Source organism: Buteo buteo, chromosome 19 (genome assembly GCF_964188355.1).
Source record: "Buteo buteo chromosome 19, bButBut1.hap1.1, whole genome shotgun sequence".
NCBI lineage: Eukaryota > Metazoa > Chordata > Aves > Accipitriformes > Accipitridae > Buteo > Buteo buteo.
Genome location: NC_134189.1, coordinates 12,172,336 through 12,224,582, shown reverse-complemented (window position 1 = coordinate 12,224,582; position 52,247 = coordinate 12,172,336). Strand labels below are relative to the sequence as shown.

Sequence of the window (52,247 nt, the reverse complement as noted above, 5' to 3'; positions counted from 1 at the left end):
ATTGGTATGGGAGGGCAGCCAGAGGAGAGGAACCTTGGTTAGGGTAGGAAGGAAAACAGGGACCACTGGTTTGGAGGCCCCCATAAGTGGTAGGCCTGGGGTACCTAGGTGAAGCAGAGACCACAATGCCACCTTCCGCTGGAGCCATCGCCAGATCGCAGCCAAAAGAGTCATCTGGCTGATGAGTCACTGGGCTATTCCCAGGGTCTGAGAGAAGCGCGTGGGTTTGCATTTTCTTCATGCAAGTGAAGAATCATGGGAAACTTTCCCTCGTCTCTGCAGGTCTGTGTCTTTTTTGTGCTGACTGCCTTCCAGGTGCTCTAGAGCCCGTCATTTTGGTTTTCCCGCATATGGAAGAAGGGCTGCGTGGCTGAAGCGGGATCTGCATGTTATGTCAACAAACAGGGCCCCTCGTTTCCAGGCTGTTTGGGTAAAAAAAAAAAAAAAAAAATCAAAGAGCTTGTGTTTTAAGTGCTGTAGCCCCAGCATCCGAGGAGGGCAGCCAGAGGACACGTAACCCCGGGAAGCTGGATGGCTCCCAGGAAACCCCGAGGAAGCTGGAGCCCGGGCAGAGCCGAGCGAGCGGCCGGAGGCTCTCGGCTTCCCGAAACGCCCACGGACACGGGTGGGCACGGCGCTCCGGCCAAGCCCTGCCGGTGCCGCGGGAAGACGCGACTGAAAGCAATCCGCGCCGTTAGCCACAAGGTGGCCCCAGGAGCTCACCCACCGCCGCGGCGCCGGTCGGGGTCCCCGCGGGGGGCAGCGGGCACCCCCGCAGCCGGGCCGGCACCCCCCGCTTCGGAAGATCCTCTGAGCTGGGGGGCTGTTCGCTCTGAGGGTCGGTGGCAGCCTGGTCACCGGCTGTAGGGCTGGGGAGGGATTTTTCTCCTGGGTCACGGTGACCCGGGTGGGCGTTTTTGCCCCTCGTCGCCTGTTGAGGTTTTTTCTGCAGAGGGCTGCGTCCCACGGGGAACGGTGACCTCGGCTGTGGCAAACACTGGTTTAGGTTCCCGAGGATCTACAGGCAATGGCAAGTTATTTGGCTTGGTTTTCTTGGGCTTGGTCTTCCCCAGTTTAGTGTTGTTGGAGCCTGGTGACCTGAGATGGGAGACAGGTCGATGATGGAAAGGGACCATGAGCTTTCGCTCACGGAGGCTGTGAAACTGGTGAGCACCAAGCACTGGGGGGATTGTTGCTGGGAGGGTTTCTGAAAGTGCAGATTGAAACTCCAGGAGGGAGAGCCCACTGGTCTGTGGTCCTCTGGGGCTTCATTGGCTCTGTTCCAGCGTGCCTGTGCAAACCTCATCTCATTTCCAGCCCATTTTCCAGGAGAACATGAGGGCGGCTGGGTTCCTTTGCTAGGCTGCATGTGCAACCATGGGTGAAGCCCCCGTGGTCAGCCCTGCGCCTTCCCTTGTCAAAAGCTGAGCTGCTGGGTTTCTGCACGCCTCCCTCCCTGCCTCTGGAGGATGCTGGGGAGCGGGAGCTCAGGGCTGAACTGGCTGTCATAGTTTTCCCGGGCAGCCTCAAAGCTCCAGATTGCCCAGATGCCACAGTGATTTATGGTGCTCATGTGTGAGCTGAAGGTAGGAAAGAGCATAGAAATCTAGGCCCTTTTGGAAAAGACCCACAATGCGATGGAGGATGGAGCCACCCAGCTGCCATTCCACTTGAATATGGTACTGGCTGGTAGTAATTACTCATAGAAATGAGTGAATGGAATTTTAATACAGAAGTGGTTTTTTTTCTGTTGGCTTTTTGAGTCAATCATACTAGAAGCTCCAGCAACAGATATTTTTATTCATGTTGTTCTAATCTTAAACAAACCTATGCTTTCATTTTCCAGTAATGTCTATAAGAGGTTTGGCCCACTGGGAAAGTATTTTAAACCAAATAGAAAATAGTAATTGTCCACAGCTATCTCCAAAATATGGCTGATGTAGAAAGCCTGCTCAGCTGCATGTAGGCAAAATGGGAGTCTGCTGAAAGGCTTGTGACTTGCTTTGTTTCAAAACAGTCTGGTGTCCAGTGAATTGGGCATGTGGTTTATTGATCTGGTTATATATGAGCCAGGAAACCTCCCAAGCCTGTGTTCCTACATGACCCAATTGCTGTAAAGCTTTGGATGAGCTAGGCAGGTCAGATAAACAAGAAAACAAAAGGTTTTGCTAGACATTCTAAAGTAAATGTCTTATTTTGGTAGGACTTCAGGACAAAGTATTGGAACCTATGATGCCTGGCTTGAAATATGAATTGAGTATATTCTGTATTGCTCATTGAGAAGGTTGTTGGACTAAATCTGAAATTAATATATTTTAAACTTCCAGACGTGACGTTTTTCACAGTACTTTTTAAGGCCCCACAGTTAGAGGGAATTTTGGTGAAATTCAGAATGTGGAGATTTTGGAATATGGTGACTGTTCATGGTTTAGAATATGGTGAAAGGGATTTTCATTACATTCAAGATCAGTGCAATGCTGCTCTTCTTGCAGTCTGTGGAATTTACTCCTACTCATACCTTCTCCACCTGGGGAGATGCTGACGTCCCTTGAGAGAGGAAATGTGTGGTTGTTGGAAATTTTCCACCTTCAGAATCCAAAATCTGCAACTTAGCCTCAGAATTCAACCCATTAGTTTCAGAAAAATGGGAATGAGATTAAAGACCCATTTTTTTTTATGTTTTTTTTTTTTTGTTTGGTTCTTTTTTTTTTCCTGCCCACCCCCCCCCCCCCCCGAGTTTCAAATGAGAAGTTCACATAAAAATAAAGAAGTCCCTGAGATCCTGTCCTGGGTTGTTAGTGCTTGAAGAGGATGACTGACCTTTCTGTTCACCTGTCCATGAAAACCAGGCTCTGCTTTTCCCATACTGCGGTGCTTGCATCAGTGGTGCCTGGGGAAGAGTCTCAGCCCCCTAATTGGGCAACGAGATACTGTTGATGCTGCTGTCCCCCTCCGTGGATGGAGATGACCACATAGGGCAGGGGAGTGACTTCAGATCTTGGGGACGGACCTGTGGACTAGGATGCATCTGTTCCCGTGGGGAGCAGCCCAAACCCTGGGGCTCCCAGCGTGTTTGAACAGATGCCCTGAGGGGTCCTTATCCATTTGCCACTAGTGATATATAAGACAGTTTTCTGTGGCTATTGAAGAATCATGCAGTTTAAGTTGTGCTGCGTGTTTAGGTGACAATGAAGGTGGATGTGTGGGGAGAAGACAGGCCATGGTACATAAATGGAGAGAACAGAGTAAGATTGACATCTTAACGTGTGGGATATGTAATCCTGTGAAGCAGAGATCCCCAAATAATCTGTTCAGTGTGTCCTGCAGGCCATTGCAAATGAGCATATCCCTTAGAGCAGGGTATTTGGCTGAGTCCTTGTCTGCTAATGTGGTTAGCAGCCTGCAGGATGGGGATCTGCACAGCGCAGATAAGGGAAGCGTGCATGGGGGAGCACAAAGACGGATTCGGGAAGTCGTTGCTTTTGAAGTTACCAGTGACTCGGTTACCTCTTTCTCCATCTGACCTGTCCAGAGTCACATTGCTTTGGGCAGGGACATGCGCTTTGCTGTCCCCGCAGACTGACCTTGTCCTTTGTGCCCTTGTGTATCGGAGGTGTTTGCTGTCACAACACGTCCCACAGCAACAGGCTCAGCTGCCCTGAGGAAGCAGGGAGGGCGAGCAGGAGCAAGCAGGCACGTACCCACCTGTCCTCTGCCTGCCTTTTTCCTGTGATTCTCCTTGGTCTCTGATCAACAGCGAGCATTGCTGTTAGACATCTCCCCAGCATCGCTAATCCTCCCTCCTGACCACTTTTATTGCTGACACTGGGCTCCAAAGCCATTTGCCCTTGCCTCATCTTCTCCCACACTGGGGATGCTGTAAAACAGGGAATGTCTCACCCTGCTCATACTTCCAAAGGTGGAGGCTCCTGACAGCCTCCTCTTCTCCAGGAGCCTGGCACGGGAGCGGTGCTGCGGCGGCTGGAGCCCATCACGGTTCTGTGGGGCCTCGTTAGCAGTTGTTACTTTGGTTATGTTCACTTGTGATTAGTTATGGTGAAACTGTTGCAGGAAGTCACAGGCTTACTTAAGCAGAAATTAGCCATAAACATAAAAAATAAATTATACAAATGCCTAGCGGAAACTCCTCTGCAAACACAGAATTCAGTCAGCTAGGCAAGTTCCCGACTAAAGAAGCAGCTGCGCTGTGCCCATGGGGGAACCAGTGTTTTTCCCATGTCGTTAGCAAAGGTGTCAAGAGGTGGGATTAGTGTGGACGAGCAAGGACAGTGGTGGCTTCTCCCACAGACTGCCCAGTGAGGGGGGCAGCCAGGGCTGCAGGCTCCTCTGTCTCCCACAAAACCCAATGCCTGGTTCCCGCAGCCCCTAATGTTTGGAAAGCAGGAGCACGTTTCGGATGTACCCATAGGGTGTCACACCGACAGACTTCTCCCAGCAGCTGGGCTGTGGTGAGAAGGGGTTAATTTTGGCTCAAAGCTCTGTCTTGCTGGCTCGAGGAGGAGGGAAGCATCGTGGGGCTTGGGGCTGGCTGCTGCCAGGGAGCGTGGCCCCGGTGTGGGCTGATGTTGGCAGCCTGCTGCTCTGGGCTGGCTCTTTGGCAGGCATGTCAGAGCCAGCCAAAAGGGAGGGGAGACCCAAATAATGGGAAAAGTCAACACGTGCTCTGAGAAAAGAAAAGGGAAGGTAAAAAGGGAGGCAAGGGTGCAGTGCCAGCTGGCAGGCAGTGAGCTGGGTGGGGAGGAGGAGACCTTTGCGGAGGTGCAGGACATCTCTGAGGTTGGGGTTAGCTGTCCATTAGGGCAAAGGCTGGTGCAGCAGGCTAAGTCCTGGTCTCCAGCTGCCCTGGGCCTGGCAGGTTGAGGGAATCGGGTCATTTTGAGGAGAGTTTTCCCCTTCTGCTGACAGGAGGGGATGGAAACCCGTGCGGCAGGCTCTGGGCTGGCAGGTGCAGAGGGAGCAGGTGTGGTGGGACAGCAGTGCTTCCCCATTCCTCCCATGCGCCCTCGGGCACAGCAACGGGGCTTCCTCTTGTCTTGGAGTTCCTGCCTGCAAAACTGGATACTGCCATCCCTTCCTTCGCAAAACGCCTTGGGATGCACGGTGGGGAGGGCTATGGAGAGCTGGGTGCTGCCGGTGTCAGAGCCGCACACAGCGGGGGTCCCAGCGCTGAGAGGGGTTCATGCTGCCCAGGGAGGGGCTGGGAAGGGGGGTGCTTTGAATGTTTCCAGGATTTATCGCAAACAGCGCTTCCCTTTGGGGATGGAGAGTTTAAGAGCAGCCTCACCCATACACTCCCTATCCCTGCTGCCAGCAGGGCTGCTCCTTCCCCTCCCTCTGTATCCCCATGCCAAGACACCTTCCCTGGGGCTGGCATTTATTCCCCCCAGAAGCTCCCAGGGCTCATCCCTGCTGGTGTCTGTCCCCTGTGCTGGCTGAGCCTTGGCTATGGCTCCTCTCCTTGGGCCTTGCTCGCAGATTTGCATCCTGCCACATAATCCCTCTAGTAGACCCTGTGGGAAGCTGCCTCTGCCTGTGGAAACGGCGGAGGAGGAACCCCTGCGGTGGGGAGACCTGCAGACAGATTGCCGTGTCCTTTAGCGGCCCTGTCCTACCCACACAGCTGGGCAGCCCAGGGTGCCTGCTCAGGGGCTGTCTCTGCCAGCAAAGGTGGCAATTAGTGATCGGGGAGTGCGTCACCCCTTCACTTGCCCTCTCCTGGGATGGGGCTGACCACAGTCCATAGCCCCACAGCTGAGAAGGCCAGAAGGTGATTTCTGGTTTTCAGTCTGGGCTGTCACACTAGCGCAATCCCTCACGTGGAGGCTGCTGCGGTGGGATAAAGGTGCCCCATGCCCATAGCAGGTTTTAAAAACACAGTAAATTATTGCCTGGTCGGAAACTCTGAAGCCTGAGTGTAACTTCTGGGCTGGAAAGCAGAAATAGCAGCCTTTTTTCCTTCTGGAGAATGATTTTAACACATTGCTAGATAAAGTTCTCATTTAGGTTGACTTTCTTCTTGTTTTACCTTAATGTCACAGGTCATTTGCCATCTACAGTTTTGCAAAAAGCTGTGATGTTCCTGTGAAACACTTCAGTGTGGATAAATCAAGTTTTTAGGTCAGCTCTGCTTACCTAGGCTTATCTCAATCCCCTTTTCATATCTGGATAACCTCTACTGCACCTTTCCTCCAGCTGTGCTGGGTCACACCAGTCCTCTGTGGCAGGATGGGCAGCGGCACTGTCCTTCATTAAGAGGGATGCAGAGGCAGTGCAGTGCCTGTGTTGTGTAGCGAGCACATGATGTTCACCTTGCAGTCTTTCAGGACTTCAGAGACAGCCCCCAAAAGGCAGAAGATGGATCCTGGCCCCTCTGACACTGATCCCACCCCATGCAAGGGAAGAATCAGCTTGTATTTCTTTGGGTGTGGGACCAATCCACTCAACCAGCCCAAATGGTAGGTGAAAGCCAGGGATTTGAAAAGTGGCACGCTTGGAAAGTTTAATCCTGGAAACAGGGTACTGCACATGGTCTTTGGCTGCCTGTGAAGAGGTATTGCCTGCTCCAGCTGCCACCCCAGCTCTCTGCCTTCATGGCCCAGTTGCCCGACTGGGGCCTCTGGGACAGGGCTGGGTTGGCTCAGAGCGTCCCAGCCCCAGGACGTCCCCCAGTGCTCACCATGAGCTGCTCTGCCCCCTCTTTGCACTCCCCAGCAGTGTAGGCTCAGACTGGCTGCCCCCAGTGTCAGCTGAGGTAGTAAATAAACACCCCCAAAACAGAAGGAGACATATTCCCCTACTGCCTCCTGTATTAGCCTCAGTGGTTTATCCTGAGGATCCCACCAGGCACAAGGGTGACTCCCTTCATGCACGTCTCCAGCATCCCTTGTCCCCAGGGCAATCCAGCATGCTCTAATGTGATCTGATTCACTGGCTTCTGGCACCCGTGGAGGATTTTTTTGAGAAAACATTACAAATGACCTCTATAGAGTGCGCAGGCATGTAAACCTACCGCTTCCCCACTCTGCAGTGGTGAGGGCTTTTGTCAGTTCCCAAGTTTCCCACTGAGGGGGCTGGAGGATGCTCTGACACAGGCAAGCAGATCGGAGCATGTGCTGGATGTGTCCTAGCTTCCATCCTGCATGCTGCTGTGGTTTGACTACATGAGTACATGAAAAGGTCAATAGGAATTTGGCAGGCACATTAACAGACAAAGCAAAAGACAAAACAGTAATAGCATTAAACGTAACGTTAAAAAAAATACCTGAGCTGAACTATCTTGAGAAAAATGGCATAACTGGGATGCCTGCTGCTGGTGTTTGTCACAAGAAGCCCTGGAAAAGTGCATTGGGGCTGAGGTGGATAGAAAGCAAGCTGGCAGGGGAAAGGCACAGAGGGATTGCTCACTTCTAGCGAGCACACAGACACTGTAAAAATAAAGACTCCAGCAGCATCTCTCCCTGCTGACAGAGCTCTCTCCTGTGAGCTGTGTTTGCATTCGCAGCGTATGGCACAGGCACAGAGGGGTCTGCGAGAGCCTGGGACAAATGTCCCCCCTCCACCTGCTTTCTGCCTTTTGCTCCATCGACCTGATGGTGTTGGTGAACCTTGAGCTTGGCCACTGTAAGAGGTTCAGCATAGTGGTCCCTGGAGATGGAGACGATTCATTCTGCACATTTGCAGAATGATTTTAAGAGATGCCACTATCCCACTAAGCTGCTGAAGCCCCAGAGCAGTGGGGACATGTGGCAGCCAGCCTGGGCCGTGCAGTGGGGTCTGCAAGCGGAGACCTCCCTCCTGCTGAGGCCGAGAGGACCTGGAGTCACTCCACTGACTGCTGTCGTCGATATTTGCAAACTTTGGGCCTTCACCCTGCCTGACACTGGTTGCTTTCTTTTCTTGCTTTCCTGTTAGGGCCACAGTTCAAGGTCTGGAGAGGTGTATGTTGTAAGGGAGCTGGGGAAAAAGTACTCCCGCCCCATACACCTCCCTTTCTGCTATCCCACCACCCACACGTGAGCTGGGTGATAACCTGGTGGGGGGAGCTGGTGAGGGGGAGGGACGGGAGGAGGAGAGAGGGGACTCTTTGCCTTAATTCTTCCTGTATCTCTTTGTCACTCAGTGGATTCCCTGCCTGGACTCCAGTCGGATAGGACAGGACAGGACGGGCTTGCCTGGGGGAGACCTGCACTGGGTTCAGGTGAGTTCGGTGTTTGCTCGTTGAGCAAATGTGGCTGGATGTGCGTGTCACACTGGGAGTGCCCGTGTCGCCGGTCCTCCCGCAGCCAGCTGCTACGTGCCAGCTGCCTGCCGTGCTCTGGTGAGTGGGCCAGCAAAACCGTAAAGGGGAAAAGCTTCCCAGCATTAAGGAAAGGAAGAGAGAGCTGCAGGATAGGGAGCAAATAATCAGTTTGGATCAACCCAGGAAAGAGGTTTTTCTTTCAGTGGTTCTTATAGGAGAGGACAGGCAGCGATGCTGCTGGGGGGCTGCCAGGAAGCTGCAGAGCAAAGGGATGCCTGAAGGATGGGTAATTGGTACTGAAGGTTGCGGCAGCAGAGAGAGAGAAAGAAAAGGACTCAAACAGCAGAAAGATTGAGAAGAGAGATGAGAGCGGGCCAGGCAGGGATGGGGAAGAAGGGTAGCGATGGCTAGGTGATAAGAGGTACAGGAGGAAAGGTGCTAGGGGTGAGGTAGGCTGTAGGCATTTCAGCTCCTGCAAACACGAGGCAGTGACTCTCTCTCCTCGTGTGCTGCCCTGCAGAGGTGCCAGCCCTGGCACATTGACTTGGGGGCTGCAGCTCTAAAAGGTGTGCCTGGAAGTGTGCTCCTTTTCCTTTTTGCCTCAGAGGCTTCATTAAATTTGTTACTGTGTAGGGGTGAGGCAGGGAGACAGCACAGTTTGGACATGTGCTAAACTCTGGGGATCTCTGGGCATATTTGTGAACAAACCCAGGCAGAACACATGGGGGTTTCATAACACCTGATCTGTGTCTCCTTAAATCAACAGTGCTTTTAAAGTAATCACTACCAATCAGGGCTTTCATCCAATGCCATTGGAAATGCCATTGCCCCAGTTTTTCCTCTTCGACAGCTGCTGATACGAGAGGCTGAACCTTGGACCTGACCTTTGCAGCTCTGCAACAGCCCACCTTTGCTGGATTCATGGGTGCAGATGTAGTCCTTGCAGAGGGCAGGCTAATGAGCCCTGCGCCGTATCTCTACATGCCCATACTCCTGGGCAGGGCTATAGGAAAATTTTGGTGCCCCAGGTTGGAAAGCAGATACCTCGCCTCTTGGAGGGTGCAGGTGGGATGCAGTCCCATTGCACTGCAATGCAGCGTTACAGCAGGCACTGCTAGGAAGGGGTTATGGCACTGCTAGAGTCATAATCCCACACGGCTCTGCCTGTCCCAATTTCACCTGAGGTGCCTTGTCCTGTGCACCAACTGGCTCAGCCAGGTAGATCCCCAGCCTGCACCTAAGCAGGGTGTGGGGTGCTGGGCTCCCTGTGCAGGGCTGAACAGGGAGCTCGGTGCAGGGACAAAAACGGTGCGGAGCCCACGCGGCACTGCTCTGCTGTTCTGTGATGGCTGCACACGCATCTGTGCCGAGGCACCGGGCTCTGCCAAATAAGCTGTTGGCTCCCCTCGTCCTCTGGGCTGGAAGGCAAAATGTAATGTGTCACGCCATGACCTCACCTGCCTTTTGGAAGGGTTTTGCTTGAGTACTCTTCCTCCATGTTCCCTGTTTCTTATCACTGAGATAGCAAATGCCCCCAGGCTGTGCTTAGGGTGTGCCTGCCTGAGGGAGTTTAGCTAGAAGTGCCTAGAGTAGTGTGATGCCAAGTCCCCGGCACTGCTCTCCTGCCTTCAACCCACTTGGACCCTTGGAGATGTTGGCTGCCCGCAGAGCTGGCTCCTCTGCTCTCCTGCCCCAAAGCAGCAGCCCCAGAGAAGCGACTGCAAGGTTAAGACTTCAGGCACTGCAGAGGTTCGGATTTTTGTGCGGGCCTGCGTGAACCTGCAAAGCGTAGCTGCTTTGCTGCCCACTCTTCCCCTAACCCCTTGGTCTCCAGCCTCAGGCTGGCGTGGGTCAGCAGCAGGCTGCTAAGCCGCAGCTGGGGGCTGGCAGCCTCCCTCCCTCCCCCGGCCCTCCCCAGGGCTGCCGGGTGTCACTCCTCGCTCCGTGAATTTGCTGCCCCGCTTAGGCGGCAGCCCCGTGGCCACCGTGTCCCCTCCTGCGGACTCTGTCCCGTCCCCGCGGGGCACCCTCCGGGCTGCGCCGCAGGTCGCTGCCCTGCCATGCCCCTGCTGCGCCTGTTTGCAGAGCGGGTGCTGGAGCAGCGTGGCTTTCGCCCTCTGTGGCGTTCACCTGCTCCGCTCCTCCGGCCAGCGACGGGAGCCGCGCTGTCCCCGCGCTCCAGCCGTGCACAAGGACCGCTGAGCAAGCCTGACGCAGCCGCAGGACTTCGGCCAGAGACCTCTGGCCACCAGGTGGGTGGCTCTAGGGGCTCCACCGGGGCCAGGCTGGGGCCAGGCTGGCTCTGTGTCTGCAGACCTGTCGCTGTGGTGCTCTGTAAGAAGGATGGATCTGCCGCGGTTGCGTGCTACCGGGCCTCCTGCTATATGGCAGTGGATACAGGACTATGGGCTGAGTGGAGGTCTCGAGAGCATCTGGTGTGATGCAAAGGTAAAGGCTGGTTCCTGATCATATTTACACCCTATTTGTGGACTTCATCAGTTAGTCTTGATTTTTTTCTAGGCTGAAGTAAGAAACCACCTCTGTGTGTCTGTAGCCCAGAGCAGGGATGGTGAGCTACAGACACCGGCAGAGACTGAACCGGCACCGAGAGCAGCAGCCTACACTGGTTTTAGCAAGGGATTTGGCACTGATCCTCAGGAAAGTCCAGCCACTGTTAGGTACTTGGAAGGCTCTCCTGTCCTGGCAGCAGAGGACAGGGCAGGAGCCGTTTGGTCCCCTCCTGAGCTGGGGGGTGTGTGCTCCGAAGGGTGATGCTCTATAATCCTTGCAGCTTGTATCACAGATATACATGTCATTAGTAAACTCACAGTTGCTTCTTATCTCACTCCTGCTGGTGTCAATAAGCAGCAAACTCACTGACTGCAGAAGCATTGCTCCTGTTTCACGTTGGAGAAAATGTAAGCAGGATCTGATCCTTGTCACAGCCTCTGGTGCCCCATGAACCTTGCTGAACAGATGCTTTGAGAATGCCCTACAGCCCACACAACCTGGAAGTTAATTAGAAGGTGTAAAGAAGCCAACTAGCTTTCAACAGCTTGAAATGAAAGGCATTTTAATTTCGACTGCTGTCCTGGAGTTGATCAGTTTTTCTCTTGCGACATCTTTCCTTGCTTTTCTCCTTTTTGCAGCTGGAGTGAGCCGTTCTCCAGCAGCATTTGGGTTTGGAAGCAGCCATGGTTGAAGCAGCTGTCCCCGGTCACGTAGCTGCTCTTAGATTGGCTGGAAAGCACTTACTTCTGCTAATATTTTCCTGTCCATCTTGCAGATACGACCTATTCCAGTAGCAGCCCCCACGCACTAATCTAACTAGGTTTGTTCTTAAGCTGTACCTTGGCACTGCTGTTCCTCACTGAGCCCTGATTTTCTGTCTCTGCTCCCACAACCGCCCCCGCCTCCTGCCATCAAAATGCAACGCAGGATTTCAGCTGCCGACTAACTGCTGGCTCATATTGTGCAACCAGAGAATTTTCTGTGTCCTCCTGCCCCTCCTTTTGTAACACAGGGCAGACTGCTTGCTTTCTGATACCTCCCTCCCCACCTTAAATTGCAGTTTAAGTGCTTCGTTGCTGCTTGTTTCAAAATGAAAACACGAAATAAAATGCAGTGCAGTGGTCTGCAGCATCACCTGTGATTCTGCCTTCTGCAGCTCAGGCGGCACCTATGAGTGTCCAAAGGTGCTTTAAAACTGCTTCCTCTAATAAGTGTTATCGGCTGCTTTTTAACAACATCTCTGTCCGCTGTTCGCTCTGTTTCACTGTTCACTCTCGAGGTTGTCCTCCTCTCACTTGCCTTAAGATAAAACAGCAGAAGAGGTCAAACGGAGGATGTTAACTTCCCGGCAGTAGGAGCTCCTGTGTGATGGCAGTTGGGAACAGGCAGTAAGTCTGCAGGAAGAAAAGCTTTAGGAGAATCTCTAAAGGCCTCTTCCTCTGGTGCCAAAACCCCAGGTGGCTTCAGTCTTGTCTCTCTCGTCTCTCTTGTTCCTTGTCTCACCTGAGCAGCCCTGAATAAGCCCTTTTTGCCCTGGGAGAAGCTGAGGATACCACTGTGTTTTGCTTTCAAAGGACACTTTTGTTCTCCTCTTTTTCTGATTCCTGCCTCCCCCCTTTAGTTGCACCTTGTTCCCAAATAAAGCCAACAAATGCTGTTCTCTGCATCTCTGCATCGTCCGTTTGGCACGTTGGACTCAGCTGGTGAGCGTCCACAGCACTTCAGAGGTGTCCTTGGCTTTCCTTGCCTTTTGTGGCCGTACTTGAAGGATCCCACAATGGTAAGGGCCGGACAAACACAGCCCAAAATTCGTGACCAAGGGGAGACTGGGCTACCTCATTCAAATATTGAAGAAGGGAACTTCTTGGTGTGGTCTCTGTTTATGACTGCCTGCATGCTGCCTGTTCTCTTTCAAGTGCTTGGGGGAATCCAGGTGTATTCTCAATTTTTTGGCAATAAATCTTGTGGGGGAAAATGTGACTGCCTCCATGCACCAAGCTCAGTACCCAGTTTGGTATCATTTCATATGGAGCTGCCTGTTGCACTGGGCACAGAGGAAGCCCCCTCCTCTCTGTGGGAAGACGACAGGCTGGGGGTCATGTCTGCAAAGGGTACTCCAGGCCTGGAAAAAGGCACATCCTCAAAGTGCTGAGGGTTGGAAATACAGCAGGGCACCTCTAGAAGAGACTGGCAAGGTCAGAGGGAGCTGAGGAGGGAAGGTGGTGGTGGTGGCTGAGTGATTCTAGGAGAGGGGTAGACTGTGGACTGCGTCAGGTGGCATCTTAACAGTTGGAAAAATATTATGACAGATGGAAAAAAGAGGCTGGGAATGAAGGAGTCAGAGGATTTTTCTCCAACCTTTGGTGAAGGAACAGCAGAAAAAGTGCAGGCAGGCAGCGAAGGGCAAAGTTCTCTGAACTCATGTATTAAGGAGAGGGGCATCCAAAGGGAGAAGAAAATGTCTGCCTGTCAGGGAGGATGTAACACAGTGGGTGGCTGTGGCTCCTGTGGGAGAGCCAAATTGTTCCTAGCTGGAAACAAGAAGTTATTTGAGTCCCCGTCTGGCCTGAGAACATATAGGGCAGGGGCACAGTAGGATTAGATGTTCAGGAAAAGAGCCAGGAGGTGTGTGAATAGGCTTTCTCATAGAAACAGCAGGCAAAGCAGAGAGAGAAGTAGTGGGGATGTGTAAATGCTGCGCATCGCTTTGTCTGGGAAGGGAGAAGCTGAAGCTCGTGGCGCAAAGGGCCAAAACTTGGGGTGCCAGTTTAATCTACCGCCTGTTCCCAGTTGAAAAGGTTTGATTTCATAACCAGTGTGCTTTCCCCCTTTTTAAAATAGGAAAATGAAACCACAAGTGCCGCATCTTTCCTGCTGGTCTGTGTTTGTCCCAGCCCTGTTCCCCATTGCAGTGTCCCAGCTTCTGTCCCTCATGGTGGTCTATTCAGGAGTCAGAGGACAGATACAGAATCAAAGTCCTGGTCTAGGTGTCCCCGAGGTGGAGGCTGGTGACAGGGTTGAGGCTGCGGGCTGGCACTCAGGACGTTCCCTTCCTGGGGTTAGGTGAGAGGAGGTGACTCCCTGATGGTGATCTTCCCCCGCCTCCATGTGTGAAACAGGTCTAACACAAATACTAGTAGAAATAGGCTGGCTCTTGGAGCCGCTTTGCATTAAAAGAATAAAAGCAAAGAATTAGCTAAGTCCTCTCCTGTCAGCTTCTCATGACATCCTCAATAAACCCAGACTTAAGCATCATTGTACTTGATAATGTGCCCTGGACTGCAGCAAATTGGAACGTGCCAAGGACTGTGACAGATCAAACACGTTTCATTAAGTATGTGTTATTTTTTCTCTCACATTTGACAGTGCGTGGAGCTCTGCTCCTCTCAAAGATGAGGAGGCTGTGCTGCAGCATCTGAATGGACTGATTAGCCAGCTGGCAGGCCTTGCTGCAGGCAGGCAGTGGGGAAAGGGGCTTTGCCTGGGCTTCAGAAGCTGAGAAAAGACTGGTGGGAGGACCTGATGTTTCCACCTCCCGATCTAACCCAGCAGGCGAGCTAGGTGAAGGGGGCAAAGTTGGGACCGGGATGACCTCTGTGCTGGTGAGCTGCACCAGCCAGCATTTAGGGTGCATGCCTTGATTTCTGGGTTGCACCACCTTCTTTAAATGTACGGTTAGCGGTTTGTATGAGCCTGTTAGAGGACTGATTCAGGTTCACACTCAAGTGTAGATCCACACATGTTGTAGTGCTTAGTGGGTTTGGGGCAGTGTAAGCCGCACCAGTAAATAGGTGCTTTCCAACATATGGACCATAAAGGGCAAGGGCTGGGGAAAAAAGGGAGGTTGCTTCCTTAGTCGCCTGGTGCATTTGCATTTGACACTGGAACTGGTTGTGCCCACTGCGGTACTGCTCCTATATGAGCCCTTATTGGAAATAACTCTAAAACCTCTCAAATTTAATAGGGAACCAGAATCTTTCCGCAATGTTTTTGAAGAGGCAGCTATATAGTCTGGAGGATGGTCTTCACTGACCCCTGACTGCCCTCCTCTGTGGTTTATGCTCCCCTGTTCTTGCTGCAGCCCCTCTTACTAAAGGCAGTGTTAATGCTTTGCTTGGGATTCAGCCCTCCGCTTTCAGAGTCCATGGAAATCTGCTGCTGATTTCAAAGGGAATAGGATGGGCCCTTCAGCACTGTGGTGGTTTAATCCCAACCGGCAACTAAGCCCCACACAGCCGCTTGCTCGCTCCCCCCTGCTAGGATGGGGGAGAGAATCAGAAGTGTAAAAGTGAGAAAAATTGTGGGTTGAGATAAGAACAGTTTAATAATTGAAATAAAATAATAATAATAAAAATGGTAATGAAAAGGAAAATTAAAAAAAAGAGAGAAAAATAAAACTAAAGAAAGACAAGTAGTGATGCAAGTGAAAAACAACTGCTCACCACCAACCGAATGATGCTCAGCCAGTCCCCAAGCAGCGGCCCCTGGCCAGCCTTCCCTGTAGTTTATATGCTGAGCATGACGTCCTATGGTCTGGAATATCCCTTTGGCCAGTCAGGGTCAGCTGTCCCGGCTGTGTCCCCTCCCAACTCCTTGTGCCCCCCCAGCCTCCTCGCTGGTGGGGTAGTATGAGAAGCAGAAAAGGCCTTGATGCTCTGTAAGCACTGCTCAGCAGTAACGAAAACATGCCAGAATTATCAACACTATTTTCAGCACAAATCCAAAACATAGTCTCTTATTAGTTACTACGAAGAAACTTAAGTATACCCCAGCCAAAACCAGCACAAGCACGAAGGCAGATGGGGAACAAGGACTCTTGTTGCTCTGGGCATTTAGAGACCAATTGGTGTATTACACTGTGAGATCTGGTTTCCTTTCTTTACTTGACTGACAGAGGTAAGAAACATGCCTTGTACCAAAAAACTGCTTGCTTTGCTATGAACATTCAGTAGAAGTTGTCTTTTCATATGCAAGCATCTTTCTCTGCCCCAGAACCTGATATATCCAGAGGGTTAGCATTTAGGAAATAATTTCATTTGCACTGGACAGCTTACAGAAGCAACTGAGACACGGTGACAATGATGCTGTTTTGTGTGGAGTAAGTGCAAGCATGGCCAACCACTCCCTGCTCCTGCTTCCCCCTTGCTTCATTGAAAACTACACCAAAACAAGTGCCATGGTGTTTCTAAGCTGCTGGGCCAGTTTGGTGTTAGGACTGCACTTGCTCTTAGTCCTAGTTAGGTCAGACTCCCTGGTAGTCACTGCTCCTCATGATACGGCTCATACCCTGATGCTAGCCCAGAAGGAGATGACTGGAGAGAGACCAGGCACAAGGAGGGGGGGAATAGTTTGCCATCATGGTCCTGGTGCACCATCCTGGTGCAAAAGGTTGATGGCCAGGTTTGGTGGTCCTATCAGGCAGAGGACATCAAGGGTGATGAGGTGTTGCTCATCAGTGACTTGCTGACTGGGAGAGGTCCCTGGCTTGAGCTGACTCCAGAGCCGTGCTTGGACTTTGCTTGGGAGAGAGCAAGCTGAAGTAGTCCAGAGCAGATTGGGGGGCAGCGGAAGAGATAAGTAGGGTGGGTGATGCAGATTTCTGTCCCTGCTGCTCCCTGGAGATGGGGATGTCCCCTTAGGAGGCATGGAAGGAATGATAGATGTGCTATTAAAAAACCTATCAAGCCACCAGCAAACTGAATCTGCAAGTTAATGTGAAGGAACAAAGCCCTGATTTCTTTCCCACTCTCAGCTGTTGGGAATGGAGGCAGAGATACTGCTGGCTCAGAGGCTTGCTTCCAGCGTAGTTTTCGAATCCTAACATGGCAATGTGTATCCCTTGCTGATGCCAATCACCCCTTCAAAGGTCAACTTCTGCTCAGTAATGCCACCAGTGAGATGTAGCTACGGTTAGGACTTGTCTGGCATAGTTCATCAGCTACCCTGCTCATGTTAGGTCTGTGCTTTCTGACTGGGCTCACACGTGTATCCCTATCTCAGGTAACTCATTAGGGCAAGCTTTCAAGGAGATTTTTTTTAGCTAAGTCAAAGGGAGCTTTCTCTCATCACCCTTTAGTTTCTTCTCATAATCAAATGCCTGTAAACAATATGAAAATGTTGTCAAAAAGAAGATTCAGTCTGGTCTGTGTGAATTTGGGCTGGATTTAAATTAACGAGCCAATTAAAGGACTTTGTGTATGATAGAAAATTGTAACTTGTAACAAGCAGCCACTAACTTTGCTTAATTAAGAAGGTGCTAAACATAATTCAGGATTTAGTATAGACCGGAGAATGTCTTCCTTGTACCACCCTACAGGCCCAGTCACATTCAATGTACCTCCTCCAACAGTGACTTTTCTCCATGATTCCATGACTGGGCTTTTTCCTACTAACATTTTCACTGCAATAATTGAATTTGTCTGATGTCAGTACTCCCTTGCCCAGACCAGAAACACCTCACGAGTATGAGGTCCTTTTGCTCATCTCAGGGGCTTTGTTTCCTTCCCCTGTATTGTTTGCAGGGTTGGGCAAAGGCAGAGGTTTGGTGCTCGTGCCTGTTTGTTACTGAAGGCACCCTAGACCAAATAAGCATGTTGCTGAGGTGGCAGGCTGTATGGTAGTGTAACATGGTGTCTAGGGGGTCAAAGACAGCGATGCCTTGAAGTAAGATGGTAGGTTGTCCATTTTTGTTCAGACTATTAATCCGTAACATTTCTGTCCTCTCTCTGAAACCACTCCAGAAGGAGAGAGTTGCTGTATAAATAGCACATGGGGAAGGGAAACTCCTTCTGCCCCCATGCCCCGCTTCAGCTCCAGGTCTTTTTCTCTTCCTCTGAACTGCTGTTTCCAAAGTCCCGGCCAAGTTTCCAGCAATGATGGAGATGCAGAGTGTTTAGTCAGGGTGCGGAGGGGCAAATGGAGGTACGCTAAGGCTGGTGATCTGGAAAGGATGAGGAAGGGAGTTGGGGTGGTGGTGGGGTGAATTTGGGGGTGAGTCCAGTGAAGGGGTGGTGCAGGTGGGCCCATCTCACCTGACCAGTGACCTTTCCTCAGCACAGACTTTCTGCCCCACAGACATAACTTGGGGAAAATGCCTCGTGCTGACGCTAAAGAAGCCATTTTACAGAGGATGAGAGAACCTCACGGTGATACTGGGAACACACCTGTTGTAGTGACTGGTCCTCTCCCTCCTCTTCCCACCAGTGTGTCCTGCAGCAACTCCCTACGTCCCATGCTCTCTTTTTCCTCTGTCCCACAGAGCCATGACAAGAGCTGTGGCTAAGGAAGGAGAGCCCAATGGGGCCATCGCAGCTCCCGAAGAGATAAAAAAGGAGGAAATGGAAGACAGAGGACAGTGGAGTAGCAAAATGGAGTTTGTGCTGTCTGTGGCTGGCGAGATCATTGGTCTGGGTAACGTGTGGAGGTTCCCGTACCTCTGCTACAAGAACGGTGGTGGTAAGTTCACAGCTAGCATGAGTTGTCCTAGGTCTGTAAGCACAACAAGAGATATGTATGTGCCTGGACCCATTTCTCCTATGCCTCATGTGCCCCCACATGCATTCCCTTATTCTATCCTCCAGCAAGTTATCTCCTGCCAAAACCAGGAGGAATAAAAACTGAGGGGTGAATCCAGCTCCCCAGTGAGTACTGTTTCTCAGAGAAGCTCTCCCAAGTTTGGATGATGAATTGAACTTCAGTAACTCTTTAAGGCTCTTGGGTAACTCAAGAAACAGGTGGTCTTCCGAAACCATCAAATGCTGTGAGTGGTCAGAAAGCCATCAGCAACGTCCTTCTACATAATTCCCTTTTCCCACTCTCTGTGTTACCCCCACCTCTCTCAGGCCCTTGTTACAGAGGAGGAAAGGCTTTGATGGTGCTGGTATCCTTGCCATGGCCTGATACACCCTAGAAGGACATTGCTACCTCTTCCTCAGGAACAGTTCTCCCAGTGGTCAACCCACTGCTAGGGCAACCCATCCCCAGGAAGAGTTTGTTCCCCTTCCCTTTTGTTTGTTTCTCCTTTTCCAATAATACTGCAGTAAGATCATTACATGGTTAAAAACTAAACTTTCTCGTAACATTAAAATGAAACTGGGAAAGAGGAAGGCAATAATTGACTGTCACTAACTTTTCTTTGTGAATCAAAATCTAACTTTATAAAAGAAAAGGAGGAATAATAAATTACACATCAAATACAGCAATAACTTGTCTTTTGTTCTTGTTCTCTAGAGACACCTTTGAAATAATGCTTTGGGACTTGCATGTTCCCCCCGCTTCAAACTTCCTTTCTCTTCCACAAAGGCCTTTCTTTCCCAAGGTGCTGTGAGCTTTCACCAATGGATGAGTGATTCAGCTGTAGTTCATCCCAGGACTGCCGAATTCCTGTCCCCTGTGCTGTTACTGCAGTTTAGCCGAATCAGGCAGGAGTCAATACAATGTCTCCTCTGAACCAAATGGGGGTTGGATAAAAGGATGGTTAAATAAAATGGAATTGAGTTTTTCTTGAACCTGGAATGGTTTTTAGCAGATTCTCCAGTCTCCTTCTCTGAGGTTTTGATGGTAGGCACTGGAGGCACCAAAAGCAAGTCAGACCAGCATGGGTTAGTAAATACCAGCAGTGCATCTGATTGAACAGCCCATTCTGCAGTGATGCTTTGAGAGAGAAGTCACGGGGTTTGTATGGAAAATTTCTTCCTGAGCTCAGATGATATCTTTGCATAGTTTACGCCTATGGTATCCAGTTCAGTAGTCCTTGCAATTTGTATGCTAATTAGTATAAGTGAAAAGGCTACTTTTGTTCATTTTAGATATCTGTTGAATAATTTTTTTTTTTTTTTTAAATTAAACTACTCTGGAATATCTAAGGCTGTGATTCAGAGGCCAACAAGGCTAGGCTTGAGAAAGATTAGGATGGGACAGTCATTCCCTCACAGTTTACACACTGCCTTTGCAGAAAGTGTGCTACTACTGTAGAAGGTACATTCCTCTCTCTAGGGCTCTAGGGAACCAGATGGCTGACAAACTAGTATGGGACAAGGCACTGTCTTTCCCATGACACTCAAAGACATTCTCACCATTGGGAAAGTCCTTGAAATTGCAAAAAAAGACATTTTCCACCTATAAATGCCACATCCCGATCCCACCCACCCCCCAAACTGGAGACTGCTGTCCTGTCACCTTTCTCCACCTTTGGATGTAGTGAGATGGTTATAAAGCTGTAAAGACAGAGGTCATAAAAACAATTGTGGTAACTTGCTGTAAAGCAACCAAGTGTAAGCTTATCTATGGTTGCACTTTCAAATTTGATCTAATTGCTCAGCATCCTGAACTCGTTACTGACTCATAAGGAAAGAGCGTCTGTTTCTGGGGGCCCCTCTCAGGGCTGAGTCTCCTCCAGTGGAGCAGCAAACTGGAGAGGAGATCACAACTGGAGTTTCAGCTGGAAACTGCTCTGGGAAGGTTGAGAGAGACAAGACAATAGAGGTGTAAGAAAGCCCTCATTACTCAGGCCAAAATGGATCAACCTCTGGGACAAATGGTATCAGAGGAGAGGGCCTGGGACCTGCTGAAAGGCTTATCTGTGTGCAGGATAATAAAACGGTCTTGCAGATTTGGCGTACAGATAGATGTCTTGCAGCACCGAAAGTAGCAGCTGCCTCTAGTTCAGCATATGCAGTTCCCATTCCCTGCTCTGCAAACCTGGATTGACGCTGTGAACCAGGCTCCCTCCCTCTGGCCCCAGGTCCCCTGCAGCTACAGCACAGCTGTGTTTAGGGGAAATTTGGATGTTGCTTGTTATCCTAACATTGTTGGCTTAAAACCAAGAGGAAGTGTTCCTAGTTGCTAATTGTCATGGGAAGGAATTTCAGTGCGAATGGCTGTCCTGGCAGGGGAGGAGAGGACCTGGGGGACAATGTCTGGCTCAGCTGAGAAAGGGGCCCTCATCTCGGTTGCAAACAGCTGAGATGCTCTCCAGGCACTGGCAGCGGGAGGTACTCATGACCAAAAGTTTACTCTGTGGGATGGCAAGACCTCGACAGTTGACCCAGCAAGGAAGGCAGTCGCCTTGGCCTGTTTGGAGGGGAGCGAAAATGCGAAAACCTACACTAATGATGGGGAGAAAGACTGATGTGGTAGAAGGAAGGTCAGCAGCGAAACTGAGATCTCAGGAGCATTTTTGAGCAGAACAGTGAAAATATCGTGTGTTTCAGTTTGGCAGCTGAACAAGAAGAAGGAAAAAAGTTTCAGACAGCTGAACAGGGCATTAATTTTTTTTTTTTTTCCTTTTCTGATGCTTTGTTTTTGTTGGTGGGGTGTCGGGCTTCCTCCTTTCATTTCATCAAGGGTTAATCTGAGGGCTATTTCAAACTGATTTCTCTTAAGACATTTCTCTATATTTTAATAAAAAACCTGAACTTGAAAAGTTAACCTTTTTCATTTTGAAAATGCTGGAAAGATACTCTGTTGCCTTTCCCCTATTTCCATTCTTTGGGTGCAAACTGTTTTTCAAATTTGATGTGAAATATGTCTCAAGTAAATTTATATCCTGGCAAATTTATCACTTACCTGGAAATGTCACCAGCCTCTGGGTTTGTATCCTCTGGGCAAGTGGGAGTTTTGCTGTGACTCCCGGGAAAGGCAGAACAAATGTGGTTATGTAAAACAAGGACTCCTTTTGCTTTGCCTGACTCCTGCTGAAAGCTAGAATGAGGACAGGAGAGTGAAGCAGGGAGAACTTCTCCATTGCTGTCTTTTTTTATCTCCTTGCCTGGGTACTCCTCACCTCTAGGTTTTGGCCAAGCCCAAATGCAGAAGTACTGCAGTAGCACAAGACACACCACACTTGTATTTTTTTCCATGAAATGATGGTGCTGGAAACCTTGTTTTTTTAGCAGAGGTTGCACAGTTAATTCAGAGAAATATTTGTGTTTATCTAGCTGATTCCAGCTGTGGCCCCAGGTACCTGGCGAGGGGTGGTGGGGATAAGGTTTTAAAGCGGTTTCTGAGGCAGCATCTTACCCCTCTCTGCAGGAGCCTTCCTCATCCCCTACCTCATCTTCCTCTTCACTTGCGGGATCCCCCTGTTCTTCCTGGAGACGGCGCTGGGGCAGTACACCAGCCAGGGAGGGGTGACAGCCTGGAGGAAGATCTGTCCCATCTTTGAAGGTCAGTCAAGTTACGGGAATTACCGACAGCACTTTCTAACAGCTAGTGACTCAGAGCTTTTTTTGGAAATGTTATTGTGGTTTTTTTTTTCTTTCTTACTTATTCTTCCTCCCTTCTTCTCTCCCCCAGCCGTGTTGTCCCTCCTGGTGACTGCTGTGTGTGTAGGGGCTGTGCCCTGACCCCCCAGTAGGTGACAGAGGGTGTGTGGTGCTGGTCCGGCCGAGTTTGAGATGCTCTGAGATGCTCAGAGCCCAGGAGAGAGGAGAAGCAGGAGGGCCTGCAAGCAGGAGGAGGAGGATGGAGGTGTCAATACACAAATACCTGCATGTAGTCCAGGGCAAATACCGAACAGAGAAGAGGGTGAGGAAGGCTGGCTGGCTTATGGTGCTTTCCTGGCCCGTCGCTGTGCCCAGGGCTGCTGTGGCAGCATTTGCAGGCTGTCGTCCTGCAGACTGGGGAGAATCACTCTGCACGCACCGGTCTGACAGCCCGGAGATGGGCTGGGGCTGTGGTTAAGGCCCAGGTACAAGAACCAGGACTCCTGGGGCCCTGGGGAAGGTTATTTAATGGCATTAATACACTAATGAGTTTAACATCCACAATTCTCCTGTCCAGAGGAGAGCTTATTACCCGCGTTTTGCAGACAGAGAAGCCTGTGCTCAGGCAGATTAAAGGCCTGGTTAGTTTGCTCCAGCACGGGCGTGCAGGGATATTTGAAACTCCCTGGGGAGTCCGGGACCTCCTGCGCTGGAGGCCTCTGCGCTGTGGCACGGGCCTGGGGGTGGACAGCGGTGGCATCTCAAAGGGCACTGACAACCACTTTTAAACAAATTAATTGGGCCTTTCTGACCCAGTTACCATTCTGATGTCTCAGTGGGCGATGGGCACAAGCAGGACCCAACACCAGAGCTCAGCTCCTAAGTCTGTACTTTTGCCCCAACACCATACTTGAAGCATGATGTATATCAGCTGTGAGAACCCTTTTCTCCTGACTCTTTCTAGAAGGAAGAAACTCACCTGCATTTCTTTTGTTTAAAGGCTAGAGCTGGCTTTCCTGCAGGAGAGGCATGTAATGCGGTGGCATGGTAGTGATCAGAAAAAAGTTTTCCCATCAGCGGAAGGTTTTATCTCTGTTTCGCCATAGACCTGTCTAGAGATACCAACAATGTTTCCTGTCTGCATGCACAGTCACGAAATCCTTTCTCTTTCCCTGAAATATGTCTTGCCCTATTCTCTAGTGAGCCGCGTGGTTGGTGTTGCACCCTTCTTAACATGGCAGGGTCTATGTCTTTGTTTGGGGTTAAGCCCGACGTGTTGGGAGTCGGACCCTCACCTCCTTTGTTTTCCTTCACAGGAATTGGGTATGCCTCACAAGTCATTGAGTGCTATCTGAATATCTACTACATCATCATCCTGTCCTGGGCACTCTTCTACCTGTTCAGCTCCTTCACTGCAGTGCTACCATGGGCCAGCTGCAATAATCCCTGGAACTCAGGTACACTTTCCCTTGGCCAGCTTCTAGCTCCTTCCCAATTCACAGAAATTATTTGGGTTTTGTAGAAAATATTTTTTATTCAGATAAAAAGCTCTCATGAGCTGCAGCGTGGTTAGGGACTCCTGCAAAGGCGACTGTCTTCATTTACCATAGGCAAGTGTCACAAAGGGTGAGTGGTATGACCCTATGCCTAGCAGCAGGGGACAGTAAAACTATTTCTGCATGGAGATGTTTCGGACATTGAGATTTCACTGAAAAATCCACATTTTCTGGCAAGCAGGAGAGGTAGGTGGGTTGGGACAGTTTTCAAGCCAATGTAGAGTCCTCCTCATGTGGCAGGAGCTTTTCATTAGCTCTACTACAACGATTTATCTTACAGTTCCCTTATTCTATCCCACTCCTTCTGAGTTACTGGCACAGTTGCTGCCACGTACTGAACAGTTTGCTTTGTGCCCTTAGCTTTTGGCTAAATCAGGCCAAGCCTGCACTGGAGGATTTTGCCAGTACAGGTCTCCTAATGCAGGAACCAGTAACATAAAACTCTAAAGGCACAGTTTTTCTGGCCTAATCACATCCATACGAGCCTCTATACCATTACATTGGCCAGGGGTCTCATCTCCTTGTGCCCACAACTCACATAACTGTGCCCAGCAGAGAAGACCTGGCCTTGGTTTTACTCAAGGCACTTGAGCTGTTCCTGGGAAGATGGGGTAGACGTGAAGTAATCCTCATGGGTCTGATGTCCTTGACAGGCCTCTTTTACCATGTTGAACAGGTTGTTTTGCTTTCAGTGGAAAGCCAGGCTGGAAAGAGCTTTGGCAGCAGCTCCATTCCCTCACTTTTTCTCTTGGGTCAGATGATTCATTTCTGTGATGTGTTAAATTTCTCCACCCCATGGGCCATTCACTCACAGCTTCCTCTATCCCTTCATCCCAGCAGAGGTAACCAGCCTTTTAAAGAGTTGATCTGATTCCTTCAGCTCTCCCAGCATGGGTTTGTTTGCGAGGAAAGCCACAGATGTTCTCTCAACAGGCAGAAGCTTCCCAGCAAGAGCTGGGCTTCCTCGGTTTTCCAGTGGATTGTCTTTTTCTTGCCAAATGCAAGCTGAGGTGCATTTCTTGGATGCGTGGCATCTCCTCTGTTTTTAGTAATTCCATGCTATATGACAGGGTTGGGAATGGCAGAGTGGAACATGAAGGCATCTGCGGAGTGTGTGAACATATGCATGCATGTGTGGACAGGGAATGGTGCATCACGTGGGAGGAGAATGCGTTTTTCTATCCTGGCTACTCATAGTGGCTATCCCTCAATAATCTGTATTTTGCAGCCATCTGGTTTCCATTTGGCAGGGAATTGCTCCCTCCTTCCCCTCTCCCCTTCCCAAAGCCCTCTGGCTACTGCTGGATTAGGATTTGTAACTGGGGAGAGCCAGAGTTTAACGAGATGCTTAATGAGATGCAAGCATTTAATGAGATACTCTATAGCACAGGGTGAAGGGGCTGTGTGCTGCCAGAGTGAGGTTTAGGGTACAGAGGGGAAGGAGCATCCCTCATGGAGGAGCCTTGGAGAATTTCTCTGGCTCATCAGCTTCCTTTTCTTTTGGTAGATCTCTGTGTGGACATTCTGAATAGCTCCAGCCTGGACAACAGGACCTTGCCTGCGAACGCCACCTCCCCAATGATTGAGTTTTGGGAGTACGTGATCGCTTAAAACTGCCTTTTCCCTTCTTCTGACCACGTCTTGCTTGGTGCCTAAGGGAAGTTGTCCATCAGGCTGCCCAGGCTCATCTCTGGAGAGCAGGGATCTGAGGTGCATGCATGAGATGCCAGAGGGGGGCTCGGGGAGGTTTGTTCATGGGGCTGGAAGCAATAAAACACCTCTGAGGGAGCGGTCCTGCAGCAGGCCAGACAGTGTCCCAGAGAGGGTCATCACTGCAGCCTGCAGAGGTTGAAATGGCTGCCGGAGCCACACTACCTCTCCATGCTCAACTGAGGAAGGAGTCATAAAGAAGAGGGGTGCCAGGGGGTCAGCTTCAGCAGGATTTTGGGTTTCCATTTATGGCTCCTAAAGTGCCTCTGAGAGGGTTGAGTGTCCTTTGCCCCTTGCAGCCACCATAGGGCACATAGAAGATGATATGTGCCCATGGGTGCAGAAAGAGTCTGCACAGTGCTGGAGCCCCTCTCCTGCCCTACTCTTTGCACATACTATTTGACGAGAGCTGTGACCCCTCTGAAATGATCGTTCAGGTTTTCTGCAGAGGTTGCAAGGGCAAGGGGACCCTGAGGGGACAGGTTTGGAGAAGGGTGTGCAGAGGAATCATAAGTGTGTGGTTGGGCTTCTGGGGATGGCATGAGCTGCAGCGCTGAGCTCTCATGCAGCCCACCTTCGTGATGGTGAGTCTTCAAGGAATGAGGCTGAAGGACAGGCATGGGAATCGTAAAGGCCATTTATGCTTAATTTAGGATGTCCATAGTATACGGGGAGGTCAGAGGAAGAGCGGTGGCCATGGGGTGATGATGGCATTTGTGGTCTGCCTTGGATTGAGTAGTGTCTGCTGGGCAGATGCCAGGGTGGGGGAGCAATGGGGAGCAGGTGGTGATTTTGTGTTGTGCGGGTCTCATGGGCATGGTGCCATGGGCTTGGAGAGTGGGAGGGCTCAGGCCAGCTACAGGACATGGTGGACCAGCATCAGCAGGAATGACAGAGAGGCAAGCCCTAGGCAGAGCTGGGGTGATTCACATGGCTGGGAGCCCTGGGCAGATGTGTTGTAGATAGTCTGTTAAGTCTTTGGATGGGGTAATATGGGAAAGGTCTGTACAGATGAGTGGGGTCTGGGGTGTTAATGCTTCTCTCCCTGTCCCTGGACACTGGCAGGAAGCGAGTCCTGGGGCTCACGGATGGTATTCACAAACTGGGCACTGTGCGCTGGGAGCTGGCTCTGTGTCTTCTGCTGGCGTGGATCATCTGCTACTTCTGCATCTGGAAAGGGGTCAAGTCCACAGGCAAAGTAGGAATGGAGATTGTTCTCCTGGTCCATAAGCCTCCTTGTACCCATCTTACATTTCTTCCCCAATCTCTTTTCCTTCTTCATGAAGTAGAGGCAGGAGACACACAGCACCAAAGTCAAACCTAAAACCTGGTGGGGCCATACTGATTTACACTGCTTGTGTTTGACCCATAAGAGGAAGAAAAAAAGACTAGGTCAAACAGGGAGGGGAGAACAGGGAAAGACCTGGGAACTGAGGGTAGTCTTGGGTCACCTTTTCCCTTGCAGATACCCACAGTGGCTGATGGATACTCCCCAAGTGCCCTTGGGAATCATCCACTCACCAGTGTGTTGTCCTAGTGTGGCTTGCTGGTGTTTTTAACAAGATCCTCTGCAGTGGCAAACTTCCTATCCCTGGCAATAATTAAACACTTGAGCAAAATAGACAAGCTGCTGCTTGTAACCAGCTCAGTGAATAGATAATGAATCTCTCCTGCTTCTTTATGCTGCAAAATGCTTGGGGTGGGAGAGGTGTCTTTGTTCTCTCCTTTGTACTCTCCCTGGCTCTGAAGTTTTTGGCTCAGCAGGTCACTTTCTGCGTTTTGCTAGTGAGGCTGGAGCCAGTGCTCCCTCCTGATGTTGATCCCATAGATCAGGTAGACTGGTTATCCTTCTGGAGTGAATGAGTGTGTAATGCGTTGGGGTAGGTGTTAGGGATGCTGCTATGGGCATGACTTGTTCAGGAACTCCTTCCTTCCTGGAGCTGCAATGAGATGGGTGGGTCATTAATGATGGTTGGGTCTTGTGGGTGTCCAGTGGATGTCCCAATAGCAAAAGGAGGGGGAGCAATTTCTGCAACAGACTTCTTCCTTCAAATCACTATCCCTGGTATTGGCAGATATTCCCTGTAGTACAGGACACCCATGTTCCCTGTAGTACTGGACACCCATGTTTTGGTGTCAGATCCCATTTCCCACCTTAAAACTGCACCGGGCGCCCATTTTAACAGAGCAAGAGAATAGCTTGTTCTGCTCGCTAGGTTTCTCCCAGTCTTTGCTGATGACTCTGACTCTTGCTGGTGCTGAGGTGCTGTCCGCTATTTCTCAAGAAGGGAGAGCCAGACTCCACATCTATGGGGACAGGGAATGCTCCGCATTTTAAATCTCAGTTCTCTGATGCTCCCTGGTTGAATACCACAGTGCCATCTTCACAAGAGGTATCATTCTGATCTTGGGAGATTGGGTCTGAGAGATGTTTGATCCGCATGGAAGTGTAACTAAGTCATCCCAGGCCCTCTTCAGCTCTCAGCCCTCTCCACCGAGTCTCTCCTTTGCCTGGTGCTGCCCTGGTGTGCAGAGCTTGCCTGCACAAGGAGAAAGCTAAAGAAGTTCAGTCAGGCTGGTTGGGCTGATCGGGTTTGGCAAAGTCAGACCAGAAAGTGAGAGGTAACAGTGAGTGCATGCAGTAGTTGGGAGTGGTTTTTCTCGGACCACAGAAGATTTTTCCATCACAAGTTTTAGGATACAGGGCTTACTTTTTACCAGCCAGATGTTACGGACATGGTGCGGCAATACAGGATGGGTTCTTCTGTCCTGAGACATACCGCAGGTCAGACAGGCCAGTTGTCTTCTCTGCAGGTAGTCATTTTGGGTTTTACTGGAGCACTGTCAAAAAAATCAGCTCCTTCCTTCTTTTCCCTCACTGACTATGTATTAGGATAAGCAGCAGGGAGGTCCCAGGAATTCTGAGTAGGTGCATAATTTTGTTTAACAGCTGCAGAGTAAACAGGATGTTGTGCTTGACTGAGAGGCTGCTCTAATCCAATAACCCTGCCAGACCCTTGTGTTTATGCTTCTGTGATTTAAGGAGTCCAAACTTAAAGAAACAATAGTGACCTCAGGAAAATAATTTCAAATAACTCCATGAAGACTCATTTTCTTTAAAAGCCTTTTTCTTTTATTCATTTTGCCCACTCTTGTGCTCTTTCCATGTTTCCTTTCCTTATGCATTCAGCTGATGTGTATAAGTGTTCCCCAGAAGTGATTTCTGAAGGTAGATTTTAGTACTTGTGCCAAAAGTGCTTGCATTCTCATTCAGTCGGGGAACAGCAAAAGTACCACCTACTGTGACTTGTTCAACCGATTATCACCAAGCAGAAAAAATATCATTTTAGGCCCCTCACTATGAATCCATAGAGTAAACAAGACTTCACATTACTTGGATGAATTTTAATAATGAATAAATGTTAGGAAGTTGCAGCTTGCTCATGGATATTTTGCAAATAGAAAAAAAAAGTTAAATTAGACAATGGATTAGAGATGATTAATTCTACTGTAATATTTATTTACATCACACACAAGAAGAGGTGAAAAGAAGGGTTTACAAAAATAATGGTCTACGTTTTCTTTAAAGGCTTTGAGGTGCCCCCCATTTTTTACCTGTGAGCTCAGAGGCATTGAAGGGATGAGGGAGCTGCATGAGCACTCCTGGAAATGAGACCCCTAAGAGGTGTCTCAAATTGGGCAGCAGAAGTTGCTATTTAATTTGGAAAACTCTTGCTGGGAATAGGACCATTTTAATAACTCCTCATTAAAACTCAGTGACAGGAAGAGACCTGGGTTTCTGCTGCAGCTCTAGAAAGATGAAGAGAACAGCTGGAGAGCGGGGAAATTATACTGACTGGAAAGAGACAATAAAGCAGAGCAACCAGTGGAATAGTCTTGGGTGAGGAAAAAAAAGTAGATTAACTAAATCACTGGTGAGATGTAACCTTGATTAATTTCTTTCCCACCCCTCTCCTATGCTAGCAGTAGCAGCTCTAGCCAACAGCAGAGTCAGGGATGTTTGCCGGGGTGGGGGCCTGCAGACGAGATGAGAAGATGCCTGCACCCCCCCCCGCTGACCCTCTCTCCTCTTGTTTCCCTGCACCTGCAGGTGGTTTACTTCACTGCCACCTTCCCGTACGTGATGCTCATCATCCTGCTGGTGCGAGGAGTCACGCTGCCGGGTGCTGCGGAGGGGATCATCTTCTACCTGAAGCCGGACATTTCCAGGCTGGCAGACCCACAGGTGGGTGGAGGTCAGGCAAGTGCTGGCCATGGGAAGGTTTCCAGTGCCCTGGCCCTTGGATCTGCTGCTAGCTGAGGATCTAACTGTCTTCTCTGAAAGGAGACCGGTGAACCAGTAAGACCTCCTTAAAAGAGCTGAGAAGGGTCTAGTCCCCCTGCACAGCACAACCTTTTTGCTCATACATCTGCAGCATATAGGCATATTAGGTCATTTCCACTCATGGGCTAAGCAAAACCAGAAGAGTATATGAAATATTCAGCATGTAACAGATGGTTTTGCAGGGTCTTAAATGCAAATAATTAAGGAAGGAGAGGGGGAAAATAATCTATCGTTTTTCATTTTTTCTGTCCTGGTTAGCAGTTTATTTGGCTCCAACAGAGCCCTCCCAGGGAGTGCAGGTCCTCTGTTTGCAGAGACCAAATGCACACAGGTAAGGCGGGCTGTGCCCCAGCTGGGCAGCAGGTTCCCTCCACCTGTCCTGGGGGCTGGTTAAAGGGTCGGCCCCTGCCACGACTTGTTGGAGCTCGTGGAATGCCCCCCCGGCAGGGAGGATGCTGGGTACCCAGGGAGGGCAAGTCCAGATGAGGGCAGAGGGTACAGCCCAAACCCAGGACCTGCAAGGTAGCCCAAGTGGGCAGGAGGTGGGCAGCACCCTTGGGGGCTGCAAAGGGCAGGCAGCAGGACCCTTTCTTGGAGGATCCCCCCGGGTGTCTGCTCCGGCACCTTTCTGTAACAGCAGGTTGCTTCCCTTCCCCACGTGGGCTCAGCAACGCTGTGCGGGCTGCTTCTGCCATCCCAGGGAGGTGTTAATGCAGACACCACTCCCAGCCACCAGAAGAGCATTTAAATGACACTGCACCGCTGAATCTTTTCGTGGAGGCAGCCAAGCAATATGCTTAGCACACAGTCTCAGCTTACCTCCCGCATCTTCCCAGATGGCTAAAGCCCCAACTGCTCCCAAACCAGCTGCCAAACACACTGTCTTCCCCCAAATGGCTTTCAGATGCAATTATGTGTTGTCAATACAAAACCTGTGGTGCGCTGAACGCGAAGAGCCAGCTGAACGTAAATGGCATTTTAATATCAAAATAAATAACAAGGGGGTGACCGGGGCTGAGTGTTTTATTCGTGGACAGAGCCTATGCACTGCAAACCTCCCTATCTTTCACAGCCTAACTAAAGCTGACATGGTCTTTCCAGGCTGCTGCAACCCAGCACAGCAGGAGTGAGAGATCCTGCTACTGAGTTCAGGCGGAATGTGGAGCTTTGGTGTGAAGCGGGATGTGTGCCTGTGCCCACACCTGAAGGGCCCACACGTACACGCCTATCTGTGAGAGATCTGTGTGAATTTAAGCAGCAATGACTGGGCTGGGATTCTCTGAAAGCTGCCAAATTGCAGCTGCCTGGATGTTTGCAGCTGGGGGCTGCTTAGAGGGAAAAGAGAGAGGGAACACAGACAAACAGCAAGGTGGGCTGTTTTCCTGCCTGCCTGCTAACTCGCAGCTCAGGGCTTTCCCTGGGAGGGTGCGAGAGCGGAGCTGCAGTGCAGCCCACACCGCACGGGGTGAAGGGGCTTTTCCACGGGGGAAGGCTGGAGCAGCGGTGAACAAGCCCACCCAGCTTTTCCCATGCAATGCCAGAGCAAAGGGGGACTTCGGCGCCCGACACCCCACCAACCTGAAATCTCTCAGCTTGGCAATTTTCTGCCCTTCACCCTGCACCGTGGCCTCAGAGGTGTGAGAAACTAGATTGGGGAACAGGGAGGGGACTACACTGATCATGCAAAGGACTCTCTGGCCCTCATTTGGGACAACTCACCAGTGGCTCTGTGAACCCTGAGCCATGTAGGGACCACAGAGATCTGCAGTGTCACCTTCAGCCAGAGCCATGCTATCAGGGATGCTGTCTCCACCCAGAATGCAAAGGCACAGGATTGAGAACCGGTGTCACCTTGAGTGGGATATGAAAATAGGGTCCCCTCAGGCGACTATTCCTAGAGGACTTTCAGTCCTGTAGCTCAGTTTTCCCAGAGAGGTATCCTGGTTTCTACATCCACTGAGCCACTCTCTGCATCACAGGGTTTGTTCTGCATGGATGGAGGAGTTGTTGCTAGACAGGACACAGCCATTTGTTTATTTTGTTGCCAGGTCTGGAGACCACTGACCTTCTCTGTTCCAGGTCTGGATGGATGCAGGCACTCAGATCCTCTTCTCTTATGCGATCTGCCAGGGGTGCCTGACAGCTTTGGGCAGCTACAACAAATATACCAACAACTGTTACAGGTAAGAGGAGCCTGGACTCCCTGTATCCTTCTGGAAATTTGCTGAGAGACAAACAGCACAGAGCTGCATCTGAGGCAGGCTCTGTCCCCAGGGGAGACCTTGGGCCATGCTGCTTTGACTAATGAGCTGCCCAGAGTGTGGAAGCTGCAGAGGACTCAGCGTAGGGATGGAGAGTGGCTGAGGGAACGCAGGAGCCCCAGAAAATGGCTTTAGTAGTGCTCTCCTGTGTGAGTCAGCTTGGAAACAGGAGAGACTGGAGGAGGGGGAGGAATGAAAATGGAGAGTGCCTCCAGCCACTGTGGAGACACCACAGGCTATTTTGACAGGGTGAGTGAGCAGGGGTGGCACGGCCGGCTCTGCTGTCACTTGCTAGGCAGGGGAGATGGTACAAAGATGATGGCTGGCCCCCTGCCTCCAGTGCTTTACTACCATCAGGGTAATGTACTGCCAGTGGCATTTTTATCCTATCAAGGAGATTAATCAAGTCTGTCTGGCCTCCTCCTTGCCCTTGGATTACAGATCTATTTTATCCATGGCCTGACACGTTGCTCAGTGAAGCCATCAGGACCATTTCTGACACCTTCCACAGAGCCCTGAGGAGCAGGGGCTTTGTTATTCCTTCATGTATTGCTCCAACATGGATGGGAAAATGTAATGGAACTTGGGAGACATCAATCACTTCTCCTCTTTTTTTTGTTCTTCAAAAGGTGCTGCCATGGCTGTTGGTCAGGCAATTAATACTTTCCCCTGGGTATCCTGAAATGTATCTGTCACCAGTGGAGTGGTGTGCTGACGCCTTCCTCTAATGCCTTAGGTGCCTTGAACTGGCAGCTTAGCTTTGGGTGGCCCAAATGTGCTGGGTGTCCACTCTGGCCCATAGCAGCTGACACTGTGGGTCAGTGCTTGCAGCTGCCCAGGCAGAACCCCAGGGTGTGGGGTTTCCAGCCCAGTCAGCTCAGGCTGGTGCCCCGTTTTCACAGGGAGAAAGTGCACAAACACTTCAGGACAAGTGGCATAGTACATTCCAGCCTCCATCTGAGCATAGCTAATAAAGACAGTGCAGACACAACCCTTGTCAGGTGGGGATTTTTGGTAAACCATTAGTCCTTGTTTTACCAGACCTGCTGAACCTGTATGTGTTCATGCTTTCAGATGCTCCTCTTTCTCGACTATGTTTACTTTTGCAACCTCTTCCCTTTTCTAATTTGCTGTTTTCCTCATTTTCACTGTTGTTTTTATTATTCTCTTGACTCCTGTCAACTTTTGTGTTGCCGTGTCCTTACATATATCATTGTGGCATCCTATTCACAAGCTACTGGTGGTGCCCGATGTCTCTCTTTGTGTCACATATAGACCTATAAGTCTTGAACAGTGGGGTACAAGGTAGGTAGGCTGATTTTTGGCTCTCTTCTGAGCTTTTTACTTCTGAGGGAGTTCAGGAGCAGCATTGCTGTTCCTTGCTCCATGCTGTCTGATTGGGGAAACTGAGTACAGACATGATCCCAAGTGGACGCATTCTGCAGTGGGAAACACTGATTTCTCTCTGATCTCCCCCTCTGCAGGGACTGCATCATGCTCTGCTTCCTGAACAGTGCCACTAGCTTCATTGCTGGCTTTGCCATTTTCTCTGTGCTGGGCTTCATGGCTCGAGAGCAGGGTGTACCCATTGCAGAAGTGGCTGAATCAGGTACGTTTTTCCAGGACACTTCAGAGCCAAGGCAAAACAGAATGCCTGAAGGGGAGCCCAGGATGTTATCTACATCCTCTATTGCTATGGGTGTCTGCAGCAAGGTCTGCAGGACCACTGCTCCCTGACACAGCTTTCAGCCCTGTGTGGGCAAGGAGCCGTGGTGATATGAGCTTTGAAGCACTATGTGAGCTCACTCTGTGCTGCAGGGTGGTGGTGGCAGTCAGTGGTGTGGGGGGCACATGTGGTCATCCTGTGGTCTGTTGGCAGGTCCTGGTCTGGCTTTCATAGCATATCCAACAGCAGTAACGATGATGCCTGTGTCTCAGCTCTGGTCCTGCCTCTTCTTCCTCATGCTGATCTTCTTGGGACTGGACAGCCAGGTACAGCAAACACCCTCTCCTCATCTAACACTCAGGTGCCTGTCCCTACCCTAAGCACTCCCCAAGGCCATGGGATAGGACAAGGTCATTATGTACTTTGCTGGTACCTCAAATACATTCTCCACATTGTCCACAGCACATTCACACTGTGGGAGCTCAGACCCAGGGCTGATGGGATGCCAGTGGTTATGTGTGCTGGCATCTCTGTTTGGCATCCTTCTCCCTGTGTGTATGTGACGGTGTCCCAGCTACATCCCCTCCCACCTCTGTGCCAGCACCAGGACCGTGCACACTGCGGAGTAAGGCCTGGCACAGAGCAGGGCAGTCTGGGAAGGGGAATGGGGCTGTTTTCTCCCAGCTGCATCTCACCAGAGCAGTCCCTGTGTGCTCTCCTCACTGGTGTGCCCATCTCTTACCCTCCCATACCCCTGTTATGCCAGGAGCAAAACCCAGCAGAGCACCCTGCCGTGCGCAGTGTGCAACCCTGGTGTGCTGGCATGAGGGGAGCGGGGATGTCCTGGCATGTCTGCCAGGCAGGGTGCTCTGCTCAGGCTCCCCTTTGCAGCACCTCAGACCCTGCACCTGGAGAATCAGGTCTCTTTCCTCTGTTTCTCTCGGTCAAGGTCCCCTCCTGCCTCATTAGCTTATGGCTCTGCTTCATGCTGGCTGGGCTGCCCTAGCAGTGGCTGGTGTTCTTTTATGTACCCTATGGGTGGTGTGTGCTGTGGGACCGAGAGCCACGTGGTGATGAGCAGGCATTCTGCCCCACGGTCAGCCCCAAAAGCCAGCAATTCACCTGCAGCACCCCTGGCCACACACTCTATTGGGTTGTCCCAGGCAGCTGCGGCATATTTTACAGCCAGTCCTGCGTTATGAGGGGTGTGCTTCATGTTAGGGCTGATCTGTGCCCCCACAGTCACCTGGTTCCCCTTAGCTTCATGGTGGCAGAGGAAGCTCCCCTCTGTCACAAGGGTTCCTTGTGCCATCTCAGGTGCTTCTTCACCCTGCTCGAGGGGCACAGTCTGCCCCTTGCATCCCCATCCCTTGGTCATTCCTGCTGTGCAGCAGCATGCTCTGTTGGGTTTGAGGCAATTCCTTGTACATCTCACAGTTCATCCTCCCAACATGGGGCTGTGCTTTTAAGCCCTTTGGTCTGCAGCTCCAGAGTAGATCTCACTGATATATCGAGCTGTGTTTAGGTCCCTAGCAGCTGCAGCTGGCCCTTGGTGGACAAAAAAAAGAAAACAAAAAAATAAGAATTTGGGTGGCCGGAGGAAAAAAGTACAGTGAGAGGGAGTGTGTGCTTGGGGAAGGGGAGACACTGATTTTTCTGACCTGTCATCTTCTGCAGTTTGTCTGTGTGGAAAGCATGGTGACAGCTCTTATTGACATGTTCCCGGGAGTGTTTCGGAAGAAGGGGCGTCGGGAACTGCTGATCCTGGCCATTGCAGTCATATGCTACCTGCTGGGCTTATTGCTGGTCACTGAGGTAAGAAAGGAGTAACTGGGGTGTAGAACCAAGCACTGGAAACCCTGCTAGACTGTTCTGGAGGAGTGGTTAGACAGCAAGCTCATCTTTGATGCTGTTAATTATCCTTCATTTCTAATGCATTAGCTGGTGTGTCCAACAGCCGGTGCAGCTTTTACCCTGTGTGACGCTAGTGTACTCGCTGCATAACTGACCCTTCTGGAGAGACAGTCCCGCAGCCGAGAGAGGCTGCCTGACATATAGCTTTGTGCAAACACCAGGCCTAAGCTGCACAAGCAGAAGCTCTTCTAAGGGCAGCAATCATTTGCTGGCTGCTTTCCCCAAGAAGCAGAGCAGCAGGAGGGGAGGCTGGGGGTAATGGCTGCACCTTAACCCTGCCTGAGCCAGTGGGAAACCTATGATCCCTGGGACCAGAAGGAGCAGAGCTCTGTTGGTGCGACGCTACGCACACAGTGTTTGCCTTGCTCTGCAGCTAATAGCCAAGCACCTCTTCCTGCACAGTGGTGTGCCGTGCTGTGCATGCATACTGCAGGCTTGGGCAGGGGTCTTAGCACTCCTCTCTGTTGCCTCCATGTGCTGTGTAGTGACAGCTAATTCCTGCTAAACCTCTTAGGCACTGCTGAATGGTCCTCCAACAGGATCCCGGCTAAGGATTTGCTGAAGGCAGCTCTCCCTGCGATCAAGAGAGCTTTGAGTGAAACTGCATTAAGGGTTCTCATGGCTTTTGCATGCCCCTTTGCATGGAGGCATCTACTCCTGTCATTGCAGGATGTCACCTCATACGTGGTGGGATGAAGGGGTAACTGCTCTGCTGTTCTGGCAGTGTATAGAGTCCTTCAGCACTATTTGAAAGCATCTGCTTGACTTGTGTTGGAGAGTCTTTCTCTTTGAAAAAACACATGAAGTATGAGAGAGGAGTCATCCACTGACCTGGAGAGGTAGCTGATGGCAACTATGCAGGGCTCAGCTCGAAGGCAGAGGCAGCAGGGAAGCCACATGCCTCTGCCATTGCAGGGCTTGGACCTTGAGCAGTATGTAAAGATGGAGGCAGCTAAAATGAGGTATCTGAATGTCCTGATCCTCAGGATCACATTTTCTTTGGTGCAAAGCTCTGCACTGCTACATAGTATTTTGAAATTACGCTGGAAACTTGCTAACTGATTTAAAACAAGCAAACAAACTGGCTCCTGCTTCTATGGACATAGAAACCAGCCTAGCCCAGCAGTATCATAAAATGGGCATGAAATGCTCTCCTGCCACCAGGCCTGACTGTCTTTTTTGGGACGGAGTGGGGGCAGCCCCAAGAGAAGGCTTTTCTTCTCCTACCTGCTCTAGGTGCAGTGTTTCTGCTGCTATTCTTCTGCTTGCTTCAGTTATTTTTCCCTCACATGGAATAGTCCTTCCCTGACTCTCTCTTCTCTACCTTGTCAACAGGGTGGGATGTACATCTTCCAGCTCTTTGACTACTATGCTGCCAGTGGCACCTGCCTGCTATTCCTGGCCATTTTTGAAGTCATCTGTGTAGGATGGGTGTATGGTAAGTGGAGGACAAAAACTTGTGGTGCTCTTTCTCAAGGCAAGGATATGGGGTTGAGAAGTGGGAGTGGATAGAAAAGATCCTTAGGGGGCAAAGAAATGCTGTAGTTACCCTCTTTCTTGTCTGGTTTCCACTGTGTTTCCTCACAACGTTTCTTAATTGTTCCACATTTAGAGTAGGAATGGTTTTTCCTTCTCTGAAGGTTCCTCATGTTGAACTACCTTGCTGCTCTTTCCATCTACCCTTTGAATTGGAAAATGAGCTATAGAGGAGTGACTGCTGTTCTTTGGTCTCTGTTACTGTCTGCTTACCTTGTGCCTTCAGTTTAGCCCTGTCAGTTAATTTAACACAAAATGCTGGGATGCAGACTTGCTGTGTGCTACTTCTGCGATGATACATGCTTCCTGTTTGCACGGGCTGTGATGGCACTTCTAAAAGGAATGGAAGGGATTGATTTGGCTCTCAGTGAAGTCTCTAACTAAACTACTCAGGAGCAGGATTAAACTGAGCTCCACGAACTATCAGAAGGAAACCAACTGCTTGTTAGTCTGTGCAGTAAGAAGAGTATCCTGTGATATCCTACGGGAGATCTCTTCCCTGCTGAAAGGTGCCTGAGCACACAGGCTGCAGTTCATCTCCCTGAAGCTTGTGTCGAGGCTGGTGGTTTTCAGGCAAAGGGTCTAGTTGTGTGTGATTCAGAGCAGCTGCTCTCTCTTCTTAGCTTCATGGAGCTACAGGAGCTCAGTATCTGTAAGGAATCATGCAAAACTAAAGCAGATGCCAGCTTAGACCAGACCCTCGACATCCCCCAATCACGCATCTGATGGCTTCTAGCTATGCCAAGCAGCATGGCCATCCTAACCTAAGGAACAGGTTGCAGGCATGAGCATCATGTTGTGTGTCTTTCAACGGCCGGGAGTGGATGCTCGGGAAGGAGTATAATAGCAGAAAAGTTAGCAACGATACTTCCTGCAAATATTTTTCCAGCTTCTAACAACTTTTTATAGAACCATAGAATGGTTTGGGTTAGAAGGGACCTCTAAAGGTCATTGTCCTGGTTTCAGCTGGGATAGAGTTGATTGTCTTCCTAGTAGCTGGTGCAGTGCTATGTTTTGAGTTCAGTATGAGAAGAATGTTGATAACACTGATGTTTTCAGTTGTTGCTAAGTAATGTTTAGTCTAAAGTCAAGGGTTTTTCAGCTTCTCATGCCCAGCCAGCAAGAAGGCTGGAGGGGCACAAGAAGTTGGGAGGGGACACAGCCAGGGCAGCTGACCCAAAGTGGCCAATGTCCATACCATGTGATGTCACCTCTAGTATATAAACTGGGGGGGTGGGTGCAGGGGATCACCGCTCAGGGATTAACTGGGCGTCGATCGGCGGGTGGTGAGCAATCACACTGTGCATCATTTGTACATTCCAATCTTTTCATTATTACTGCTGTCATTTTATTAGTGTTATCATTATCATTATTAGTTTCTTCTTTTCTGTTCTATTAAACCGTTCCTATCTCAACCCACGAGTTTTACTACTTTTCCCGATTTTCTCCCCCATCCCACTGGGGGGGGCGGGGGGCGAGTGAGCGGCTGCGTGGTGCTTAGTTGCTGGCTGGGGTTAAACCACGACAGTCATCTAGTCCAGCCGCCCTGCCATGGGCAGGCACATCTTTCACTAGGTCAGGTTGCTCAAAGGCCTGTCCAGCCTGACCTTGAACACTTGCAATGATGGTGCATCCACTACTTCTCTGGGCAACCTGTTCCAGTGTCTCAGCACCCTCATAGTAAAAAATTTCTTCCTCATATCCCATCTAAATCTACCCTCTTTCAGTTTAAAACTGTTACCCCTTGTCCTGTCACTACAAGCCCTAGTAAAAAGTCTCTTTCTGTCTTTCTTACAAGCCCCCTTTATATATTGAAAGGCTGCAACAAGGTCTCCCTGGAGCCTTCTCTTCTCCAGGCTGAACAACTCCAACTCTCTCAGCCTTTCTTCACAGGAGGGGTGTTCCAGCCCTCTGATTGTTTTCATGGCCCTTCTCTGGACCCACTCTGACAGGTCCATGTCTTTCTTGTGCTGGGGGCCCCGGAGCCAGATGCAATACTCAGCTTGTTGCCCAGGGATTTCCAGAGGCAGAAGTAAAATCTATTTATTTCTCTCCTGTTAATTTTTCCAGTTGACTCAGGTAAGCAGTTATCATCCACAAAATGCTGCAGCAAGGAGCTCCAAGGCTCGGTCAGGCATGTGTGGAGTCACTCTCTTTTTCTTGTTTTGAATCTGCCACCTGCTAATTTCACTTGGTGCCACCTTTGTCTTATTTTAGAAGAGACAGTGAACAGTCAGTGCCTGTGTGCTGTCTTTGGTGCTTACAGTTTTACAGAGGTTGCATTGGCTGTAGTGCAGTTGCTGACAAAGGGGTTATCAGTTTCTCCAAATGTTTATATGTACAGCAGGAGCCAATTGCTAGTCTGAATGGACTCCTCTCTTACTGAAATGGTAGCAGGTCTGGCTGCTTGGGCTTGGCCTCAGGGGAATGCAAGAGAAGCAGATCTGTAAGAGAGATTTATTTTAGAGAGATGTCCTGCAAGGGAAGCTCACCTGAGAGCTTGCAATACTAGATCCTGGCCAGATTTTAATTTAGAGATGCCTTCTACCCAGTCCCTGTGGGATTTACAGGGCGATGGAGATTCCCATCCATCTGTGACAGGGCTTCATCATGACCATGCTCAGGTACATTAAGCTGAATTATGCTTTAATGTATAGAACCCCCCCTGCCATTTTATGGTCACAGAGGCCACATGCCTTTTCCGATGACCCATGGAGAGCAGCAGTGGCAGACAACGAGCAGCAGGAGAGGTGATGCTGCCCCAGCAGCCTGGAAGGGGGACTGAGCAGCTGGGGACTGAGAAATGGCCCTTTCCCTCACCACCAAGGATTCATTTGCCCCACTCCACAGAGCGGGATTTTACCCTCTTGATGTTCTGCTTTGCACCCATTGGGCTGATTCTGCTCTGAAATGTAGTCAGAGGGCCAAGGTGAGGCATCTTAGTGGAAAAATAGTGCCTGGTGCCAGTTGGTTTTTTTTTTCCCCTGCCTCAGATTTGGCAGGACTGAGCCTCTTGCTTACACTGTGAAGAATTACAGCATTTTTGCTAACACAAATACGCATTCTGAGTTTCCCCTCTCCCAGCACATACACCAGCCACCCACCACTTGGCAGCTTCCCTCCGCTGCCAGGCAGCTGCTCTCGCAAAGATCCGAGGATTTCCTCACGTACAGCTCTCTGCCTGTGGAAGGATCGTGCAGCATTGGACCTGCTGATCACGTTCCCTAGAGGGGAGTGCTGGAGGGGTTTTGGTTGTGTCCCCCCCACCTTCGTCTCTCTCCCTTCCCCTTTGGGACAGGCAGCCCTCATATAAGGTTATATGGCATGGGTTTTGAGCACTGGGATTCACAACATGATGCCACCAAAGTGTGCTGCAGGGAGGATATTTTCCAGGCAGTCACAGCATGCACATTAGGATTAGCTGTTCCAGGAGAAAGCGAGTGCCTCCATCGCTGCAGGAGAGCCAGGGCTGAAACCATTAGGACTGTTTACAAAACTAAAGCAAACCGATGCCAGCAGGTACCTGTGGGGGGCCCTAGGGTGAACCCATGTTGTGCTGGTATAAATCTTTCTCTCACTCTCTTGCTCACATGCGGCATGGCTACCAGAAGCAGCAGCCTCCTTCTGCCTGGATCCTGCCTGTCGGGCTTGCTCTGGCTGTGTGTGCTTTATCCTCTTGGATGCACTGGCTACAGGCAATTTTACATGCTTATTTATGGACCATAAGGGGCCTGCTCTGTGCACCTGGTACTCAAAGGGTGCACAGTTGTTGCAATGCCACGACGCCTCTGCTGCTGGCATTTTGCACAGGTTTGGTGCAGATGTTGATGCCGCAGGTTTGAGACAGAGAGGGAGCAGATACAAGCTTAGTACTATGGCATAGTGCCGGGGTCTTCACCTATTGAAATCCTGTGGATGAAATTTGATATCAATGAATGCAAATAAATGCAGCTTGGGAGAAAAGATTTAAAGGGGAGGGCTTTTTCATAGGTTCCAAACTAGCAGATCTGTGAAATTCACTGTTTCTGGATATTGTAAAAATAAAATAAAATCTTTGTCCCTTTTAGTTTGGGTATCACTTGCAGTTGGTATAAGCTACATAAAATGAGAAGGGCTCCATAAGGACAAGACATAAGGATCTAAACAAATCTCTAGTTGGGTTCATGTGAAATTTATTCCCATGAATTTATGTAGCAAAATTAAATGATTTGCCAGAAAAGCATGCAACAGATTTGAAGGTTTATGGGATTGGTCAGCACAAGAGAAGTGGTACCAGCATGCACGGATAACCGCCCTGTGCCTGCATACCATTCTTCCTGTCTTGGGATATGGGGGATAACAACAAACATCTTTGTTCATTCCAACAAAAATCTCTTTGAGGAAATCTTTATGGTTTTGTCTGCAGGAGCTTTATTTAATCCTTCTAATGTGCTGGGAAGGAAGGGGGACTGCACGTGTCCTCCAGCCTCTAATTTGCTCAAAAAGCCAACACTGAGTGTGGTTGAACTGATGACTTCTTAAGCTTGATTACTCTTTCATCTGCCTGCGAAATGTAGAACATATAAAACCTCCTGTTCATATACTCTCTGAGGATGTTCATGTCAGTCCCCATTGTGTTTCACCACATCACCTACTGACTGCCACCGTGGCTGGGGAAGTGCAGGACCTGATGGTTGTACAACAGAGAATAGGGGTAAGGACAGGTGGAGGCACACCGTAACTAACAGCGTAAGTTTTGGGTTGTTTTCTTGGTGGAGGATGGATGTCTTGCATCTTTTTTTTGTTTGGCATCTTTGTATTTCTTTAATTGCTATGTCTCTTCCACTAGATCCTAGATCCAAATTTGCAGTGAAACTTTGGCTTCCACAAAGTGGTATTACAAATGAATTTATCCGTCATATGTGTTTTATCATCATAGTGTGTTTCTGTGGAAACACTGTATGGTATAAGAGACTGTGCTAAGCTCATATTTTAAACTGCAAGTCACATCATTTATCTCTCTCTCCTTTTTTTTCACCCTGTGGAAGATTTTGGCTTTTTGGCAAAATAAATTCTTTATACCATTTTCCTTTCATCCCCAGTATATTTTCAGAAATTCTATCTGAAGCCTCATGATCCTTACAGCTTGGAAGTTTTAGGCTTCTGCTTTTTGGTGTAGGCTGGGCTCCCACAAAAGGCTGCGTGTCCCTTGATATGCCACAGCTTGTTGTCTTTGCTTGAGACTACTTGTTAACTTGCCAACTCAAGATGGGAACCATAGTTGTTCAAGGAACCTGCCCTCCCCAGCCTAAATGCTTCAAAAAGCTGGGTTTAAAAGAGCTTTCCTGCAAACATTAGTCATGGGATATAGAAAATAATGCAAAGAGTTACAAAAAAGAAAAGCACACATAATGTGCTTTTGTAGAATTCATATATTTGAAGGAAACATAATACAGCAATTTAATTCTAAGACATAAAAAACACAAACCAAAATAAAACTCACCAAACCCCAAACACTCACAAGTGTCACCAGTCCTCTAGGCACATGTTTTGCCCAGACCAGCCTTCCGGTGTTAAGATGCAAAGAAGCAAAGTCTCATCATGCTTGCAGGTGGGAACTGTGGCATGACTTTGAGTTCACAGCAGGATGAACACCCCTAAAGGCACAGCCCTTCTTTATCAGCTAAGCACTGTGATTAAACTTCAACAAGACAAATATGGTATTATTTCATCCCAGAGGTGCTTAATTGGTAACCTTTTCTATGGGCAGTCTAGCTCCATTTTTTTGTCTAATTTTGTTGCTCTATTTTACCTGAGGCAGGTTACTCTATTTTACCTGATTTAGTACCTCTGCTTAGCTCTAGTTAGGAAGAAGTCAGGGCATCTTATGAATTATTTTTTTATTCTTCTTCATTTTACATTTCTTTTTGGCCAATGTTAGGCTCTTGTTCCTTGAAGACATCTTAGAGCTTACTACAAGGTCTGCTGAAGTCCATCTGCATTATGCCGTCTCCTCTATATACTATTGCCTACATTTCCTCTTTGTGCTTTGGGTTGGGAAGAGTCAATGGATAGGGTCTGGCCAGTGGCAGGACTTTTAGATGCTCTTCAGAGGTATATCCCACTCTGGTGTACCACGAGATTCAGGTGGGTCCCACATACTGTGAACAACATAATCTAGTAAGTGAAACTAATGAGAGGTAAAGAAGGAGATCAGGCACTCACAGGACATCTCTCATTGGACAGTACAGCAGCACTTGTAGATGGAAGATTTTGTTTCCAGCAGAGTTCGGATTGCCAGGTCTTCTGGGTTTATGCCAAAAATAAAATATTCTGTGGAAAGCAGCCTCTTGATGAGAGAGGAAATGCCCAGATCAGTGGGGATTCTTGACATAACTTCCCTGGTGTGCCGATCTGGTTACAAAAAGAGGGTTTTGTTTGGTGTCCCCCACTCTCTTTGTTCCTTTTAGCACTCTAGGCTCACACAATCCCATGTGCTCAACCTGCAAGAGCTTTCCCTTGCTGACCTATAAACCAGGCACCTCTCCTTGCCTTGTGCTGGTCCTTACCAGCTCTTAGTGGCACGTGGGCTGCATCCTCTCACTTACAGCTGCTGCTGTCTGAGGGACAGGGCATTTCTTCTGTGTCAAGCTTTCTGATAACTTATGGCTGAAGTTAAAACCCTCCATCTGTATTCAGCCACAGATGGGCCTTTTCAATGCCAGAAAAGTCTGTTACCTGCTGCTATATTATTAGGATAGCCATGTTTTTGCCAGGAGTAAACACTGAGGATAAAGAAAGTTGGGATCTGATGTGAATAGTGGTTGAAGGAAACAACAATGATCTGATCTCTGACTTTGTCTCTGTGCTGGCTGGTGGCCAAGGTGCCAACCGCTTCTACGACAACATTGAGGACATGATTGGTTTCCGGCCGTGGCCCTTGATCAAGATATGCTGGCTGGTGTTCACCCCAGGTCTGTGCTTGGTAAGTGCAATTATGACAGCATGGCATACTATTCTGGGTCCCTGGGTTCTCAGTAGAAAAGGTTGATTTGTCTTCAAGGTGGTGCTGTAATTTTTTCCAATTGCTATGGAGAAGCAGAAGCTTGTCCATACCTGAGGTGGCAATTTATTTCCTTTGTGAAGCCTTCTCTTTTTCTTGGAAAATTAATTGAGCCTGGAAAGCCACTTGTTTATTGTGAAGGCAAAGGGAAATGTGTCCTCAAAGTCTGGACAGGTTTGGTCAAATTACTTTTGAATAGAAGACCAGTGAGAATTACCCTGTTCTGAAATACTTGCTTCAGCCTGTGTTCCTGTGACCTCCTGTGGTTCAGAAATATCTTTCCACGGCCATTTGCTTTCTGTTATTAAATCTCTTTTAAAACTTCTGTGACAACTGTGTTTAAAGAAAATGCACCCTAAGTCAGGCAAGTTCTTGCCTGTTCTGAGTTTATGTCCAGTCTTGCTCCACTGAGTTTTACATGATTTCTGACCCAAATTCTGCTCCTGCATCTGATGTTGAGAGTTCTTTTCTTTGACCTCAGTGGGAACACAGATGGGATCTATAGCTACAGCTTACAAAAGATTTCTAGTCCTTTGTCCTCAGGCTCCAGCAGGAGTTGAATATCAGGGAAATTTTCAAAGCAAGCCTGATCCAGCCAAATCATCTGAGAGCTCTGTGGCTAGAGAGCCCCAAGACAGGTAAATCTGTGCCCGTGTGGTACTTTTGGAGGGCTTCTGCCAGGGACAACAACAATTCCTGACTTTGATATGAATAAATGGATGTCTCAATGTTGCTGGACCCTCAAAGCTGCTGCCAACTTTGCTTAGGTTGAACCCTTAAGAAGCCTGAAGGCTTTACACTGCTGAGAAGCCTGGCCCTGGCTCTGAGATAACTCCTTGAGTGGTCAGCATGCACCAAGCTCTGCCTCGCTGCAGCTAGCAAGGTCTATGCTAGCTCATGCAAAACATCACACTCATTGCCACCCAGCCAATGCTTGCAGCTCACTTTGCTGCTCCTTTTGCTCTGTCTGTGTTTTCTGCTCCTCAGGCTGTCTTCCTGTTTTCCCTGATCAAGTATACACCCTTGAAATACAACAATTCCTACGTGTACCCGCCCTGGGGCTACGTGGTGGGCTGGCTGATGGCACTCTCCTCCATGGTCTGCATTCCTCTCTACGCCATCTTCATCCTCCTGAAAACCAAAGGATCCCTGAAGCAGGTACTGGGATTGTGGTCACTGGGTGAGTTGCTGCTGCTTCCCCCAGACAGCTCACGGGATGGGCTCCAGGGAAGATGTACGTGTCACATTTCTCCTGTGAGAAGGCAAGGGGAGCGAGTGGCCCTTCCCCAGAATGCCCTGTAGCTCTTGCTGGCAATTTGGAGGGCTTGGAGAGTCCCAGCACAGCTTCCAGATTGATCATCAAATGTCCAGAGTCTCCCATGAGACGTTGTACCACCATGCTTAGCGCAATATGTAGACACATGCAGGGCATCTCTAACACTGGCTCCACTGGATGGCAGAGGAACCCCTCAGCGTGGGCTACCTGAGGCCACAGGCTGATTGGTTTGGTTTGTGGTTCAGGCGGTCCTGCTGGCCATGTAAGTAAGGATGGCATGTCATCACCTTTGCCTCCTCTTTTGTTACTGACTACTGCCAGCACAAACCAGGTGCAAACCCAGCATCTATTTTGCCTTTACTTCTTGTACCTTGCCTCTGCTCCCCTTTTAGTCCTGGGTCAGGACTGTGTTATTGTCTCTGGAGAAATGACACGTAGCTATTAAAGAGGACATGCTCACAGAGCTGTAAAGGTCTACCCTGTGCCATGCCCAAGCCTGTCCTCTTTCAGTGTAGACACCTTGTTCTAGGAAGAAGCGTGTCTAGGAAAATGGTGTCACAGAGATGACACCCCACCTGGCCCATGAAGAAAGACCTGAGTGATGTACAGTGCATATAAACTTCTGCACAATTTCTTTTCTGGTCCTTCCCTGACCTCACTGACTGTAGGCTCATCTGCAGCTGGCTGGGGTGGAGAGCAGGTGAACAGGCGACAGGAGCATCCCTGTGGCTCTGGTGTAGGTGTGACAGTCACATTGTGGGGTCATGGGGAGGAGGAACCTGCATTGCCAACACAGCCAGGGATGGGCTGGGTGCAGGGTGTCCCCATCAGCTCCGATGCCTCAGGGAAGGTGAATCTGCACCAGCGGGGGCTCTTATTTGCTGGCTGGGAGATGCGACTTAATAGGGAGTGACAGGAGTTGTGACAGAGCTGGCTAATGCCCATCTCAGGCTAAGGAGAGGATACAGTGCATTGCCCAGACAGGAACGGTAGTGATGAAAGTCTTCAGTGACACAGCGAGAGGGGCATAAGCCGTGCAGGCAGGGAGGTGGAGGAGAAGTATGATACTATGAAATAGTTCCTGTTTAGCTACCTTTGGCCCTCCTGGTTGCCATTGATGGCCATGAAGAGATGACAAGGTTGGGAGGGAGCTAGAAGCTGTACACGTCCCAATAGGAGGAACTCCAGGTGAATCTTGTGCCAAGGTGCTGTGAAACGATTTGCTCCAAGTTCAGACGTTGAGTCCTGCCTCTTACAGCCTCTCCTGTGCTCTGGGCCATTTAGCAGTAATGCATCTGTCCTTTCCCATGGCTGGTTTGAAGAGTTTGACTGGGTGGCTGACAACATCTGACTCCCCACAGCTCAGAGGTTCGTATGTCCAAATGAGGACTTGGAGCTGTCCGTGAAGTAACTGCCCAAATGTCCCACCTGCTAAATAAGCAGTATTTCTCACCTGTTGCAAAGTGCTTTGAGCCTTTGGACTGAAACATTGCTGTAAGTAGTGTTGATGCTTATTTTACAGCACATCCAAGGAATTGATTTGGCCAATTTCAGATTGAGGGTTTTTTCTATTTGCCCTGGTTTAGATGACATTAGTTGTAATTTCCAGGGACTTCTCAGTTATATTAGCATGAAGAAACTTCCAAGGATGTGGTTTAGGTATGTAGGAAGGAATCAGCTGCTAAGCCTGGGCTGATTCAGGGGAGAATCAAAGCCAACCACACAATAAATACCTCCTGGAGTAGTTGCTCTGGTTTTGACAACCAGTTTTCTCAAAATATACCTGTTCCCTTTTTCCAGTCACACCCCAGAAATGCAGTGAATTAATTTCCTGACATAGATGCTTCCAGGAACAGTGCCTTTCAACTTAGTATTGCAAACCATTCACTGAAAGCAAGTTTGTAATTGGTAATGATGATCAGCCACTGTAACGAACTGATTCCTCTTCTTACACTTGACTGACCAAGAAACACAAATGTTGTTTCCTAATGCGTCTGATTAGGACAGCTCAAGCTCCAAAGACTGCAAACTTGCAAAGAACTGCTCACAGAGCAGCTGCAGGCCAAGGCCAATTTCGGAAATCTTGGGGCAAATACTTTTGAATAAATGAGCAAAATCTGGGATTCTGGCAGGCACTTCACAAGGAGTGGAAGCACTGAAATTAATCCAACGAGTCACGGATGAATTGCCTGCTCTGCTTGTGATGTGCTCTGCAAGGGAGGAGCATGCACTGGTCTGAACAGCTTGTGACAGAAAAAGTTAGTAACTGTGAAAGCTGGTATTCAGCACAGACGTGATGCCCTGGCCCATGGAGCCAGGCAGGTGGCTGCAGGACGCTGCGTGTTACTTGGCTTTGGGAGGAGCCCAGGCACTCAGGAAGGTGTGTGGTACCAGAGGGGCTTCAAAAATGGGGTGAGAAAGACCAGAAATTCACAGCAGCTGTCTCTGCGGCCAGCACCCTTTGCTCAAAGAGCTCCAAGTTTTTTGCATTTTTTAAGAATAAACTCCCCAAAGCTGACACAACGCTAGTGTACGTGTGTGGAACGACCTGCAGCCCACCTGCGTTGCAGAGGACAGGGGGAGCTAAGGGCAGGCAGCTGCCCCACAACCCCTGCCTGCACCTTCGCAGTCTGGCTGGCTGGAAGAGGGGAGCTGGGATGGCTTGGGGGCAGGAGCCAGTCTGCGGAGCGACGGCTTTACCAGGGAAATGCCGCTGAGGTAGGTAGGTGTCACCTGCCACCCTGTTTTGGACCATAGCAGGAGATGCCCAGCACTTTCTGATGGTCAGACCATTGGGAAGGCTCCATAGCTCCCACCAAAGTCAGCGGGAAGCATGGCTACTTGGCACAAGGAAAAAAAGGGCTCTATGGCATTTTTTCCATGGCCACAGAAAATGTCTGCTGGGTTAATCCCTAGCACCCTTACTCCCAGAAACATATCTGTGAGGAGCCCTGTACATCAGATTGTCAGTCCACGACCCGGGTTTGAGCCCAGAGGTGGAATAATTGTCCTTTAATTGAAGGTAAAGCAAGCCTTCTCTCCTTCCTCTCCCTATCACAGCCATTCGGCGGGAGACAGCAGGAAGCTGGGCGCCTTCGCTCTCTAGAGGCCTTTGCCCCCTGCAATGGTTGTGGGTCACTACTGGGTGTCAGTTTGCTTATCAGGTTAATTAACAGAGACTTCCTCTCCGCAGCGGCTAACACAGCTGATTTACCCAGCGGAGGATCTGCCGCAGCCGAAGAAGCGTGTGCCGGGGCTGTCCGAACTGAAGCGGAAGGGATGGTCCCCTCCGGTCCAGGAGGTGCTCAGTATCACAGAGAGAGAAACCCACTTCTAAGGCACTGGGGATGTCTCCTCCATACCCTGGACTGATTCGCTCTCTCCTTCCCAAAGTGGTTTCTTTTCTCTCCTGGGCTCTTCCCTTCTCTCCTTGACATCTGAGACAGAAGCATCTGGGACACCCTCTTCTTCCAGCCAGCTGGTTGCACCCACTGGGGACAGCATTTCTTTTGGCACCCTGGGGACAACTCTCTGTCAGCAGCTGGGGAGAGAGCGACACGCTTTTGTCAGAAGTGTCCTCCAGTACTGACACTGGCGGGGAAGAAAAAACAATGTATTAACAAAAAAAGAAAAGGAAAAAAAAAGCAGTCATGTTTGGAGGAGGGAAGGAAACCACAGTGGTGAGAGAGAGCAGAGAATAAAGGTGTGCAGGAGCAAAGTTAGGGATGCAGAGGCACAAAACGATGGGGCGTTAACGCAGGGAATAAGTAAGTTGGTTCAGAAGTACATAAGAAGCTGGAGAATGACAAAAGGGAAGTGCATTGCTAGGTCACCTACGTACAAGGGAGAGAGAGCCAGGAACATATCATAGGCAATAATAAAAGGAGGCTGCAGCGTTAGTAGTTACGGCTTCAGTTGTCATTGAAAGGGAAGAGAGTGGCAGGATGCTCAACGCAATCAAAGTTATTGATGGTGGATCTCAAGGCAGTCTCAGGCTGGAAAGGGGGTGAGGAATAACTGTCTGGGGGACTCACACTTGGTCAAAACTACACGGCCCAGTGAAAATGCATCCAAGAGTGAAACAACTGAATATTTGACAATTCTTTCAGAAAATTCATGGAGTGCAGGAAAAGTCCCAGAGCAGTTGGTAAAAAAAATGAGCTGCAGCACAGCAGGGAGAAATGAGACCCTGGGACTGCACGCCTACAAGTTTAACTGCACTGCTGGGGCATTTTGTAGAGCAATTAATGAAGGAGTTGATGGCCCCGATTCTATGCTGCAGAGTAGCTTTGGGGTGAGGGTGGGAGAAGGATTGCGCTCTCTTGGCTTTGCTGCAGATGACTGCTCAGGGGATAAGGAAGACATAATCAGGCGCAATAATCATAAGCTCAGGCAAGATAAAGCAATAATTAATAGGTAAGATGGGTTCTTTGGGAGCAGATTGTGTCAAATGAAGGGTCTCTTGTTGCCAGAGTAGTCATGAATGTGAGGCGATGGCTGGGAGGGATTGCGCTCGGATGCGGCATTTGGTGCGGTGCCACGCAGCTCTGTCCTGTGGAGGCTGGGACTGTAAAGCTCCCTGCCAAAACTTGCTTGAATGCCTATCAGAATTTCACAGTTAAAACCACAAGAAAAGACAGTGGCAGGATCCCCGCAGGAGCTTTGCCGTGGTCGAGGGCATACGTGCCAGTGCACGGCTGTGTTGCAATAGTGGTGCATCAAACCACACTGGAGAATGGCCATTAAAAAGAATCAGAGATGCCACAGGCTCCTTTCCCTTGTTCCTCGTTCCAAGTAATTGCTTTTCCCTGTGCTATGTGGAGATAAACCACCAGCACTGAAAGTAAGCGGGAAAATCGGGCCTCATCTGTGCAATGCGGTACCTATTCCAATTGCTATGGGAACCTTATCTTTTGCAGTTTCCTGTGAGTTTAACTGATGAATTAGCACAGGGCAATCTTTTCCCCATTTAATTTCCTTTCCTTTAAAAACTAAAAACTAAAAACTGTTGGTGAAATGAACACTAAAAGTCAAGTATCAAAATTTGTACCTCTCTGTGACATTATCGTTTGATTGGAGATGATCTACTGTAAAAGGTAGAGATAGCTGGCAAACCTCATTCTTGTTCCCTGCAAAGGACTGCAGCACCCCATAAGATACCATTTATTTTGTTTTTATTTTTATTTTTCAAAGAACTGAACGTCACATTGCAGCAATAGTCGTGGGAAGAGCTTAACATCCAGAGGCTTGCAGTCAGGCCTCATGGTAAGTATTTTGGTGGTTTTTCCTCTCCCTCCCAGCAGTGTTGCTCACGGTTTGGTGGGGGGAGCAGCTCCCTGCAGCATGTCTCTACATGCAGCCGGAGCAAAAACCAGTGGCTGCCATGAAAGAGCAGCAGTGCCGGGGTGGCACAGCCCGATCAGCTGGAGAAATCACCGGCACCTGGGGGGTGCCGGGTGTTCGCTGGTTGCTTGCTCTGTGGCTGCCTCCCCACGCTCGGAGCTGCGGCAGGGCTGTGCACGAGAGGCTTGTTTTCAGGCGTGGGCTGCAGCTGCCTTGGCAGTGGTCAGAATGGTGGTATTGGTTTTGAGAAGGAAACCTGCCTTCCCTTCTTCAAGCAACAGAAAGGAAAGTTAAAGGACTGGGACTTGCCATCCAGATTCAGCCTCAGGCATTAGCAGGGGTTTCTTGTATGGCCCTTGGTAGGTCATTTAACCCCTTTGCTCCTGCTGCCATGCCTTTAAGATGTAAGGTAGTGGCGTACTGCCAGACTAGTCATGGAGATGTATTCACTCCTTTTTCTGAGGTAGTCCAATAACACTGCAAAAATCCTAGACAGAAATAAATCACTTTTCAATTTTGAGCACAAATATGGGGCTGTGTTATTGAAGATAAATACTGCATGAACTGGTTCCTCTGTTGCTTATGTATAGTCTGATAGTAGTATCCCACCTCTGCCATGAAGCAGCATATTTTAATAAAGTCAGAGGAGGTATTGCTGTCCCCATTGAAAGCAATTACAAAATTCCCAGGATCAGGAAATTCATCCAGACACTTTGGATGGGATTGACAGGGTCTCAGGAAGTTTAAGGGAAAGCTCAGTGACCCAGGTACACCCAGCTGGGGGAACAGGGGAAAATGCTGCCAATGGCCGCCTTTTGCTATGAGACTCCCAGCGTGCAGGCGTGGTGAGAGACCAGGTAATGGTTTGATAAACTGCTACAAACATCTCAGGCTTTGCTGCGTGCATATGACAGATCTGACAGGTCTCCATCAGCCCCTGGAAGAAGGCACTTCTGGAGACCTCTATCTGATGGGAAACTGCTTCCTTCCTGCACACCATCAGCATGTAAATACACTATAGAAGGAGTGGTGTGGAAAGGAGGAAAGGAGGGAGAGATTACACACACACACACACACACACACACACACACGGAATTGTTGATAAGAGGCCAAGACATGATGCATTTGAAGCTGAAGGCCACGGGAAACTACAAGGTGGCCATACTGTGCTGCTCCTCCTGGTTGGAGGAAAACCACTGTATATAGAAGAAAGGACAGAGATCCATCAAGCACCTAATTACCACTTCTGGGTTTTCAGGTTTTGTTTCTTTTTCTCTTTAAAAGACCATTTTCACCCCTCTCTCCAGAAAGGAAAGCCAAGAAAATAGTTTGTTAAAAAAGAAATCAAGCCAAAAGGTCTTGTGTTTTCCTTCTCCTTTCTTCATTCTCTGTTTCTTGTCTTGTGTTTTTCCCATTGCCCCCCCTTCAGCCTTCCCTCCCTTCTCCCTTTGACAGTGCCAAAAGGAAAAAAAAGGAGAAGGAAATGACAGTTCAAAACTTGTACTGGACAAAATTTAAAAAAAGAAAGATAAAACAAATGGCAAACAAGCCAAACAAGTTGTTAAGAGTTATTTGCTTGCCACGCTCCCTCCACCGCTCATCCACCCTCCCAGCCAGAGAGGT

General features: G+C 49.6%; 1 protein-coding gene across 1 annotated transcript; it reads left to right on the top strand.

Moving 5' to 3' along the window:
* Window positions 1-10,584: 10,584 nt before the first annotated feature.
* Window positions 10,585-48,618, top strand: LOC142042253 (sodium- and chloride-dependent betaine transporter-like). Its single transcript, XM_075052001.1, has 15 exons — window positions 10,585-10,708; window positions 18,030-18,226; window positions 21,803-21,937; window positions 23,292-23,432; window positions 25,039-25,126; window positions 26,307-26,439; window positions 29,353-29,487; window positions 31,666-31,769; window positions 33,332-33,456; window positions 33,727-33,839; window positions 35,191-35,328; window positions 36,763-36,865; window positions 43,827-43,927; window positions 44,993-45,163; window positions 48,475-48,618. The coding sequence occupies exons 1-15, from the start codon at window positions 10,701-10,703 to the stop codon at window positions 48,616-48,618; spliced, it is 1,836 nt and encodes a 611-aa protein (XP_074908102.1). The 5' UTR covers window positions 10,585-10,700.
* Window positions 48,619-52,247: the final 3,629 nt, after the last annotated feature.

Excerpts from the sequence above, each read along its gene's own strand:
- LOC142042253 (XM_075052001.1), top strand. Across the intron at positions 25,127-26,306 it reads CCAATGATTGAGTTTTGGGA|GAAGCGAGTCCTGGGGCTCA; the intron begins GTACGTGATCGC and ends GGACACTGGCAG. Across the intron at positions 26,440-29,352 it reads GGGTCAAGTCCACAGGCAAA|GTGGTTTACTTCACTGCCAC; the intron begins GTAGGAATGGAG and ends CTGCACCTGCAG.